The following is a 72,089-nucleotide window of genomic DNA, read 5'->3' on the forward strand; positions in this document are numbered from 1 at the left end:
TGAGGGATTATTATAGAACGTGATCTGGAGAATGAAGGATTATTATATAAAGTGATCTGGTGAATGAGGGATTATTATGGAGAGTGATCTGGAGAATGTGGGATTATTATAGAACGTGATCTGGAGAATGAAGGATTATTATAGAAAGTGATCTGGTGAATGAGGTCTTATTATAGAGATTGATCTGGAGAATGAGGGATTATTATAGAAAGTGATCTGGTGAATGAGGGATTATTATAGAGAGTGATCTGGAGAATGAGGGATTATTATAGAGATTGATCTGGAGAATGAGGGATTATAACAGAGATTGATCTGGTGAATGAGGGATTATTATAGAGAGTGATCTGGAGAATGAGGGATTATTATAGAGAGTGATCTGGAGAATGAGGGATTATTATAGAACGTGATCTGGAGAATGAAGGATTGTTATAGAAAGTGATCTGGAGAATGAGGGATTATTATCGAACATGATCTGGAGAATGAGGGATTATTATAGAACGTGATCTGGAGAATGAAGGATTATTATATAAAGTGATCTGGTGAATGAGGGATTATTATGGAGAGTGATCTGGAGAATGAGGGATTATTATAGAACGTGATCTGGAGAATGAGGGATTATTATAGAACGTGATCTGGAGAATGAAGGATTATTATAGAAAGTGACCTGGTGAATGAGGGATTATTATAGAGATTGATCTGGAGAATGAGGGATTATTAGAGAGAGTGATCTGGTGAATGAGGGATTATTATAGAAAGAGATCTGGTGAATGAGGGATTATTATAGAGAGTGATCTGGTGAATGAGGGATTATTATAGAAAGTGATCTGGTGAATGAGGGATTATTATAGAGAGAGATCTGGTGAATGAGGGATTATTATAGAACGTCATATGGAGAATGAGGGATTATTATAGAAAGTGATCTGGTGAATGAGGGATTATTATAGAAAGTGATCTGGTGAATGAGGGATTATCATAGAGAGTGATCTGGTGAATGAGGGATTATTATAGAGAGTGATCTGGTGAATGAGGGATTATTATAGAAAGTGATCTGGTGAATGAGGGATTATTATAGAGAGTGATCTGGTGAATGAGGGATTATTATAGAGAGTGATCTGGTGAATGCGGGATTATTATAGAAAGTGATCTGGTGAATGAGGGATTATTATAGAGAGTGATCTGGTGAATGAGGGATTATTATAGAAAGTGATCTGGTGAATGAGGGATTATTATAGAGATTGATCTGGAGAATGAGGGATTATTATCGAGATTGATCTGGCCCGAAACGTTAACTCTGCTTCTCTTTCCACAGATGCTGCCCGACCTGCTGAGTGAATCCATCATTTCTTGTTTTTGTTTCAGATTTCCAGCATCTGCAGTATTTTGCTTTTATTAGAGAGAGTGATCTGGAGAATGAGGGATTATTATGGAGAGTGATCTGGAGAATGAGGGATTATTATAGAACGTGATCTGGAGAATGAGGGATTATTATAGAACGTGATCTGGAGAATGAAGGATTATTATAGAAGGTGATCTGGTGAATGAGGGATTATTATAGAGATTGATCTGGAGAATGAGGGATTATTATAGAGATTGATCTGGAGAATGAGGGATTATCATAGAACGCCATCCGGAGAATGAGGGATTATTATAGAAAGTGATCTGGTGAATGAGGGATTATTATAGAAAGTGATCTGGTGAATGAGGGATTATCAGAGAGAGTGATCTGGTGAATGAGGGATTATTATAGAGAGTGATCTGGTGAATGAGGGATTATTATAGAAAGTGATCTGGTGAATGAAGGATTATTATAGAGATTGATCTGGTGAATGAGGGATTATTATAGAGATTGATCTGGCCCGAAACGTTAACTCTGCTTCTCTTTCCACAGATGCTGCCAGACCTGCTGAGTGAATCCAGCATTTCTTGTTTTTGTTTCAGATTTCCAGCATCCGCAGTATTTTGCTTTTATTATAGAGAGTGATCTGGAGAATGAGGGATTATTATGGAGAGTGATCTGGAGAATGAGGGATTATTATAGAACGTGATCTGGAGAATGAGGGATTATTATAGAACGTGATCTGGAGAATGAAGGATTATTATAGAGATTGATCTGGAGAATGAGGGATTATTATAGAGATTGATCTGGAGAATGAGGGATTATTATAGAACGTGATCTGGAGAATGAGGGATTATTATAGAAAGTGATCTGGTGAATGAGGGATTATTATAGAAAGTGATATGGTGAATGAGGGATTATCATAGAGATTGATCTGGAGAATGAGGGATTATTATAGAAAGTGATCTGGTGAATGAGGGATTATAACAGAGAGTGATAGGAGAATGAGGGATTATTACAGAACGTGATCTGGAGAATGAGGGATTATTATAGAACGTGATCTGGAGAATGAGGGATTATTATAGAACGTGATCTGGAGAATGAAGGATTATTATAGAAAGTGATCTGGTGAATGAGGGATTATTATAGAGATTGATCTGGCCCGAAACGTTAACTCTGCTTCTCTTTCCACAGATGCTGCCAGACCTGCTGAGTGAATCCAGCATTTCTTGTTTTTGTTTCAGATTTCTAGCATCCGCAGTATTTTGCTTTTATTATCGAGAGTGATCTGGAGAATGAGGGATTATTATAGAGAGTGATCTGGAGAATGAGGGATTATTATAGAGAGTGATCTGGTGAATGAGGGATTATTATCGGTGGCGCAGTGGTTAGCACCGCAGCCTCACAGCTCCAGGGACCCGGGTTCGATTCTGGGTACTGCCTGTGTGGAGTTTGCAAGTTCTCCCTGTGACCGCGTGGGTTTCCTCCGGGTGCTCCGGTTTCCTCCCGCAGTCCAAAAGACTTGCAGGTTGACAGGTAAATTGGCCATTATAAATTGTCACCAGGATAGGTCGGTGGTAGGGAAATATAGGGACAGGTGGGGATGTTTGTTGGGAATATGGGATTAGTGTAGGATTAGTATAAATGGGTGGTTGATGTTCGGCACAGACTCGGTGGGCCGAAGGGCCAGTTTCAGTGCTGTATCTCTAATCTAATTATAGAACGTGATCTGGAGAATGAAGGATTATTATAGAGAGTGATCTGGAGAATGAAGGATTATTATAGAAAGTGATCTGGTGAATGAAGGATTATTATAGAGTGTGATCTGGAGAATGAGGGATTATTATAGAACGTGATCTGGAGAATGAGGGATTATTATAGAACGTGATCTGGAGAATGAGGGATTATTATAGAACGTGATCTGGAGAATGAAGGATTATTATAGAACGTGATCTGGAGAATGAGGGGTTATTATAGAACGTGATCTGGAGAATGAGGGATTATTATAGAACGTGATCTGGAGAATGAGGGATTATTATAGAACGTGATCTGGAGAATGAAGAATTATTATAGAAAGTGATCTGGAGAATGAGGGATTATTATAGAGATTGATCTGGAGAATGAGGGATTATTATAGAGATTTATCTGGAGAATGAGGGATTATTATAGAACGTGATCTGGAGAATGAGGGATTATTATAAAAGTGATCTGGTGAATGAGGGATTATTATAGAAAGTGATCTGGTGAATGAGGGATTATCATAGAGATTGATCTGGAGAATGAGGGATTATTATAGAAAGTGATCTGGTGAATGAGGGATTATAACAGAGAGTGATAGGAGAATGAGGGATTTTTATAGAAAGTGATCTGGAGAATGAGGGATTATTATAGAGATTGATCTGGAGAATGAGGGATTATTATAGAAAGTGATCTGGAGAATGAGGGATTATGATAGAGAGTGATCTGGAGGATGAGGGATTATTATAGAGATTGATCTGGAGAATGAGGGATTATTATAGAACGTGATCTGGAGAATGAGGGATTATTATAGAAAATGATCTGGTGAATGAGGGATTATCATAGAGATTGATCTGGGGAATGAGGGATTATTATAGAAAGTGATCTGGTGAATGAGGGATTATGACAGAGAGTGATCGGAGAATGAAGGATTATTATAGAACGTGATCTGGAGAATGAGGGATTATTATAGAACGTGATCTGGAGAATGAGGGATTATTATAGAACGTGATCTGGAGAATGAGGGATTATTATAGAACGTGATCTGGGGAATGAGGGATTATTATAGAAAGTGATCTGGTGAATGAGGGATTATGACAGAGAGTGATCGGAGAATGAAGGATTATTATAGAACGTGATCTGGAGAATGAGGGATTATTATAGAACGTGATCTGGAGAATGAGGGATTATTATAGAACGTGATCTGGAGAATGAAGGATTATTATAGAGAGTGATCTGGAGAATGAGGGATTATTATAGAGAGTGATCTGGAGAATGAGGGATTATTATCGAACGTGATCTGGAGAATGAGGGATTATTATAGAGAGTGATCTGCAGAAAGCTGTATTATTAACAGAAGAAAATGGAGGTAGATAGATTTCTGGAGTAATAGAATCATTTGCACTGTTTTCCTGGGAATCGTCCATCTGCTATTGTTTCCAGTAAGGACACTCAATACATTAGTCAGGATGGACGCATTCGCTACAATAAATTTCGTTGTTGGTTCCATCGCACATTCTGATGTTAAACCCGGCCTCGGCCACTTCTCCCAGCTTGTTTTGGACTATGGGTATCCAATTTATGTTATTGCCGTGTGGGTATAATTTATTGAAGACAAAATACTTCTGAATCTGCGGGCCTGCCCATGAGTGGCTAAAGGGTTCATGGCCTAACGCGCCGAGGATCTCACAATTCTCATCGTTACTGAAGCAGCTGCGGATGCAGGGGGTGTAGTTGGTGTAGAGAATGGCACTTCCCACCTGCAGCCGGTTGTTGACAGGTCTGTTATTGATTATATTCTGAAGCAGAAGGGCCGAACTGTCGTCGCGCCCATAGTTCCAGACCTTCTGAGTGAAGTGTAAGAGTTTACTCTCCAAGCACCGACTTCCTTGGTCTGGGTAAACAGCGATGTATTTTACTAATGGATTGTTCAGGAACTAGTTCACACTGCCCTTGATAACCAGTCCTCCTGAATATGAGGGTATGAATTCTACATTCTGATTGATATTGGCACCAGTGCATTGTTCAGGAGTTAAAGCCATCAGGAAGGAGAACTGTTCTCCTCCCTCCGTATCACTGGGCTCGGAGTCCGGCAATTGGCAGAATCTGGAAGGGACAAACACAAAGTGAGAGTCAAGGTAGGAATTGTGAATAAAATTCTCCCTGTGCCAGGTCAGTATGATGTGGATTATGGTCACAGACCAGAACCTGCCTTTTTAAGGCCATACCTCATGGTGGAAGGAGGGAAACTGAGAGTTTAAATCATAGAGTCAGACAGTTTTACAGCACAGAAACAGGCCCTTCATCCCATCGTGTCTGTGCTAGCCAGCAAGCACCTATCTATTCAAATCTCATTTTCCAGGACTTGGCCCGTAGACCTGGATGCTAATTTTGGTAATTATTTTCTGACATTGGAAAGGCCGGCACCGAATGAACTCATTCTGATGAAACAGAGAGAGAAAGAGACGGAAAGAGGGATGGGCGGGAGGGAGACAGAGCAAGGGAGAAACAGAGAGGGACAGAGAAAGAGAAGAAGAGGGACAGAGAGGAGGAGAGATGGACGGAGGGAGGTAAACAGATGATGTTAGGGTAGAATGGAGCAGGAGAGACAGAGTTAGAGAGAAAGAAACAAAGACAGAGGGAGGCAGCGTTCTGGAGACAGGTACATAGAAACAGATAGAGACAGAAAAAGGGAGAACAAGATGGAGACATTTACAAATAGAGGCAGAGAGAGGGAACAGATGCAGTGATAAACCGAAAAAAGATAGAGCAAGAGAGACAGGGGAGAGAGAGATGGACAGGCTGTTGAGCGGGGAGAGAGAAGAGTGAGGAGAAAGAGAGTGAGAGATTAATAGCGGCAGGAAGTCAGAGATAAATAGAACACCAGACAGAGAGAGAGAGCAAGAGAGAGATAGAGAGAGAGTGAGGAGAGAGAGGAGAGGGAGCGAGCGAGAAAGGAGTGGGGTCAGTGAGGGGGTCAGTGATTGGAGTCATTGAGCGGGATCAGTGAGTTGAGTCAGTGAGTGGGGTCAGTGAGTGGGTTCAGTGAGCTAGTCAAGAGCGGGGTCTGTGAGTGGGATCAGTGAGTGGGGTCAGTGAATGGAGCCAGTGGGTGGAGTCAGTGAGTGGGGTCAGTGAGTGGAATGATGAGTGGAGTCAGTGAGTGGGATCAGAGAGTTTAGTCAATGAATGGGGTCAGTGAGTGGGATCAATGAGTGGGGTCAGTGACCGGAGTCAATGAGTGGGGTCCGTGAGCGGGGTCAGTAAGTGGAGTCATTGAGCAGGGTCAGTGAGCGGGGTCAGTGAGTGGGGTCAGTGAGTGTGGTCAGCGAGTGAGGTCAGTCAGTGGAGTACCTGAGTGGGGTCAGTGAGCGGGGTCTTTGAGTGGAGTCATTGAGCGCGGCCAGTGAGCGGGGTCAGGGAGTAGCGTCAGTAAGTGGGGTCAGTGAGCGGGGTCAGTGAGTAGGGCCAGTGAGTTTAGTCAGTGAATGGGTCAGTGAGTGGGGTCAGTGAGTTTAGTCAGTGAGTGAGGTCAGTGCGTGGGGTCAGTAAGTGGGGTCAGTGAGTGGGGTCAGTCAGTGGGGTCAGTCAGTGGAGTCATTGAGCATGGTCAGTGAGCATGGTCAGTGAGTGTGGTCAGTGAGTGGGCGTCTGTGAGTGGAGTCGGTGAGCCTGGTCTGTGAGCGGAGTCAGTGTGCGGGGTCTGTAAGTGGAGTCTGTGTTCGGGGTTTGTGAGCGGAGTCAGTGAGCGGGGTGTTTGAGTGGAGTCGGTGAGCGGGGTCTGTTAGAGGAGTCAATGAGTGGGGTCAGTGAGTAAGATTATTGATTAAGACTTTGAGTCCTTTCTCTCTCACCTTCCCCTCTCTGTTGTTCCATCGTCTTTCAATTTCACTGGACTCGGCCCTGCTCCCCCTCCTCACTGTGACAGAGTGGAGACTCCTCCCAGGATAATAGACCTGGGCCCTTGTCACAGCTCCAGACCATTCCCTGTACCAGCTATCATTCTCCAGTTAAGTTCCAGCCTACCCCAGGCAAGGCGGGTGAGGCTGAACCCTGTGACTGGGAGCAGTCACCAGCTCTCCCAGCGGCTTTAACAAGCCTGACGTTAAATACACTTACTGTGAGACAATTTCAGCCAAGACATTGCCATTTAGTGCAGCCGCATCTGACTCAGGGATCCAGAACAGCACCAACATGAACAGGCAGAGAGTCCGCATTGTGGGATCTGCCAGCACACTCCAATTCCTGAAAGATAGAGCAAAGCAATGAGGTCAGCAAAGGGCAGAGTGTCCAATTGAAAACCCAGTCAGTGCGAGAGTGAGAGAGAGTGAAATAGGGTGACAAAGATACAGAGAGAAAGATAGAGATCAAGTGATAGAAACTGAGAGAGAGAGAGAGACAGGGAGACAGAGAGAGATGGAGAGAGAGCGAGAGAGCGACAGAGAGAGAGGGCGAGACAGATAGAGATAGAGGGAGAGAGACAGGGAGATAGAGAGAGTGAGAGACAGGGAGAGAGAGAGAGACATTCAAAAGTGACAGATAGGGAGACAGAGATAGACTCTTTCTAGAGCTGCCTTTTTAAGGTAAATGTCTGTTACCTCTCACCTCTGCTGGGAAAGAGGGATTTTCTACCCTGTAGTGACCGGCAATGACTACTTTACCACTTCTTTATTTCAGAAGAAAGCATTCTATTCTGGAATGTTTTAGAATGGGTGTAGGATGGGTGTAATTGACATCTCTCGGTTTGAAGGGATTTTTCATTCTAAACAGACAGTGTGGCCATGTTTGAATACACAAGCAGCGATGTTTGGCACACTGTCCAATTTTTTTTAAACAATAGTAACGTCCGGTTTTTATAACTCCTCAGCTTTAGTCCATTATGTTTAATCAGTGCAATTCTTGTAAGCGTGACAGCGATTACAAGGGTTGTATTGGGCTGGAGGAGGTTACAGCGACAGGGAGGGTTACAGCAACAGAGACGGGGAGGATTGTAGGGGTTGGAGCAGGTTACAGAGATAGGGGGCATTGCAGGGCCTGGAAGAGGTTACCAAGGTAGGGAACGTTGTAGATGTTGGAGGAGTTTACAGACAAAGGAAATGTCATAAGGGCCGCAGGAGGGTACAGAGAAAGTGAGGGTTGTAGGGACTGGAAGAGGTTACAGAGATAGAAAAGGTTTTAGGGGCTGGAGGAGGTTACAGAGACAGGATGTGTTGTAGGGCCTGGAGGAGATTACAGAGGCAGGAAGAGTTGCAAGGGCGGGATGAAGTTATAGAGATAATGAGAGTCATAGGTGCTGAAGGAGGTTACAGAGAATGGGAGGATTGAAGGGGCAGGAGGAGATTGCTGCACAGTTCGTACAGAGGCAGCGATTCTCTGTCAAAGCGTCTGTACTGAGGGAGTGCTGCCCTGTCAGAGGGTCAGTACTGAGGGAGTGCTGCACTGTTGGAGGGTCAGTACTGAGGGAGTGCTGCATTGTCAGAGGGTCAGTACTGAAGGAGTGCTGCACCGTCAGAGGGTCAGTACTGGGGGAGTTCCACATTGTCGGAGGGTCAGTACTGAGGGAACACTGTGCTGTCGGAGTGTCAGAACACAGGGAACGCCACACTGTCAGAGGGTCAATACTCAGGGACTGCCGCACTGTCGCAGTGTCAGTACATGAGGGAGCACCGCACTGTTGGAGGGTTAGTATTGAGGGAGGGACGTTCTGCTGGAGTGTCAGTATCAAGGGAGCACTGCACTGTCAGAAGGTTAATATTGAGGGAGGGCCACTCTGTCGCAGTACTGAGAGACCACCGCACAGTCGGAAGGTTAGTATTGAGGGAGTGATGCACTGTCGGTGGGTCACTAGTGAGGGAGTGCTGCACTGTTGGAGGGTCAGTACTGACGGAGTGTTCCACTATTGGACGGTCAGTACTGTGGGAGTGCTGCACTGTTGGACGGTCAGTACAGAGGGAGCGCTGCACTGTTGGAGGCTCAGTACTGAGGGAGTGCTGCACTGTCAGAGGGTCAGTACTGAAGGAGTGCCGCACTGTTGGAAGGTCAGTTCTGAGGGAGCGCTGCACTGTTGGATGGTTAGTACTGAGGGAGTGCCGCACTGTTGGAGGGTTAGTACTGAGGGAGTGCCGCACTGTTGGAGGGTTAGTACTGTGGGAGCGCTGCACTGTTGGAGGGTCAGTACTGAGGGAGCGCTGCACTGTTGGAGGGTTAGTACTGAGGGAGCGCTGCATTGTTGGAGGGTCATTACTGAGGGAGTGCTGCACAGTCGGAGGGTCAGTACTGAGGGAGTGCCGCACTTTCGGAGGGTCAGTACTGAGAGAGTGCTGCTCCATGGCAGGGTTACCCGCATCCCAAGAATACATTTTACAATTCTCTACATGTCCTTATACAATGTCATCTACGATCAGCTGGCACCATGAAATATTCCACCCATTTTCTCTGTGATTATAATTTATACTTTACCTTCGATCAGTCTCTGCTGCTTCGAACACCAACAGTTGGCAGTCTAATGTTCACAATGTCCGTCTGACAGGATGACAAACACACTGTGATTTAAGTTCAACTCCTGTTGAATTAACCGCTGCCAAAATAAACCTGAGCAGATCCACCAGACGCTTTCTAAATCACAAGTGGGCTGTGATGAAAAGGGGTCACGGATATACCACAATTCTGGGAAACTCTGACTAAACCCCATGTGGAGTAACTACATTCAGTTCTGAACACCAGAGCTCAGAAAGCATCGTCCTTGGAAGGGGTGCTGTTCAGGTTCACTGCAATGATACCTGAGCAGAAGGAGTTCAATGATCAGGACATTTTGGTGGAACTAGACTGGCATTCCCTTCAGTATAAAACAATAAAGTGTCATCTAATTGAGGTGTTTTAGATGATTGGTGGATTAATTTGAGCAGATATGGAGAAACCCTTTGCTCTCACGGTTTCCAGACCAAACGAGATTAAGCTCAACGTTTGAGCTCAGGAAAAGTTCTGTCACTGAACCCGCTCACTGTCCACACACAGAGCAGAGGGAGGAGTGAGAGAAGGAGGGGGAATGGAAAGGCGGAGGGCGGTAGAGAAAGGGAGAACAGGATGGGCAGGGGAGCATATAACTCATTAAATAGCTGCCGAAGCAGGCCATTCAGCCCCTCGAGCCTGCTTCATCATTCAATAGGCTCACAGCTGATCCTCAACCTCAACTCCACCTTCTCATCCAATCCTCATATCCCTGGATTCTCTACGAATCCAAAGATTTATTAATCTCGGTCTTAACTGTACTCAACGACTGAGCAACCACAGTTCTCAGGGGTAGAGAATTCCAATGATTTCCAACCCTCTGAGTAAGGAATTGTTTTCTCCTCATCTCATTCCCAAATGGCCGACGCCTTATCCTGAAATTGTGACTCCCTAGATCTGGACTCTCTATCCCAGGGGAAAGGTACTCTTAGCATCTACCACACCCTAACAATTGTCTTTGTTTCAATGAAAAATCCTCTCATTGTTTTAAATCATGGGGAACATAAACCTAGACCTCTCAACTTCTGCTCATAAAATAATTCCGTAATCCCAGGAATCACCCCAGTGAACCTTCACTCAAATGCATACATAGCATTCCTTAAATAAGGAGACCAAAACTGTACACAGTACTCCTGGACCCAGTACAACTGCAATGTGGGAAGAATGATGCTCTGATTGTGAAGCTCTCCCCCAACACTGCTTCCCGAGATTACATCACCCTCTCCTTACTGCACCTCCGATGGTGCTGTAATCTCCCAGTCGGGCCCAGCTCCAGTTTAATATCGCGCCCCTTTTTTCTTCTTTAGCTGAGTTTCGTTGCTGCAACCAGCAGGCAGCACCTACAATCAAGCAACAGCCAACCCCGCTTTCTCTTTCTTTTTTATGGGAACAGCGGAGAGGGAGCTTTATTCTGTATCTAACCCCGTTTGTTTTAAAAGGAAGCCTTTAACCCCAGGCCCCTTTTATATATTATTTGTCGAGGGAGCCTTTATTCCCCAGGCCCCTTTACAGCGCCCCTCACAACACTGTGTTCATTCATTATTTCTCTCCGAGAGTGATGTGTCTCTAAATACGGCCCCTGAACAGGCCTGAGTTAATTGGTGACAGCAAACAAGAAGGGGTAAAAGGGCCAATTGTGTTTTGCTGACAGCACTGAGGTTTTATTTAGCTGGTGTCTGATTGGTCCAATGAGAGGCGTTTACATGTGGTGCAAATAAACTTTGGAAAGTCGTTGGAAAAGTGCCAACATATTAAAGTGCAGTGCTCCCTCAGTACAGATACACAAAAACAGACACAAACATGCGCATGTACACACACACAGAGACACACCAACAAACATGCAGACACTATCTCGGAGGGGTGTTTAGATGGAGGTGGTTCAGAGGTAGTGAAGGCCGAAGTCAATGAGGGATTTGAGTCTGAGGATGAGAAATCTATGCACGAGCCATCAGTGGACTGGGAGCTGCAAGGCGACCGTTTTTGTGACAATAAGAGACGGTTAGAATAAAACTCAGAAACTAAATGTTGAGACACTGGCGAAGATGCAAGGAATGCCCTCCTTCTGTATTGTAAAGCTTTCTATCTTTATATTAATGATTAACAAGGATGATAGTAGAACTGAAAGGTTGCAACTATCAGGAGAGAATATCAGCAAAAAGATTTGGATTTTATCCACTGGAGCAGTGTCTTCTTTTCCTGGGATGAGGAAAGATGCAACCGTCTGGTACAGTATTTATCAAGAACACAATAAACAGGAGGAGGCCATTCAGCCCCTCTAGACCCGGCACACCCACACATTTCTCCTACCTTCCATGCAAATGTTCCCTGCAACCTCCCATAGAGTTAAGACTGAAACCATCTGTCCGTTTTCAGATGGCAGTGACAAGTTTTTACATTTAGTGAGGGGGAAGGGATGTCGGAGGTAACTGCAGGACGTCATGCCTAAGAAAAGACAGGTTAGAGTGGCAGTGAGAGATTAGAGATGCAGGCAGTGAAGAAAGGGGCAAAGAACGATTCATAAGGATGCCACCAGAACTGAGATTGTAACTATCACGAATCAATGACAATAAGATATGTTTTTATGCACTGACCCTGTGTTTTCCTTTTCCACAGGGACAGCTATAGGAGCATGGAGCGAAGAGTGACTTCGAGAAAGATTTCGTGAGAAAACTGAAAGGGCAGGAGATCATGCAGATCTCAGCTTGATACACATCAACAGGACAAGGACACCCACTTCGTCAGAGAGAGAAAGAGAGTGTGTGAGAGAGAGAGAGATCTAGAGAGGGAGAGGACAGTGAGAGGAAAAATGACAGACAGAGTGAAAGAGACTGAGACAGAGAGAGAGACAGAGATACAGGCAAAGAAAGCGAGACAGTAAGAGACACATAATGAGAGAGAGAGAGAGAGAGAGAGAGAGAGAGAGAGAGAGAGAGAGAGAGAGAGAGAGTGGGACACTGAGAGAGAGAAGGAGAGAAAGAGAGACTGAGATAAAGAGCCTGAGACAGATAGGGAGACAGATCTAGAGAGAGACAGGGACAGAGAAAGAACTGAAGAGATAGCAAGAGTAAGAGAGAGGGAGAGTCAGAGAGAAGGAGAGAGTGGGAGATATAACCCTAAATACACGAGAAAGGGAGAGTCAGAGAGAGAAAGAGACCGAAGATAGACTGAGATAGATAGAGAGACAGAGAGAGTCAGAGAGAGGGGGAGAGTGGGAGACATAACCCTAGATACATGAGGAGAGCGAGAGAGACAGAGAGAGAGAGCAAGAGAGCAGAAGGTAAACTGAGAGAGAGAGAAGGAGATTGTCAACCAATTCAATTCTGATTTGTTGACCAGAGGAATGAGCGTCTCCAATATTGTACCACTTCCTAATGCTCTTCATGTTCCTCCCAATGATTTGTAGAGAATGAAGTTGGACCCTCACAAGACTCTAAGCTCCTGCTCTCATTCCTCTGTCTATTAAGAGAACAAGTTGAAGTGAACGATGTATCTGCTACTGGGTCTGATAATCCTGTTTCATTGTAAGTGAGTGTGACGTACAAAAATATTGCTAATAACTTTCCTTTCCTCTCCCAATCTTCCTTTCACTCCCACAAGTTCCCTGTCAGAAACAACGAGAAAGAAAGAGAGAAAGAGAGGCATTGACAATCTTCTGCATTTTGATTTGTTGACGTGGAAAATGAACGTCACCATCTCTGCCTCACTTCCTAATGCTCTTCCTGTTCATCCCAATTACTTGTAAGGAGTGGGTTGGTTATTGACAACACTCATCGTTCCTGCTCTCTCCCCTTTGCTGATTCAGAGGGCATCTTAAAATAAAAGATGTATTTGTTACTGGCTCTGATCACCCAGGTTCATCATGAGGGGTTTGTTTCAACAATAGCTCCACTTAGTTCTTCACTTGTTCCCTCTTTCTCTCATTCTTTCTTTAACTCTCTCCACTGGACTGAATGTCCCTGTTTACCGATCTCCTCCTCTCACTGTCTCTTTCCCAGATGTGAACTCACAGACTATCCACCAGACTATCACCGCTGTCTCCAAATTTCCTGGGGAGCAGGTGAAGCTGAAATGCACCGTGGATGGCACTAGTATCCCTCAGATGTACTGGTACAGACAATACCCGGGGATAGATAGATAGATAGATGGATGGATGGAGAGATAGATGCGGTGTGGTTTTATGTCACTGTGCAGTGAGACAGGGGCACCAGCAGGTTGAGATAGTGAGAGTGGGACAGTAACTTCAGTGAGACAGGGACACCAGAAATGGAGATGGTGAGAGGGGCCAGTAACTGCAGGGAGACAGGGACACCAGCAGATGGAGATGGTTGGAGAGGACAGTAACTGGAAAGAGATAGGGACACCAGCAGATGGAGATGGTGAGAGGGGGACAGTAACTGCAGTGAGACAGGGACGCCAGCAGATGGAAATGGTGGGAGAGGACAGTAACTGTAAAGAGCTAGGGACACCAGCAGATGGAGATAGTGATGAGGAGACAGCAACTCCAGTGAGACAGGGACATCACATTGGGGGATGACAAAAGCACTTCTCCTCTTTGACAGATATTTTATATTTCCCTCCCACTGCCCTGTCTCAGCAGCCAGACCTGGAGCCCACACTGAGAGATGGCTCTGTCGTGCCAGTCACTGCACTGTCATCGTGCAGGCAGAATTGGAGACCACACCAAAAGCTGACCATGTGGTGCCTGGCATTGCATGGTGAAGCAGCGAGTAACATGAGAAGTCTGAGAACAAGTTATTAAATGTTGGATGTATTGTAATGCTACCCATACCCCTTCCTCCCACCCCTGCAACCAGTGATCCACGAACATCATTCTTCTCTTCCATTTAGCTCTGATCTCCACTGTACCTGGACAGAGAAAATCACTGCATGAGGCATTCACATGCCCACACTGTGAAGGAACTAAAGTTATTAACAAAACAATCTGCACAAATTGACACGGATATACGTTTAACTAATATTACGTTCACAAATTGCACTCAAATTAATATTCATTCCTGTGCCACCTAATAGTGTTTTCCTGAACGCTGTGTGTTTTCTAATTCTAGAGCCGCCCCTTTGACCTCAGCGTGGTGGACGATTACTGCAGTAGTAAAAATGGCATTGCAGATATTTACAACCAGAATTTTCGGCAGAGCGACTGAGAGTGGGACTGACTTCTGGTTGGTGCATCTCGACTAACTTTGTGGTGCCTGCATGGGCATCGAACGAGGGTCTGTCAAGGGCGCAGATGCACTTCCCTCTTCAAAGAGGACACCGCCTGCAGCTCCCATAGCACGAGTCTGCTCCCATGGGGCTGTATGTTATATCTCACTGATCTGCCTGAGAGAAAACTAAAGGACAGCAGAGATTCGTACAAAGCTCCTTTCCATTCGAACTACTAAATCTGTCAATGCTGCCTCTCTACTTTTCGAGGCTGGAAGGGATTGTGGAAATCAGTGCCCCAACAGCAGCAGGTTGGGCTTTAATTAAAGCTGGCCTGTGTGAGTTGGTGTATGTTTGTGTGTGTCTGTATTTGTCTTTGTAGATCTGTCTGGCTTGGTGCCTGGGTTCTGATCGGTGTGCGTGAGTGTGTTTGTGTGTGCGTCTGTCTCTTTCTGTTTGTGTCTATGTGTTTGTACATCTGTCTGATTCAGTGCCTGGGGTAGAATCGGTGTGTGTATGTGTGTGTGTGTCTTTGTATATCTGTCTGGCTCACAGCCTGGGTTCTGATTGGTGTGATTGTGTGTGTGTGTGTTTTTGTATATCTGTCTGGCTCACAACCTGGGTTCTGATTGGTGTGATTGTGTGTGTTTGCGTGTGTGTTTGTGTCTCTGCCTGGCTCAGTGCCTGGGTTCTGATTGGTGTGTGTGTGGCGTGTGCCTGTGTTTGCATATCTGTCTGGCTTGCTGCCTGGGTTCTGATCGGTGTGCGTGTGTGTGTTTGTGTGTGAGTCTGTCTGTCTCTGTTTGTGTCTATGTGTTTGTATATCTGTCTGATTCAGTGCCTGGAGTCTGATTGATGTGTGTGTGTGTTTGCATATGTAAATGTGTGTGTGTGTGTGTGTGTGTCTTTGTCTATTTGTCTGGATCTCAGCCTGGGTTCTGACTGGTGTGATTGTGTGTGTGTGTGTCTCTCTGTCTGTCAGTCTGTGTTTATGTGATTGTATATCTGTCTGGTTCAGTGCCTGGGCTCTGATAAGTGTGTGTGTGCGATTGTGTATATGTGTGTATGTGTTTATGTGTATGTGTTTCCATATCTGTCTGGCTCAGTGCCTGTCGTCTAATTGGTGTGTGTATGGTGAGTATTTGTCTGTCTGTCTATGTCTGTGTGTGGGTGTGTGTGTGTTTCTATATCAGTCTGGCTTCGTGCCAGTTGTCTGATCTGTGTGTTTGTTTGTGTGTGCCTGTGTCTGTGTGTTTGAATATCTGTCTGGCTCAGTGCCTGGGGTCTGATCGGTGTGCATTTGTGGGTGTGTGGTGTGTGTCTGTGTTTGGTTGTGTTTCTATATCGGTGTGGCTCTGTGCTTGGGGTCTGATGAGTGTTTGTGTGTGTGTGTGCATGTGTTTATGTGTGTGTTTGTTTGCATACCTGTCTGGCTCAGTGCTTGTGGTCAGATCGGTGTGTGCCTGTGCGTGTGTGTGTGTGTGTGTTAATTTATGCGTGTGTGCTGTGTGTTTGTGTCTGTCTGTCTCTTTGTGAGTGTGTGTATGTATATCGCTCTCGCTCAGTGCCTGCAGTCTGATCAGTGCATGTGTGTGTGTGTATATCTGTCTGGCTCAGTGCGTGTGGTATGATCGGTGTATGTATGTGTGTAGGAGCAGGAGTAGGCCATTCGGCACTTCGAGCCAGCTCCGCCACTCATTATGATCATGGCTGATCACCCAACTCAGTAACCTGTTCCTGCTTTCGCCCCATATCCTTTGATCCCCTTAAACCCAAGAGCGACATCTAATGCCTTCTTGAAAACATACAATGTTTTGGCCTCAACTGCTTTCTCTGGTAGCGAATTCCACAGGCTCACCACTCTCTGGGTGAAGAAATGTCTCCTCATCTCAGTCTTGAACGGTTAACCCCGTATCCTTAGACTATGACCCCTGGTTCTGGACTCCCCCACCATCGTTAACATCATTCCTACATCTACCCTGTCAAGCCCTGTTAGAATTTTATATGTTTCGATGAGATCCCCCCTCACTCTTCTGAACTCCAGCGAATATAATCTTAACCCACTCAATCTCTCCTCATACATCAGTCCCGCCATCCCAGGAATCAGTCTGGTAAACCTTCGCTGCACTCCCTCTATAGCAAGAACATCCTTCCTTAGATAAGGAGACCAGAACTGCCCCCAATATTCCAGGTGGGGCCTCACCAAGGCCCTGTATAATTGCAGCAAGACATCCCTGCTCCTGTACTCAAATCCTCTCGCTATGAAGGCCAACATACCATTTGCAGGTTTTACCACCTGTTGCACCTGCATGCTTACCTTCAGCGACTGATGTATGAGAACACACAGAACTCATTTCATATTCCCCTCTCTCAGTTCGTAGTCGTTCAGATAATAATCTGTCTTCCTGCGTTTGCTGCCAAATTGGATAACCTCACATTTATCCACATTATACTGCATCCGCCATGCATTTGCCCACTCACTCAACTTGTCTAAATCACCCTGAAGCCTTTCTGCATCCTCCTCACAACTCATCCTCCCACCCAGTTTTGCGTCATCTGTAAATTTGGAGATATTACATTTAGTTCCCTCATCTAAATCATAAATATATATTGTGAATTGCTGGGATCCAAGCACTGATCCCTGTTGTACCCCACTAGTCACTGCCTGCCATTCAGAATAAGACCCATTTATCCCTACTCCTTTTTTCCTGTATGCCAACCAATTTTCTATCCATCGCAATCCATGAATTATAATTTTAGATGCTAATCTCTTATGTGGGACTTTTTCAAATGCCTTCTGAAAGTCCAAGTAAACCACATCCTCTGGCTCCCCACCCACCCCCCCCCCCCCCCCACCCCCCGCATCATCTCTGCTAGTTACATCCTAGAAGGATTCCAGTTGATTTGCCAAGCATGATTTCCCTTTTGTAAATCCATGCTGACTCTAGCCGATTCTACCACTGTTCTCCAAGTGCTCTGCTATAAAATCTTTGATAATGGACTCTAGAAATATCCCAACAACCGACGTCAGGCTGACTGGTCTATAATACCCTGCTTTCTATCTACCTCCCTTTTTAAATAGTGGGGCTACATTAGCTACCCTCCAATCTGTAGGAACTGTTCCAGCGCCTATCAAATCTTGGAAGATGACCACCAATGCATCCACCATTTCTAGGGCACTTCTTTAAGTACTCTGGGATTCAGACCATCAGGCCCTGGGAATTTATCAGCCTTCAATCCCACCAATTTCCCAACACCATTTCTCTACTAATACTGATTTCCTTCAGTTCCCATCTCTCACTAAGCCCTGTGTTCCCCAACATTTCTGGTATGATATTTGTGTCCTCCTTTGTGAAGACAGAACCAAAGTATACAATTAGTTGGTCAGCCATCTCTTTGTTCCCCATAATAAATTCCCTGTTTCTGACTGGAAGGGACTTACATTTGTCTTCACTAATCATTTTATCTTCACATATCTATATAAACCTTTACAGTCAGTTTTCATGTTCCCCACAAGCTTGCTCTCATTCTCTATGTTCCCCTTCTTAATCAATCCCTTGGTTCTCCATTGCTGAATTCGTAACTGCTCCCAATCCTAAGGTTTGTTGTTTTTTTCCTAGCGAACTTATATGCATCTCCCTTGGATCTAATGCTTTCACTAATTTCCCTTGTAAGTCATGCATTGGCTACCTTTCCCGCTTTACTTTTGTGCCAGACAGAAATAAACAATTGTTTCAGTCCATCCATGCACACTTTGAATGTTTGCCATTGCTTTTCCACCGTCGTCCCTTCAAGTAACGTTTCCCAGTCTATCATAGACAATTCGCGCCTTATACCTTCATAGTTTCCTTTCCTAAGATTCAGGGCCCTCGTCTCAGAATCAACTATGTCACTCCCCATCTTGATGAAGAATTCTATCATATTATGGTCGTTCTTCCCCATGGGGTCTCGCACAACCAGAGTGTCAATTAATCCTCTGTCATTGCACAATACCCAGTCCAGGATGGCCTCTTGCCCAGTTGGTTACTCAACGTATTGGTCCAGAAAACCATCCCGTTTATACTCCAAAATTCCTCCTCTATGGTATTGTCACTAATTTGATTTGCCCACTCTATAGTTTGATTAAAGATACCCGAAAATACAAATGTTCCCGTAATACATGCGTCTCTAATTTCCTGTTTAATGCCATACCGAACATCACTACTACAGTTTGGGGATCGACATAGAACCCCCACTAACCATTTCTGCCCATTAGAGTTTCTCAGCGCGACCCATACATATTCCACATCGTCAGAGCTAATATCCTTCCTGATTATTGCATTAAAAAACTCTTTAACCAGCAATGCAACTCCAACGCCTTTTGCTTTTTGTCTGTCCTGCCAAAATACTGAATAGCCCTGGATGTTCATTTCCCATCCCTGATCACCTTGCAGCCATGTCTCCATAATCCCGTCTGTATCATACTCGTTTATATCTATTTGCGCGATTAATTCATCCACTTTATTGTGAATGCTCCACGTGTTAAGGCACACAGCCTTAAGGCTTGTTTTTTAAAAATTAGTTGGCCCCTTCCCACTATTTTTCACTGTGGCCATGTTTGATTCTGGCCCTTGATTTCTCTGCCTTTCACTTTTCCTATTCCTCTTACTATCTTTTTTCCTTGTCTTTGATCGTCCCTCCTCTGACTCTTTGCAAAGTTTCCCATCCCTCCGTGTGATTGTGTGTGTGTGTGTGTGTTTGTGTGTATCTCTGTTTGTGTCTGTGTGTTTGTATATCTGTCTGGCTCAGAACCTGGGGTCTGGTCGGTGTGTGTGTGTGATTCCCTTTGTCAGTCTGTGTATGTGGTTATATATCTGTCTCGCTCAGTGCCTGGGGTCTGATCGGTGTGTGTGTGCCTGTGTGTGTGTATTATCAACCTCTTTGCTGGTAGATTTGCCAGTGCTGCTGGGGTTGGGGGGGGCGTGGGAGTTGCTGTTGGGGGTTAAACTAATTTGGCAGCGCAATGATATAAGACTGGAGGTACAGTCGGGATGATGCACAGTCAAATAAAGAAGAAAATCTAAATCAGTTTGGAAGGCAGAGCAAATACAGACCCGTTAAGGCACGAGCGAATAATGCAAGGATGGATTGCATCTATTTTTTTGATGCGAGGAGTCTTACTAGCAAGGCAAATAATTTGATGGCATTAATTATCACATGGGATTTTGATATTAATGCTATCACAGAAACATATTTGTGGGAATGGCAGGACTGGCAGCTCAGTATTCAAGGGTATAGAATCTGCAGGCGAGACAGACGAGGGGGTAAAAGAGGAGGTGGCATTGCACTGTTGATCAAGGAGTCAATTACTGCAGTAAGGAGGGATGATATCTCAGAGGGATCCTCAAATGAGGGCATATGGGTAGAACTTCAAAACAAAAAAACTGGCAAACACTTGGCTGGGAGTGTACTACGGGCCTCCAAACAGTCAGGGAGAGATAGAGGAGCAGATACGTAGGCAAATCTCAGGCAGGTGTAACACTGATAGGGCTATAGTGGGGGAGTTCATGTTCCAGCAATATTAACTGGGATATTCTTTGTGGAAATGGCCGAATGGGGGCGGAGGTCTTAAAATGCATATGAGAGAGTTTTTTGAGCCAGTACGTAGAACGCCCGACAAGACAAAGGGCAGTACTGGACCTAATCCTAGGGAATGAAGCTGGACAAGTAATAGAAGTATCAGTGGGGGAGCATTTCGGGCTTAGAGGTCATAAATCTGTAAGATTCAAGGTAGCTATGGAAAAGGACCAGGAGGGACCGGAAATAAAAGTACTGAATTGGGGGAAGACCAATATCAATACGAAAAACAGGATCTGGCTAAAGTGGACTGGGAGCACCTAATAGAAGGAATGTCGACATCAGGCCATTGGGAGTCATTCAAGGAGGAAATAGTGAGAGTTCAGAGCCAGCACGTACCCGTAAAGATGAAAGGGAGGTCTAACAAACCCAGAGAACTCTGCACGTCAAAGGATCTCGAGGATTGGATCAGGAAAGAACGGGGCTTGTGGCATATTTCGAGCGCTGAAAACAGTGGAGGCCATAGAGGAGAATAGAAACATAGAAAATAGGAGCAGGAGTAGGCTATTCTGCCCCTCAAGCCTGTAGAATGTGTAGGGAAAGGAAAGGCCCAAGGCGTTTTATAAGTATATTAAGGGCGAGAGGATAACTAGGGAAAGAGTCGGGCCCATTAGGGACCAAAGTGTCAATCTGTGTGCAGAGCCGGAGGATATAGGTATGGTTTTAAGTGATTAGTTTTCATCTGCTTTGACGATGAAGAAGGAGGATGTAGGCATAGATATCAGGCAGGGGGATTGTGATATACTTGGACAAATTAGCATTGAAACGGAGGACTAAAACGGAGCTGTTTTAGTGGGATTTAACGTGGATAAATCCCCAGGCCCAGACGAGATGCATCCCAGGCTGTTATATGAGGCAAGAGAGGGGATAGCAGGGTCCCTGACTCAAATTTTAAAATCCTCTCTGGAAACAGGAGAGTTACCAGAGGACTGGAGGCCACTGAATGTGGTATTCAAGAAGGGGAGCAGGGATCTGAAAGATAATTACATCAGTGGTATGGAAACTATTGGGAAAAACATTCTGAGGGTCAGGATTAATCTTCACTTCGAGAGGCAGTGATTAATCAGCGATAATCGGCATTGCTTTGTCAGGGGAAGATCCTGTCTAACAAACTTGATTGCAATTTTTCGAGGAGGTGACTAGATGTGCAGATGAGGGTAAAGTGGATTCTGCAGACTACATGAACTTCAGTAAGGCTTTTGCTAAGGCCCCGCATGGGAGATTGGTTAAGAAGGTAAGAGCCCATGGGATCCAGGGTAATTTGGCAAATTGGATCCAAATTTGGCTTAGTGGCAGGAGGTAGAGGCTGATGGCCGAGGGTTGTTTTTGGGAGCGCAGACGTGAGACCAGTGTTGTACCACAGGGATCGGTGCTGGGACCCTTGCTGTTTGTCGTGTACATTAATGATTCAGACGTGAATATAGGAAGTATGATTAGTAAGCTTGCAGATGGCACTAAAATTGATGATATTGTAAATAGTGAAGGAAGAAAGCCTTTGATTACAGGACGATATAGATGTGCTGGTGAGATGGGCGGAGCAGTGGCAAATGGAGTTTAACCCTGCAAAAGGTGATGCATAGGAGGGATAACAAGGCAAGTAAATATAAAATGGATGGTAGGACCCTAGGAAATAAAGGGTCAGAGGGATCTTGGTGTACTTTTCCTAGATCATTGAAGGCAGAAGCAAAGGTAGATAAGGTGGTTAGGAAGGCGCATGGGATACTTGCCTTTTTTAGCTGAAGCATATAATATAAGAGCAGGGAGGTTATGATGGAGCTGTATAAAATATAAGTTAGGCCACAGTTCGAGTGCTGTGTACAGTTCTAGCCTTCACCTTATATGAAGGATGTAATAGTACTGGAGCGATTGCAGAGGGGATTCACCAGAATGTTGCCTGTGCTGGAGTATTTCAGATATGAAGAGAGACTGAAAAGGCTCGGGTTGTTTTCCATTGAGCAGAGAAGGCTGAGGGGGGACGTGATTGAGGGAAACAATATTCTGAGGGCATTTATAGGTTAGATAGGAAGAAACGTATTCCTTGAGCTGAGGGATCAATAACCAGGGGGCATAGATTTAAAGTAAGGGGCAGGGAGTTTAGAGGGGATTTGAGGAAAAGAATTTTAACCCAGAGGGTCGTTGGTGTCTGGAACGAACTGCCTGAAGATGTGGTAGAGGCAGGAATCCACACGACATTTAAGAATTATGTAGATGAGCATTTGAAACGCCATAGCATACAATGGTCCGGGCCAAGTACTGGAAAATGGGATTAGAATAGTTAGGTGCTTGATGGCTGGCACAGACACGTTGGGCCGAAGGGCCTGTTTCTGTGTTGCATAACTCTATGACTCTGACTCCATGATTGACCACCGCACAGTCCCTTTGGAGCCAAGGTCCTGTCTTTACATTGAGGTATACTCACCATTGGAGTGTGTGGCACTGCCGCCATGCTAAATGGCATAGATTGCAAACAGATCTAGCAACTCAAAACTGGGTATCCGCGAGACACTTTGTGCCATAGGCAACAGAAGCAACAGCAGAATTATATTCAGCCATAATGTGTAACTTCATGGCACGGCATATCCCCCCTCTACCATTACCATCAAGCCGTGGGATCAACCCTGGTTCAATGAGAGTGTAGGAAGGCTTCCCAGGAGTAGCACCAAACATACCTAAAATGAGGTGTCAGCCTGGTGAAGTTGCAACACAGGACTACTTGCATACCCAACAGTGGAAGCAACATGTGATAGACAGAGTTAAACAATTCCACAGCACACAGATCAGCTCCCAACCCGATGCCTGCCCCACTCGTATTGTCATCGTCCTGACTCCCAGGCCATCTCCAAAAGGCTTGAAAAATTCAGCCTGTTGAATCAGGCAAGGTTTCAAGCCAGATGACACACCAGCTAAAAAAACTTGTAGAGAAAACAGGCAAATCATTTGGTCGATGAACTCCATTTTTCCCAAAGTTCATATAAAACTCCTCCACCCCCACCCACAAGCTTTGTGTACGCTCTTAAACCTACTAGCTAACAGTTAAAAATCATTCTTCTGTCCCCACTCACTTGCCTGGATGAGTGCAGATCCAATAATACTGAAACAGATCTGCAGTCCTGCCGCATCCAGTCACGAATGGTGGTGGACAGATGATCAACTAACAGGAGGAAGAGGTTCCACAAATTTCTACATCCTCACTAATAGTGGAGCCCAGCACTTCAGTGCAAAAGACAAGGCTGCAATATTTACATCCATCTTCAGCCAGAAGTGCAGAGTGGATGATCCATCTCGGCTTCCTGCTGAGGTCACCAGCTTCACAGACGTCATTCTTCAGCCAATCTTATTCACTCCACCTGATATTAAGAAATAGCCGAAGGCACCGGATACTGCAAATGCTCTGGGCCCTGACAATATTCTGCCAATAGTACTGATAACTTGTGTTCCAGAGCTAGCCATTCGCCGAGCCAGTCTGTTGCATTACGGCTGCAACATTGACATTTACCTGGCGATGTGGAAAGTTGCCCAGGGATGCCCTGTGCTCAAATCCAACCTGGCCAATTGCTGCCTTATCAGTCTACTCTCGATCATCAGCAGAGAGATGGGAGGGGTGATCAATCGTGTTTTCAAGCAGCACTTGCTCAGCAATAATATGCTCACTGGCGCTCAGTTTAGTTTCCGCCAGGGCCACTCAGCTCCTGATCTCATTACAGCCTTGGTCCAAACATGAGCAAAAGAGCTGAATGCGAGAGGTGAGGGGAGCGTGACTGCTCTTGACATCACGGCAACATTTGACTGAGCATGGCATTAAGAATCCACTGCAAAACTGGAACCAAAGGACATCAGAGGGAAAACTCTCCACTGGTTAGAGTATTACCTAGCACAAAGGAAGTTGGTTGTGGTTGTTGGAGGTCAATTATCTCAGCCCTGGGACATCAGTGCAGAAGTCCCTCAGGGCAGTGTGCTCGGCTCAACCATCTTCAGCTGCTTCATCAATGACCTTCCCTCAATTATGAAGCCAGAAGTGGGGATATTTTCTGATGATTGTCCAATGTTCAACCCCATTTGTGAATCATAACATACTAAGGCAGCCTGTGTTCATATGCAGCAAGACATGGACAACATCAAGCCTTGTGCTAATGAGTTGCAAGTAACATTCGCACCAGATAAGTGCTAGTCAGTGACCATCTCAACCAAGAGGTAATGTAACAATTTCCCCTTGATGTTAACTAGTATTAGAATTGTTGAATCCCCCACTATAAATACCCAGTGGGTAACCGTTGACCAGAAACTGAACTGGACCAGCCAGGTAAACACTGTGGCTACAGACACAAGTCAGATGTTAGGCATTCTGCCGCAAGTAACTCATATCCTGTTTCCCCAGTGCCTGTCCACAATCTACAAGGCACATGTCAGGAGTATGATGGAATACTCTACACTTGCCTGAATGGGTGCTGTTCCAACAACACACAAGAATCTCGACACCATCCAGGAAAGCAGTCCGCTTGATTGGCACCCTATTCACAACCTCCTACATTCACTCCCTCCACCACAGACACACAGTGGAAGCAATGTGTATCAAGAACAATGTACACTGTGGCAACACACCAAGCACCTACCAAAGCCGCTACCCATATTACCTAGAAGAACAAGGACAGCAGATGCAGATGAACACCACCACCTTAATATTCCCCTCCAAGCCATTCACCATCCTGACTAAGAACAAGACCGTCGTTCCTTCACTGTCGCTGGATTAAAATTCTGGCACTCCCTTCCTTACAGCACTGTTGGGTGTCCCTACACCCCAAGGACTGCAGCAATTAAAGAAGGCAACTCACATCATCGCAAAGGCAATCAAGTATGGTCAATAAATGCTGGTCTCGCCAGGGACGCCCACTCCCCATGAATGAATAATAACAACAAAAAATCTCTCCTGCCCTCCGTCCTATCACACATCTTAATTTTATTTCTGCTTGCCGCCTCCTTTTCACTTTGGAAAAAAAAACTATTACATTTCCAACCTTTTCCAGTTCTCATGAAAGGTCACAGACCTGAAATGCTAACTCAGTCTCCACAGATGCTGTTCGATCTGCTGAGTATTTCCAGCACTTTCTGATTTAAGGTCAGTGTTTATTAGGTTGCCTGCGTGTCACATGACTAACAGGGACCCCAGAAAATGACAGTGTTGGCAGAGAGATCCTCAGATCGCTACTTTCATACTGCATTCTCTTAAGTATTTGAGAAAGTCTGAGGAGATCTTGCGTATAACATAATTTATATAGGTTCTTTGCTGAGTATCAGTGCTTACTACAAGTTCCTTGGTGAGTGCTACCATTTCTCAGCATGTTCATGTGTAAGTGCCACTGTTTACAGGATTCATTAGCTCCTCACAGATACAAGAGATTGACCCAAATATCTTCAATCCCCACGATTCTGTGCGTGTGTTTCAAGTTTCTCTGACAACCAGTTGCTGTCAACACCCATGGCTCATACTGAAATTGTCAGTCTGTGATATCTGCAAAACACACCTCAGGGGGATAAGTCTATCATATTGGGAAAGGACCGGACATATCCTCAGAAACCAAAGAGTGGGTGGCAGTGTTATGGGGGATTTACCTTGTTTCAAATCATTTTTGTCTGGATTGACAATGCAGTATGTGGAATTATCTTATTAAATGTCCATTTCTGGGGAGTTTTTGTTTCATTCTATGTGAGATCCGGAGGAATTAATCATTTGAACATTTTCTATCTGTAATAACTCGATAGTGGCTGCTCAGCTGTGTTCATTTATTGATCTGTTTTAAGTTCTTCAGACTCTTTTCATTACCCAGATCTACTTTCGCTCCCAGAGAAATCAGGCTGACATTAAATGTTATTTATTGGGGAACAGTGGACAGTCTACCTTCAGATCCCCTCTTTGAATTGAATCACAGCAAGTTAACGACTGATATTGACACAGGCTGCATTTCCAGTGATCGGATCACAGCCAGTTAACACTTTACATTAACACAGGCTCAATCCTCCTGATTGTATTTGATTCTTAACAGTATTCCTGCTTCATTAACCTAGACAGGCAACATCTCATGGGTTCTTTTATTTTAAATTAAAACCACAGCGAGAATTGATGCATTGGTGTATCTGACTTTGCTGATTGAATTGGACTCAGAGTGATTTATCATGGCCTGTTGATATTGTGTGTTACACATTTGGAAATTGTACACAGATTACAGATATTCTGTGCTGTGATTCAGTTTTTGTGATAAGAGGTACGTTTATTTGCAGACACTAAGCTGTCAAATATTTGCAATGAATTAATGATATTGCCCAGAAATTCTTCCCCCGATACTTTGTCCTTTTGGATTTTAAACAACGTAATTTCAAATTCCGAGTTGAAATATGCTGCTGCAGTATCTTGACATTACAGAGCAGCAGGCAAGAAAAACGGAAGCAGAGAAATCACCACAACGCCAGGTGCTTCCTCTCAGTTCAACAGAACAGAAAAACACACAGTGGCTGTTCTGAGGCTCTGCAGACTGTGAGCTGCTTTTCACATATTTCGGCAATGGAAAGCCGATATTGACTCCAAGTGATCACCTTCCAGAAAACAGATTACTTTGTTTTAGAGGGAACACATCACATCCCTCCCTGTATAGTTCAACGATGGTGAATATTCACAAATTATGATGACCACTCAGTGTCTCAGTGTGTTCTGCGTCTCTCGACAGTCTCAATTAGAGATCACATTTCCTCAAATATTTGGCAGTTTTCCCAATAAAGCTGCACAGTCCTTATATGGAGTGCAGAAGTTTTGAGAGGAATGTCTCAGATACACTCTGCTGTTCTACAGTGGGCAAATACAGCAAAACTGAGCAGAACAGCAGTGATTGCTGTATTGCTGGTAATGGTGGTAATGGTAATCGAGGTGGCTGCCCTCGGCAACAAGTCAACATTTGACCAAGTGTGTGCCGAAGAAGATTACTTTCCTGATCCCATCATATTCCCATTTGCCACTCTCTCCGAAGTTATTGATCTATTGTGTGTATGTATTTACATTCAATTGCAACCTCACCACATTTCTCTATGACATCAACTTCTTTAAAAAGTCAAAATACTGCAGATGCTGGAAATCTAAATCATGAACTGAAAATGTTGGAACTACTTAGTAGGCGAGGCAGCATTTTGAGAAAGAGAATTTTCTTCAGAACAGGAAAGGTTTGTTCTGTAACAGTGTTTCAGTAAGGACAGAGGCTGGGAAAATGGGAACAGAGGAAGGAGATAAAGAGAGAAACTGTGATGGGGTGGAAGGCAGTAGTGATTAAATGAAGAACAGAATCATTACCAGAACCTGCTGTCAAAAACAAATGGGGGGCAGTAGTTCCCACGTGTTTATTTTTGAAGTTGATGCTGAGTCAGAAAAATTGGAACAATGTAGGAGGCTGAGTACAGAGAGGTCAGCTGTGAGTGGGACAGCGAATTATAATGGCAAGTGAATGGAAGCTAAGGGACTTAAAGGAAGTACTCAGCAAAGTAATTGCAGAAGGTATGCTTCATCTCCATGGTGTCGAGGACAATTGTTAAGAATTAATACATTGATTAAACAAAGACAAAAATACAAATAAATCACTGTTTGTGGTCCTGACAGTTGAAGGAGAGAAGGTGAAAGGGCAGGTCATGCATCACCAACACTTGCATGGGAAGGTGACATTGGAAGAGTAGTGGGTGTTTTGAGTGAAGGAAGAGTGGGTCAAGCTGTACCTTCAGAATGCTGAAAATGGAGTAGAGGATGTCCGGTGGTAGCATGGCAGTGAAGTTGGCAGAAGTGATGGAGGATATTTCATTGAATGTAGAGTCTGGTGGAGTGAAAGTTGAGGGTAAGGGCAACTTCATTATGGTTAAGGAAGGATGGAAGGAATAATAGTGGAACTGGAATGGAGAGGTTCAAAGGCCCTTTCAGCCACCGAGAGCTAAATACACTTCATTCGAAAGCACACTTCTAACTGGACAAGAGTAAAGGAGAAGGAGGAAAACAAGATCAACAACTTCTTATTGATGAGGTGCGCTTACATAGTTAAAATTTCCAAGTCATATTATCAAACGCAATTTGATAGCGAGCAGCGTTAACAGATATTATGTCAGATGACCAAATGCTTTGTCAAGGTGGTAAGTTTTAAGCAGCATCTTAAAGGAGGAAAAATATGTAGAGAGGCAGAGGTGTATGGTGGGAATTCCAGAATTTCGGATCTAGGAAGATGAAAATAAGACCACAAGCGGTGGAGCGATTAAATTTGGGAATGCTCAGGTATCCGGAATTGAAGGAGCACAAATATCTTATAGGGCTGAAAGAGACTGCAGAGATAGGGAGAGAAGAGCTCATGGGGAGATTATAAAATAAACGCGGGAATTTCAATATTGTTAAGGTGCATGACCAGAAGCTAATGCGAGTGCAGAGGTGATGGATGGACGTCTCCTTGCGAGAGTTGTATATGGGCAGCAGAGGTTTGGATGTCCTCAGGATGACTGAGGATGCAAACAGGGAGGTTGGCCAGGAATGCATTGGAATACTCAAATCTAGAGATGAAGATGGGGAATTAAATGCTGCACTCTCTGGATGAAAAATGAATTGTCAGTTAAAGGAAAAGAGAAAGGAGAGATTCATTACAAATTCCAATTCAAGAATATAATCTAAAACCAAATAGAAAACAGAGTGTGCAGGGAGAATTGGAAAAGAATACAAGAAGGACAAAGGGAAAGCATATAAAAGATTAACAGCGAACAATAAAGGGGATCAGAAATCTTGTAAAACATATACAAGTAAAAATAAAGGAACGGTGCAGCCGATTATGGAGAAGCAAATAAATATTCCTGTCGAGGCAGAGGGCGTGACTGAGGTACAGAATGAGTAATTTGCAACTGCCTTCAAAAAAGAAGAGGTGGAAATTAATGTCCCAATCGAGGAGAGGGATGTAGATATCCTGCATAGGATAAAATAGATGGGAACGCATTGCTAAACAGTTTGTCAGTAAATGTCGACAACACCCCTGGTCCAGATGGGAAGCATTCTGGGAGATAAAGGAAGCTGGGTAGAGATAAGATCAGCCCTGACCACAATGTTTCAATCCTCCTTGTTTCTCGCACTGGGGCCAAAGGACTGGAACTTGGCAATCGTTAGACTCCTTTTCAAAACGAGAGGAGAGGGTAAACCATGTGACTACACGCTAATCTGTCTAACCACAGTGAAAGTTTAGAGATCTACTGGAGGCCTTCATCAAGGGCAAAGTTAATTCTCACTTGCAGAAGCATGGGGTAAGATGGGAAAACCATCTCGAATTTGTTAAAGGCCAATCGCGCGTAACTTAACTGATTGAGTTATTTAATCAAGTAAGAGACTGAAGTAGGCCTTGTGTATTTGGGTATCCAATGCTGACGAAGTACCTCATAACAGACTTATTCAGAAAATGGGAATGCATATTATTAAAGGGACGATGTCAGCTCGAGTAGTCGATTGCGTAAGCGATAGGAGGTAGAGAACAGTGGTGAATGGATGCTCTTCTGACAGACGAGAGTGGCTGTTGCCCGGGGGTTGGTTTTAAGACTGCTGTTTTTCCCTTCTACATACAAATTACATAGACTTGCGTTTGGAATGTATAATTTTTACATTTGTAGATGGTGAAAAACATGGCTCTGCATTAAATCGTGAATATTATTATAGCAGACTTCAGGGTAGACAGTCTGCTGAAAATGGCAAATCAACGGTAGATGCAACTTATTGTGGTCAAGTCAGAAGTGATGTTCATTGTGAAAACATCATGTCAATATAACATAAATAGTACCATTTTCAGGAGGTGCAAGAACAGAGGGACAGGGGAATGCATGTTCATGAATCTTTAAGGATTGCAGGGCAAGTAGAGAAGCTGATTGAGAAAATGTACGAGATATTTGCTCTGAAAATGGGGTTATTGAATTCAAACATAACGGGCATCAAGCTACTACTTTATTGATCAATTGTTATGACTCAGCTGGCGTCCGCTGTGCAATTCCGGGCATGAATACCTTGGAAGAACTTCAAGGCCCTGCAAAACGTACAAATGAGGATTATCAACAAGGCACCACGTGTGAGGGAATTCATTTACATGGAGAGAATTCAGGAGCTTGGATTTTTCTTATTGGAGCAGGGAAAGTTCAGTGGGATAGAAACATAGAGAATAGGAGCAGGAGTAGGCCATTCGGCCCTTCAAACATGCACCGCCATTCAATATGATCATGGCTGATCATCCAACTCAGTAACCAGTTCCCTCTTTCGTCCCATACCCTTTGAACCCTTTAGACCCAAGAGCTATATCTCACTCCTTCTTGAAAACATACAATGTTTTGGCCTCAACTGCTTTCTCTGCTAGCAAATTCCACAGGCTCACCACTCTCTGGGTGAAGACATTTCTCCTTAACTCTGTCTTGAAAGGCTTACCTACATCCTGAGACTGTGACCCCTGGTTCTGGAATCCCCCAACATCGGGAACATCCTTCCTGCATCTACCCTGTCAAGTCCTGTTAGAATTTTGTAGACTTCCATGAGATCCCTCCTCACTCTTCTGAACTCCAGCGAATATAATCCTAACCGACTCAATCTCTCCTCATACGTCAGTCCCGCCATCCCATATCTAACAGAGTTCAAAATAATGAGGGGTTATGGTAGAGTAAGAATGCGGAAATTATTTCCTCTCATGAATACGTTTGTCATCAGAGATCATGGCCAGGATTTTACTGGCCCCCAGAGGCGTGATTGGAAGCCGGGAAAGGTGGGGAGGGGGCACGGAGAAAAGCGGTGTGTGGCAAGGGATTTGGCAGGATGGAGTTCCAATCGCCTCACCGTCTTCCAGTGATCCTGGAGGCAGGATAGGCCGACAACAGCCTTCTCGCCTAATGGCAGATTGAGGATCTTCAGTGGCCAATTAAGGGACAATTATGGTATCATTCCACCGCCGCTGGGATCTTACCAGCAGCGATGTCCTCCACCATATGGAGAGGACACCTTGTAAAACGAAGCATTCTCCCTGTGGCCTTGTGGGTGGGGTGGGGCGTTGCCTCCTTCATGGCCAATTTGTGACGCACAGAGCACCCTCACCAGGAACCAGTTCGTTCCCCGGGACCTCCCTCCACCTGCACCACATGAAAACTGCCCAGGCCCTCTCGCCGGAGCCTTGCGTACTGGCTCTGGTGACACCGCCTCACCTACCTCTTCTCTGCGGTTCCAGAGATGGGCCTGGGTCCGGGACCCTCTGTAGAACCGGCAGAATATAGAAAGGTAGTGAAGAGACATTTCTTCACACTGAGGCTTGTTTAGATCTGGAAAGCACGACCCGAAAGAGCGATGAAATCAGATTCCAGAGGAATTTATAAAGACAATAAAACAAGTGCTTGCGATGGAATAATTTGCAGGTTTACGAGAAAAAGCTACATATGTGACAATAAATTAGACAGCTCTTTCAAAGGGACGACTCTGACTAAAGTAGCCGAATGGCCTTTCCTGTGCATCTATGAATCTATGATCTGGACGCCAAATCAGTGATTCATTTACTTTTCACACTGTCACACGTCATTATCCTCGCAGGATAGGCTGGTAGTTGGAACCAAGGTTCATTTTATCCATTAATGGTCACATTTCTTCTCATTGGTGTATTTTACCAGACTGTAATTCACGGTTCGCACAAGTCAAAATCTATTGGTTATTTGGAAGGAAACATTGGTTTCTGCAGAAACTTCTCTCAAAGAATTAATTTCCACAACTGCCAGAGTATCAGAAGCTGCTGTAAGGAGCTCTTAGTGTCTGAGAACAGCGTTCGGGTCATGTTCTGTTCTCATCGCTGTACCCAGCGCCAGAACGATGATGCGAACCTTCCTGACCCTGTCTCCACTGCAGCTTTTGAACTGTAAGTTAAAGATTATTGAATGCATTATGTTATTTACTGATACACTGATTATTATTACAAGATGTATATTATTAATCTAATTATCATCTTGAATACAGAATAAATTCAGGAGATGTAGAAAGTAAATAATGCTTTATACATTTTAATTTTCTTGTGTAGAGTTTAATGAAATATCGGGACTTGTTTATTGCCTTCTACCAGCCGCTCGTGCAGAGCAGACTGGCGTTGAAAATCTCATGGGTCGATTTAAGCAGGGTCTGTTAGAAAAATAGACACTTCGCTGTTAGAATAGAATATGTCAGTGTCTGAGATCAATTTACGGAAAACGGATCAATTTTATTTACAGTTGTCATTCATTGGGATGGCATGAAATGGATACTGTGTAACATAATTTGTAGTAGTTTCATTTACTACAAAGTTTGGACTGAATGTTTCAATTTTAAGTTCTTTCAACTGCAAATAGGAATAAACTTCCATTTGTATAATAATGCCTTGCGTTTATATAGCGCATTTTACGACGTCAGGACGTCCCAAAGGGCTTTTCTGTCAATTCGATATTGTTTTGCAGTGTTGTCCATACTGTAATATAGGAAACGTGGCTGCTAATTTACACACAGCAAGCGCCGACAAACAGCAATGTGATAATGACCAGAATACCTTTTGTGTGTGTGACATGTTGATTGAGGTATCAACATTCGCCAGAGCACTGGGGATAATTCCCCTGCCCTTCCTCCAAATAGTGTACCTGAAAGGGCTGACGGAGCCTTGGTTTAACTTCTCCTCCGATGGAAAGCATTTGGGCAGTGCAGCACACCCTCAGTACTGCATTGGAGTGGCAGCCTAGATTCTGTGGAATTAGACTTGAACCCACCATCTCCTGACTCAGAGGCGAGAGTGCTGGCAATTGAGCTACTGCTGACAGTAATATTGTTTTGGTTACATGAAACGAGTTTGGAATATTCTACATCTAATTAACAGGTATTTTAAATTCCCATTTGAATTTGTATCGAACACAAAGACTGTGGGAGTTTGTTTTATATTTCCCCCTGTGTTTCTTATACTGACACAGCCAGCTGGAATTGAAATTCCAATCTGATTATTTAAAGCGAGTCTGATAGAGGTAGAGCACCGTCTTTGTTTGATCAGAGTATATCAGAGTCTGGGTGTAATTTATCTCACTGAGTGCAGAACACCAGTCAAAACTACATCTGCTGCCGACATGAACCACCACACACATTTCAGTCACATATGTTTCTCAACACAAGTGTTGTCTGCTCTCCTGGTGATGCAGTTCATGAAACTAAATATGTTAAAGTAATTTGTTCAATGTTGAAGTGTTATATTCATTCAATAATAAGCACTCAACTGGAGGTGGAACCAATATTTTTCAATTCGTTTTCAAGATTAGTATAATTATCAAGAGCACTCTGCAAAAAATGATTTCACTGAAAGTTCCTAAATCGTTGGGGAATTTGCTCTGTATTATTGATCAGTTAGTGATGATCTTCAAAATTAGTTTCTTTTATATTAAATTAATTATTCTATTGCCTCCATTTTTTGTACAGTGCCTAAAGATAGGTAAGTTTTCCCAATCACATATTTTCACACAGTGTCATGTTGTGTGTAAAGAGTTAGCGATATTGTTCTTTTTGATTGTTCCAACGGCTCGATATTTGTTGTTTTATTCCATTGATGATGCCATTCTGTTTCTCACTATTTCCCGTGTGTGTTTGGTTCCATTTATTAATCTCTGTCTGTTACAAACTTTATTGGTTTACTGACAGGCCAGCTTACTCCCAGTGTTATCAGATACTTTATGTGCTTAACGAATTATATTTCCGTGAATATTAACTAATTGTATCGTAAAAGCCTGTTTTGTGAATTATTCAAAGAAAATTGTATTCAAGCCACAGAAAACATAAACAATGAATTGCACATGACTCCCTGTATCCTTTTCTCCAATGGCTAGTTGCTCAGAATCATTTTTAAAAAGCAGGCATGCTTTATGACAATAAACACTGTGATTCATTGCTATCATATGAAGCGAATATTGAAATAGTTTATCTCATTTGTAGAATTCACGTTGAATACGAATCTTGGGCTGTTGGTTTGATTTTACATTCCATCAATATTAAATTAGAATTAGAATTAGAACATTACAGCGCAGTACAGGCCCTTCGGCCCTCGATGTTGCGCCGACCTGTGAAACCATCTGACCTACACTATTCCATTTTCATCCATATGTCTATCCAATGACCACTTAAATGCCCTTAAAGTTGGCGAGTCTACTATTGTTGCAGGCAGGGCGTTCCACGCCACTACTACTCTCTGAGTAAAGAAGCTACCTCTGACATCTGTCCGATGTCTATCACCCCTCAACTTAAAGCTATGTCCCCTCGTGTTTGCCATCACCATCCGAGGAAAAAGACTCTCACTATCCACCCTATCCAACCCTCTGATTATCTTATATGTCTCTATTAAGTCACCTCTCCTCCTCCTTCTCTCCAACGAAAACAACCTCAAGTCCCTCAGCCTTTCCTCGTAAGACCTTCCCTCCATACCAGGCAACATCCTAGTAAATCTCCTCTGCACCCTTTCCATAGCTTCCACATCCTTCCTATAATGCGGTGACCAGAACTGCACGCAATACTCCAGGTGCGGTCTCACCAGAGTTTTGTACAGCTGCAGCATGACCTCGTGGCTCCGAAACTCGATCCCCCTACTAATAAAAGCTAACACACCATATGCCTTCTTAACAGCCCTATTAACATGGGCAGCAACCTTCAGGGAACAATTATCCATTCTTTCGCCCTCAGAAAACATTGTTTTTATAATATCTTGCATCTTATTAACACGTCTTCTAAATTGCCAGGTGGGACATGTGCAAAACTTTGATTTAAATGCAAAATTGAAAACAAATACTGTGGCAATTTGTTTTATTTGGTCCTCTGCTGCTCTTGTACCAACACAACTGACTGAAGTTGAAATTCTAAGCAGATTATTTAAACACAGCAATCCAGCAGTAGAAAGTGATCACAGTGAGAATAGAAGGTCTCGGGGTTTGGGTTCGATGGTAATGCAGGGATTATAGAACAGCAGTCAAAGCTAAATCTACTGCTGACTGAAGCCATGCGGGAATTTCTGTCCCAGTTATTTCACAGTAGAAGTGCTGTCTGACCCTGTGTGATATACTGATTGGAACTGAAATGAATTAAGTAGTTTGTTCCATGTTCGAGTGTCGTACATGATCTATAAATATTGTATAATGTATTAACTGTAGGCAGAACCAATATTATTTCAATTAGCATTAATTATTACTGTCATTGTGAAGTGCCGTTCCCAAAGATAATGTTAATGAATATTCCAAAATCTCCGGAAGATTTTCCATTTATTATTGTTTACTTAATGAAGACCTTGAACTTTAGAACTTTGAATTATAAATTCTCAACTTATTTCACATATTCGCATGTACAGCGTCAAGTAATGATTAATGTGACAAAGTCTCCTTCCACATGCTCCTTTTATGTAAACCATCGTGAAGTGTTTAATGAGATATCATGAATAGTCTCCTTCCACCTGCTCGATATTTTTGCGCAGTTTTTTGGTCAATGATTCGATTCAGTTTCTCACTGTTTCCAGTGCGGGTTTGGTTACATTTGTTAATTTCTATCGACAGCAAATGCTGATTCACGACAGGGAAACGCTCCCTTAATGTTATTACAGACTTCCATGATTAATTTTCTTTTGGTTTTGTGAAAGGGATTGCATTCTAAAATTCTGATTTTTAAGGTAATTTAAGAATATTTTCTGCAAGCCATAGAACAGAGAGAAAGTATGAAATCTATCTGACTCCCTGAAACTTTTTTTTAGCTATTAGCCCCAGATCAAAATCAATTTATGGGGCATGTGCATATTTATTTTGATTTGTCATTTATTGAAATCGTACAAGTGAATATTGAAACAGTTTCCTTAATTTATAAATTTGTCATTGAATACATTCTGTCCTGTTTGATTTTAAGTTCATCAAATTCAAATAAGGAACTGTTATCCATTTTTGTCGCCAACAGCAACAACGAATCTAGGATTTGTCATCTAATTAATATTTAATTGCATTTCCAGAGATAATATGAGTTAAATTTTGTTTTATTACCAAAATCGAACAGAAATGCGGCAAGAGTTGATTTTATGTTTTTTCCTGTGGCTCTCGGATGGACGCAGCAGACAGGAGTTAAAATTCTAATCAGACGTTTAAAACGGAGACTCCTGGAAGTAGAAAGTAGTCAGTGTTACAATCGAGTGTATGGGAGTCAGAACTGTAGAATACCGGGAACCACATCCAGTCGACCCATCCCACATTGAGATTTCTGTCCCCGGAATTTCTCAGTGAAGTGACATCAGCTGGAGAGAATTAGATTACATAGTTTGTGCAGCATTTGGAATATTCAGAAAGGACAATAAATATTGTATAATATATTAGCTGGAGGTGGAATCCATATTGCTTCATTTGTACTGATTATTAATAGAGTTATCAATTATACCCTCCAAAAATTATGCTGCTGGTTTCGGGGGATTTGGCGTATGAACAATCTTATTTCGTCACCGACAATCTTCAAAACTATGTCTTTTGACAATAAATCATGATTTCGATTTCATACATTTATATGCACGGTGTTGTGCAATAATTAGTGTTTCTCAGTCTCTTTCTACATGATTCATACATTTGATGTAGTATTTCATATCCAGACGTATTTCTGAATCTCTTTCCACATGTCCCATACTTTGTACATGGTGCGATGCAGTGTTTAATGAAAGATCCGGAGTTGTTTCCCAATCTCTGGGAAAAGGTGGGAAAGTTGATCTGGGGCAGTAGATCATCCATGATCTTATTGAACGGCGGAGTAGTCTGGGTAGGCAGCATGTCCTAATCCTACTCCTATTAAATTCTTTAATGTCCTTCTACATGTGCCATACTCTGGTCACCTTGTGGAACAAATCCTGAATTTGTTTAAATTCAACAGACAGTGCCCAGAGCAATTTGTCTCGGGACCGCAAATGTTCGATGCGTCTTTGGTTATTTCGAACCGTGGTAACGTTTCTTCAGACACTAGTTGATATGTTATGGAGATAGATGGCTAAACGTGACTGATAATAGTATTGACACACAGAATCCGGATTACTTGATATGAGTTCCTTCTGTCTTGTGAGTGTAAGCTACAATAACTGTAATTATATCAATTAATTTGCTTCTGAAATCCACAAGAGCTCATTTAATTGTGGAAGTAGTTCAAATTGGACCTAAAATAATTTGATATAATATAATTATTTTGATTCTTGACCCATCTGATAATCTGCCGTTCGAAGCATTAACTCATAAACTCTCTGCATTGACTGTATTTTGTATCCCCTAAACCACCGCTGTCCCTGGTTTTGTAACTCATTCAAGAGTTTAAATTCTGGGCTTTGAATATTCCACGTTTGTCCCGTTTCAGTTCACCTCCTTTGAGTTTATTGTTATTTATTATTAATATTTCTATATTACTGTTTGTAGTAATAAGGTACAATAGTAAGTTAACATATGTATAAAATGTTAAAATAACTTAACACTTTTGCACCAAACCCATTAGTCTAAACATCAGGAAGGTGATGGTGCGAACACTGAAATCTGAGGCGTTGGGATCCAGGAGTCAGTGACAGCGGGACTGTCCATACCAGGATAACAGCAGCAGAGTTTCAGATCAGCTGAAGTTTACCTAGGGTAGGAGGCCGACCAGAAGAGTGTTGGAATAGTGGGTATTTTCTCTGCATATATCGGAGATTTGAAAAACGGTACACAGAAATGCATCCAAACTTTTTCAACAACAATAAGGAGAGCAGTTAGAAACTGCGAGGAGGGATCTGAGAGAAAAATGGAGGAATCAGCAGAAATGAGGAGTAGTGCAGATAAATGGAAAAATAGTAATGATTGAGAAAGGGGATTGACTGAACATTTCTCTGAGACAGTAAGAGATAAACTTGCCGAATAGACAAGTATGGGAATCTCGGTTATAATTGTTTAGATTCATTTTCGGGATATGAGCTCGCTGGCCAGACAGAATTTACTGAACAACCCTACGTGGCCAGACAGGATGGCGGGGTGTTTTCTTGAACCACTGTCGTCATGTTGGCGAGGTTGTCCTCCACCCATGTATTGTCTATCCCTAGTTTCCCTAAGAGGGTATTCGTGGGCTTTCTCCTTGAACCACTGCATTATCTGGAGAAAAAAAATTCCACGTGACATGGATGGTAACAGGCTGAAATGATAAATGCATGAAGAGTAGGGGAAATGACTGCGTGGATTGAAGACGATTCACGGACTCGACAGAAACACTGAGACTGGAACTGTAAATACTGAAAGATTATTCCCGCCCCCACCCCCCCCCCCCCCCCGCATCCCCGGGTCTGTCATTGGGTCACTGGAAAAGGGGAATTTGTGGGAACTGACTATTATCAGGGAAAGTTAGTAGGAATGCTAAGGCTTCAGGACTGGGAGCAAGTCACACACTCTTTACATTCCAGAATTAGGATCATTAAGAGACCAGTGAGATATAGATGGAAAACAGTAACGCATTCAAAATTACTCGGGAAGCACAGCTGAGGACAGGAATCGGTGTCCCGTTGTCTATAATATATCACCAGAGTATACAAAGTGACAATAATACATGGGAGATATAATTTCACCAGGGAGTTGGGGAACAGGTCAACACACTGCCTGTAGTATATAATGTTTAGTTTAGTTCAGAGATACAGCACTGAAACAGGCCCTTCGGCCCACCGAGTCTGTGCCGACCATCAACCACCCATTTATACTAATCCGACACTAATCCCATATTCCTACCACATCCTCACCTATCCCTACATTCCCCTACCACATACCTATTCGAGGGGCAATTTATAATGCACAATTTACCGACCAACCTGCAAGTCTTTGGCAGGAAACCGGAGCACCCGGAGAAAACTCACACAGACACAGGGAGAACTTGCAAACGCCACACAGGCGGTACCCAGAATTGAACTCGGGTTGCTGGAGCTGTGAGGTTGCGGTGCAAACCACTGCACCACTGTGCCACCCCATGTTGCGAATAGAAAAACACCTGGCGATCTGTGAGGCACATTGTGATCAGGGGGATTGGGATCAGGTCAACACACCGTCTGTAGTAAATAATGTTGAGAATAGAAAAACACCTGGAGATCTGTGAGACACATTGTGATCAGGGGGATTGGGTTCAGGTCAACCGAGTGACTGAATTTTTGAAAAGCAGAAACGCTTAACCAGTAACCGGGAGGACCATTGATCGAACATCATTAATGGGTAAAAGAACAGGGACGTCGGCGATGGCAGGTTACAAGAGAATCAGAACTACAACAGCTTCGTTAGAAACAGTCAGCCCGGTGTTATGAGGCTGACAGACCGTTAATCTTGTTTTGTTTCGATTGAGGAAGCTATATAATTTATTGAAAGACAGAATAGCCCAATTACACGTTTACAGAAACTATGAAAGTTACAGGTGGAAGAATTTGCAGTAAATTGAAAGGCATTGAAATCTACCGCAGGATCGGAAAATCTTTAATTTGTGTTGCCATCCCTTCTCGAACTTTAGATCGGAAAGCTGAATTCACTGAAAGTGCCATCATTGTGGGTTTAAAAGGATATCCATCAACACCCTCTTCTCAGGGTATCTACATGCGGGTCATCAATGATCAGAGCACCATCTGCACAAATTTACAGGGCGATTGGGAATGGGAGTGGGACTAATTAGACAGCTCTTACGAAGAGACAGCATAGGCACCATGGTCCGAATGGCGTCCCTCCAGGCTGTTTCGTTGTCAGATTCTGTAAGGGAGAGGACCATCACCATCGCCTTCTCAGAGTACCTTCAGACTGGTAATATATGCAGCCCACCCACCGTCAGCACAAGGAGAGCGTGTATCCGGGTGTCAGTGTGTGTATATGTGAAAACAATTCTGGATATATTTTATCCCATTACCAATATTAATGTGTTGCAGAAACTGTATTTTCTGTTTTAAGGAATGAAATCACAGATCCCGATATAATTTCTTCTGCAAGGCACGGGAATAATGACCCTGCAGTTAGTTGTACTTGTGTTTTTTTCTTTCTGACAGTTTCATTCATTTCTTGCCCTAGTGAACTCTAATTGTTAACTTCTCACTTCAGGCAGTCCTGGGAACAGTAAGGCTGACCCGTCAGGTAATCGCCCTTTATTTTCACACTATCTGCTCTCTCTCTGCTCTAATCCATCCCATTAAATATGAAACTTGGGCGAAAATCTCAGCATTTTCTTTGATCACGGATTAACGCAGTGCCCAGTTGAGAGTCAGAAAGGGAGGGTGTCCCTCATACATTGATTAAAGATCTTTAACTTTAGCTGAGAGATGACTGCTGCCTTCATGCAGAGGGACAATAACTGAGTGTCTCTGAAGAGCAAAGTGTGACGGATCAGCACCACTGACACTGCTGCCGGTCCAAAGGTCCAGCTAACCAATCTGCGCTGACATCAAGATCACATCACCATCCAGCCCTGTCTTCATTGGCTGTACTGGGTGTGGGTGCAATTTCCTCTGCACTTTCCTGGTGCTGGGGTCTCACTGTTTTCGTCCAATGAGTCCTGAGCACGTAAACATGTGATCATTACAGCCGCGCCCATCTCCACACTTCTGCAGGTTAAAACTATTCTGAGCCTGTCCCCACCCAGTTCTCATTGGAGCCGCTGTGTTGGTGGGAATATCCGGCTGTCTCCTGGTTCCCTGCTCGTTTGCACCGTGTATTAGTATTTCCCTTTCCTTTTTTCGTGTGTAATATATACTCCGATTTTTATTAGTGTTCTGAGTGCAGACTGATATTCCTATCAATTCATACCTGGTGAATGGGGAGGGTCCGGGCGCTGGGAACCTGTGGGTTTATCACACTCTAACCGCTTGATGATATTTCTGATATTTGACAGAGACCGTGAAGCTGAGACTGGTGAATGGAGGCAGTCGGTGCGCTGGGAGAGTTGAGATTCACTACAGGGGACAGTGGGGGACTGTGCATGACAATGTCTGGGACCTGCAGGACGCCACTGTTGTGTGTCGGGAGCTGGGCTGCGGGACCGCGGTCTCTGCACCGGGCCGGGCTCACTTTGGGGAAGGGTCCGGACCCATTGTGACGTATAATGTAAAGTGCGGCGGGACCGAGGCCGCTCTGCGGGACTGTGAATCATATCAATGGGGTCACTATTCCTTGTCACACTGCAATGATGCCGGCGTCATCTGCTCAGGTAAAAATCTTTCTCAGTCTCTCATCTCCCGCCGCGACTGATAGATTCTGTGAGGAAGTGAAAGTAAAACAATCCGGGACGGTCAGCACCCAGAAAGTCAGATGATAATAATTCCAGTAATCTCCGGTTAGAATTATTGTTAATATTAGGATCACTGTTTCAAATTATATCATTAGCATTATATTTAATAAGCATTCTCCACCGGGAGCAGAAACTACCTGATACTCAGCACATTTACAATGCAGACAGAGCAGTTTCTATTGAGATTTTCCCTAGATCCGCAGTGAATGATCTGAACGGCTGGAAATGTCACAATCTCAATCCAACTCTCCATTCATCAACCCGGCAGCCGCTGCCGGGCATGTAATGTCAGCCCGGCTGTCCACCTGCAATGATCGCTTGGCCTCAGATCTGATATATCACACAGATTGTGAAGCTTAGACTGGGGAGCAGGGAAGGGAGGGAGGGAGGGATGTTCCTCAGCCTCGGGGAGCTGAAGTAATGGGTCCGCAGTTATCGTGGGAATCACAAAGGTAACTGCTCTGTAAGATCCCACCGCTGCTCACGCATTGCCATTTACATTTTGGCAAATATTGAGAAAGTGAAATGCACAGAATATTAAACAAAAGAGATAACATAGTTCAGGAAGCAGTTGCAACGATTAAACTCAACACCATTGAACTATTGGAAGAAAAGCGCCGAGTTTTCCTGAAATCCTGACCAGTTACTGTGAGGAGGATAGTGATCGACTTCAACAAGACAAAGAAAGGCTGGTGAAATGGACGGACAGGTGGCAGCTGAAATTTAATTCAGAGAAGTGGGAACTGGTACATTCTGGTTGGAACAAGGAGGACAGGCAATTTCACAGAATCACTGAACTGTTGCAGTGCAGAAGGGGGTTATTCGGCCCATCATGTCTGCATGGGCCCTCTGAAAGAGAAATTCACTCAGTTCCATTCCCCTGCCTTCTCTCCATAACTCTGCATATTCTTCCTTTTCATATAAATGTCTAATTCCCTGTTGAATGCTTCAATTGAACCTGCCTCACCACGTTCTCAGCCAAACATTCCAGATCTTAAATACTTGCTGCATGAAAAAAGATTTTCCTCCTGTCACTTTCGCTTTTTTTAACCAAATGCATTAAATCTGTACCCTCTCCTTCTCGGTCTTTTCACCAGTGGAAACAATTTCTCTCCATCTACTCTGTCCAGGACCCTCAGTGTTTTGAATATCTCTATCAAATCACCTCTCAGCCTTCTCTTCTCCAAGGAAAACAGTCCTAACTTCTCCAATCTATCATCATAACTGAAATTCCTCATCCCTGGAACCATTCTCATGAAACGTCTCTGTATTCTCTCCAATGCCCTCACATCTTTCCTCAAGTGCGGCGCCCAGCACTGGATGCAATACTCCAGCTGAGGACGAACTAGTGTCTCATACAAGTTCAACATAACTTCCTTGCTCTTGCACTCTATGCACCTATTAATAAAGCCCAGGGCCGTGTATGCATTATTTAACGCTGTCTCAACATAGCCTGCCACCGGCAATGACTTATGCACTATTAAACCAAGGTCCCTCTGCTCCTGTAACCCATTTAGAATTGAACCCTTCATTTGATATTTTATCTTCATGTCAGTCCGACCAAAATGAATCACTTCACATTTCTCTGCATTGAACTTCATCCGCCAACTGCCTGCCCATTCCACCAAATTGTCAATGTCCTTTTCAAGATCTGTACTATCCTCCTCACAGGTCACGATGCTTCCAAGTTTTGTATCATCTGCAAACTTTGAAATTGTGCCCTGTACACCAAGGTTTAGTTCATTTATATATATAGACAGGGACCTGAAGATTGAAGGATACATGGCATTTGGGAAGGGCAGGAAGCTAGGAATAGGTGGAGGGGTAGCTCTGTTAATTAATTATGGTATTAGCGCAATGGTGAGGGATGATCTCAGTTCAGGAGACCAGGATGTAGAAGCTGTTCGGGTAGAGATGAAAAATCATTAAGGCAAGAATTTGCTTGTCAGAAGTGGTGTACAGACCACCTGACATTAACCACACTGTGTGGCGGGTTATAAATGAATAAATGAATGGCAGCCTGTCAGAACGGTACAGTGATAATTAGGGCCGGATTTTCGCCTGCATTTAGACTGGAAAAGTCAGATGGGCAGAGATAGCCTAGATGAGGACTGCATAAAATATTTTCTGGAGAATTTCTTGGAACAATACCTTGTGGAGCCAACCAGAGAGTAGGATATACTAGACCTGGTATTGTGCAATGAGGTAGGAATAATTAATGACCTCACAGTTTTGGTGCCCCTAGGTAACAGCGATCATGATATGATTGAATTTTACATTCAGTTTGAGGGAGAGTAGAGTGGGTCCAAGACTAATATTTTAAACTGAAATAAGGGCAATTATGAGAACATGAATGCAGAGCTGGCTAAAGTGAATTGGCAAATCAGGTTACGGGACAGGTCAATGGAGCTTCAGTGGCAGACATTTAAGGAAATATTTCAGAATACACAATTTCTCATATTTCAAAGAGAAAGAAACATTCCAAGAGTGGGTCCCACCATCCGTGGTTAAGCATAACAGCCAAAGGTCGTATCAAACTTAAAGAAAAAGCTTGTAATTGCACAAAGATGGGAGGCAGGTCAAAAGATTGGACAGAATATTTTTAAAACACAAAGGATGACAAAAACATTGATAAGTCAGGTAGCATTAGAGGACGAGAGAAGGCTAGATAGCTAAATAAGGACAGAGAGTAAGAGTTTTTCTATATATATATATACATTTAAAAAAAAAGAAAAGAGGTAATAAAGCGAGCGTTGAACTCATAAAATGTGATTCTGTGGAGTTAATAATGGAAAATAAGGAGATGACAGATGAATTGAACAGATATTTGGCATCAGTCTTCACTATTGAGTATAAAAGTAACATCCCAGTTTTAGCTGTAAGTCGGGAAATGAAAGGGACGGAGGAACTCAAGAAAATTGCAAACACCAGGGAAAAGGTACTGAGCAAATTGTTGGAGCTGCAGGCTGACAAGTCCCCGGGACCTGATGGACTTCATCCCAGGGTGTTAAAAGAAGTGGCAAGTTAGGTAGTTGATGCGTTAATTTTAATTTTCCAACATTCCCCAGATTCGGGGAAGGTTCATTTAGATTGGAAAATAGCGAATGCAACTCCTTTAGTCAGAAAGGGAGGGAAACAGCAAGCAAGAAACTATAGGCCAATTAGTTTAACACCTGCCTTAGGGAAAATGCTACAAGCTATTATTCAAGATGTTATGGCAGGGCATTTAGAAACATTCAAGGTAATCAGGCATAGTCAACATGGATTTGTGAAAGGCAGATCATGTGTAACCAATTGATTGGAGTTCTTTGAGGGAGTTACATGTGCTGTTGGTAAAGGGGAATTGGTCGATGTATTGTACTTAGATTTCCAGAAGGCATTTGAGAAGGTGCCACATCAAAGGCTATTGCAGAAAATAAAAGTTCATGCATGGTGTAGGGGGTAACGTATTAACATGGATGGAAGATTGGTTAGTTCACAGGAAACAGAGAGTTGGCATAAATGGGTCATTATTTGGTTGACAAGAAGTAACGAGTGGTGTGCCATAGGGATCTGTGCTGGGGCCTCAACGTTTCACAATTTATAGAAATGACTTACGACGGTATGCTTGCTAAATTTGCTAATGACACAAAGTTAGGTAAGAATGTAACATGTGAAGAGGACATAAGGAGTCTGCAAACAGATATGATTAGGTTAATTGAGTGGGCAAAGACCTGGCAAATGGAGTATAATGTGTGAAAGTGTGAAATTGCCCACTTTGGCAGCAAGAATAGAAGGGAAGCATATTATCTAAATGCTGAGAGATTGCAGAGCTCTGAGATACAGAGGGATCTGGGTGTCCTAGTGCATGAAACGCGAAACGTTCGTATGCAGGTACAGCACGTAATTAAGAAAGCTAAGAGAATGTTATAATTTATCACGAGTGGAATTGAATACAAATGTAGGGAGGCTATGCTTCAGCGACACAGGGTATTTGTGAGGCCACATCTGGAATATTGTGTACAGTAGTAGTCTCCTTATTTAAGGAATGATGTAAATGCGTTGGAGGCAGTACAGAGAAGGTTTACTAGTCTAATATCTGGAATGGGTGACCTGTTATACGAGGAAAGATTTGACAGGCTAGGCTTGCATCCTTTGGAATTTAGGAGAGTAAGAGGCGGCATGATGGAAACATATAAAATCCTGAGGGGACTTGACAGGGTTGTTGTGGAAAAGATGTTTCCCCTTGTGTGAAAATCTCGAACTAGGGGTCACTGTTTAAAAATAAGGGGTCGCCCATTTAAGACAGAGATGAGGAGAATTTCTTTGTTTCAGTGGGTCGTGACTCTTTGGAATTCTCTTCCTCAAAAGGCAGTGGAAGCAGAGTCTTTGATTTTTTTTGAGGCAGAGGTAAGGAGATTCTTGATAACCAAGGGGGTGGAAGGTTATCGGGCGTAGGTGGAAGTGTGGAGTCATCAGTTCAACCATGAACTTATTGAATGGTGGATCAGGCTCGAGGGGTTGAGTGGCCTACTCCTGGTCCTGATTTGTATGTTCACGCATATCTTCATATATAACAGGGTATATCTAATACATCCTCTTTATTAATTTTAAACCCCTATAGTATCTGAATTACCTACTTTTTCACTATTGCCTGTGGTATATCTTCCTTCTTGGCAAAGAAAGACGCCATGAATTCAGTTAATACCTCAACTATGCCCGCTACCTCCATATGTAAATCCACTTTCTGATCCCGAATCGGCCCCACTCCTCCTTTCACCACCCTGTTACTATTTCTCTGTCCAGAGAAAACTTTGGGATTTATTTTAATGCTGGCTGCCATTCTCTTTTCAAGGGTACAATTATAAAGTGACTGCAGCCAAGAATGACCTGGGAGTATTTCTGATCAAATCGTTGAAGGCAGCATGGCAGGATGAGAAAGTGGTTAATAAGTCAAAGGGATGCCTTTTTAAATAGAGGCATCGAGCACAAAAGTTATTTAGTTATTATGAACATTTGTGAAACACTGGGTTCACCTCAACTGGCTTATTGTGTACAATTCTGGACACGACACATCAGAAGAATGTCAATGCATTAGAATGGGTGTCGAAAGGATTTACAAGGAAGGTTCAAGGGATCAAAGACTTCAGTTCCATTGATAGGTTGGAGAAGTTGTGGTTGCACGCCATAGAACCGAGAAGGCTGCGAAGAAATTTAATAGAGGTGTTCAAAATAATGAGGGGTCCAGACAGAGTAGATAGAGGAAGCGATCCTCTTGGCAGAAAGGTCAATAACCAGAGGCCATTGTTATAAGGTGGATGGCAAAAGAACCAACTGTGACATGAGGAAAACTGGATTTACATAGTGAGTGGTTAGGATCTGGAATGTTCTGCCTGCGAGTCTGATGGAGACAGATTCCATTGTGTCTTTCAAAATGGAAGTGTTCAAGCACCCGAAGAGAAAAACTTTGCATGGCGATGGAGAAAGGGCAGAAGCATAGGACTAGTGAGGTGCTCTTACAGATAACCAGCATGGACAGAACGGGCTGAAAGGCCTCCTTCTGTGTTGTAAACATTCTATGATTATATGCTGACTGCTGCATCTTGCTGGTCACAAACTGTCTGTCCAGTTTGTAAACTTAAAACTGTGAATGTGGTTTCAATGTAATTAGTTGCAAACGAAGGGCTTTGAAGGGTGATCATGACAGACTGTAGCAAACTGGCTACAAAACGGTCAACAAAGTGTGGGTTAAAGGCAGTTATTCAGACTGACAAAAGGTGAGAAGTATTGTGTGACAATCCATGTCAATGCGTTGGCACTGTGCAAAAGCGTTCAATTGTTTGGTCCATTCCGAAGATTACGGCACACAACATTGAGAAGCGGCTGAGCACACTGCACAAAGCAAAAGTTAAGGGCCCGGTAACACCCCAGCTGTAGTGCTGAAGATGAGTGCTCTAAAACTAGCGACAACTCTAGCCAAGCTGATCCAGTACAGTTACAGCAGTTGCAGCACTAGGATTCAACTGATATGGTGTAAAGTTGCTCAGTTACACACTGCCTCGAAAAGTAGGGAAACTCTGACTATTTGGCACCCAATCAACCTACTCCCAATCAACACCAAATCTTTCCTTGTGCTGGGTGTGACTCCCCTTTCAACGTATCTCTCATAAACAAACCTCAATCTTTTTTTGTATTTTCTAGAGCTTTGTTAATCTGTATTGCTATTTTATTGATTTTTATATCTGTACCCCTAAGTACCATTGCTCCTCGACGCAATTTAGGTTATCATTGTCCAAGGAATATGGGTTCTCAGTCTTCCTACCCAAATGTGTCAGTGTACATTTATCTGCATTAAAATTCATTTACAATTTCGTTAACGTAAAGTATTTTTCTCACAATCTGCCTTTGTATTAACTATTGCTCCAAGTAGATGTCATTAGTGAATATTACAATTGTACGTCCCTTTTCTGTATCTAAATCATTTATGTTAAATATGAACAACATTACTCCTAGCACCAGTTCTTGTCACACAATACTTCTTGCCCAGTTCTAACTGCTGATACAGTGCATGTTTCTCAGTTACAGTGACGGCGACTGCGGAAGTTATAAATAAATAAAGGAACATTTTAAACATGATAGTTCTGTCACATTATAAGAAGTAGTGATACAGGAAATCCAGCATAATCTGTTTTGAACAGAATCTGAGAACGACTGATGCCAGATCTGTGATTAATCAGATGCGTATTGAAATATAAATATTTGTATTATTGTGATTATTAATGTATTATGCTAATTATGATATAATATGCTTGTTCAGATCACAGATATCCTCGACTAATATCCGGAGACTCCCCATGCTCAGGCAGACTGGAGATCCAGTACGGTGAAAACTGGGGTACAGTGACCTTGACTGGGATCTGAAAGACGCCAATGTGGTCTGTAGTCAGCTTCAGTGTGGAGTCGCCGTGTCTGTGCCAAGATATGCCCATTTTGGAGAGGGCACTGGCCTCGTACAGACTGATATCTTTGAATGCACTGGGAACGAGACCAGTTTATTGGACTGCCGTCTTTTTCAAGGAACTCAGCAGGAGTGCAGGCACAGGAACGATGCCAGTGCGATCTGTTCCGGTGGGTGCAGACTTACTGAAAAGCAGACAACTTCCTGCTTAATATTTGGAAAACTGAGGAAGGTGTCTTTCCCATGTTTCTTTCTGAAAGGTTCATATCTAAACTAGTCATTATAGTTTACTATCACTGCTATAGGTTTGGTGTAACGTGGTACAAAATAACCGCAATTACTGGCAAACAAGATGGTTCTAAATTTTAACATTTATTCTGCAAGAAGCAAAATTTTCTCAATTTTGTTTACCACTGCACCGAATTTATATCTAGAATTGAATATTGACTGCACAAGTTGGGAGTTGACTAAATGAATATGCACTGGCCTAATTCGATACTTTAATTTGAACACCACGAATGATCCGACATTACAATAGCCTTCTGACCCTCCCTGCTCACGTTATTATTCTTATCATACAGCACTGAAACAGGTCCTTCGGCCCACCGAGTCTCTGTCGACCAACAACCACCCATTTATAATAATCCTACATTACCTACCATTCTCCGAGCACCTACCCACAGTAGGGTTAATTTACAATGGTCAACTTACTTTCGACCTGCAAGTCTTTTGCTGTGGGATGAAACCAGAGCACGCGGAAGAATCCCACGCATTCACAGGGAGAACGTGCAAACCCCGCACAGGCAGCACACAGAACTGAATCCAGGTCACTGGAGCTGCGATGCTAACCACTGCTCCACTGTGCCCAGGTTAACACTTACTGAACGGCAGGGTATAAAAGAACGGCTGTACTCCAGCACTGCTCAGTGCAATCAGGCCAGAAGTGAAAGATTACAAAGTTATTGATAGAATGTGTGCATTCTACCCGCTAAATATGACAGGATCGGGCACATATCCACATTATCAGTGCACAGCTTTCGATCATTCAGTTAGATCATACCTGATATGTTCTTCAAGTCTCTTTACCTGCCTTTGAACCAGATTCCTTGATCCACCGAGATAACAAAATTCTAACAATATTAGTCTGGAAAACTTAGATTAGATGTAACATCCACAGCTCTTTACTTTGGAAGTTGTTAAGGAACGTTCCAGATTTCCACTGTTATTACAGAAAAATGTGTTTCCTAATAGTTCTCTGAGGCCCAACTATCTTCTGGTGCTTGGTCAGTTACCTTCCCACCATCAAAATATCAGAAGTTCGGCTTTTTGCTGATGATTGCATGGTCTTTAGTTCCATTCACAATTCCTCGGATTAAGAAATAGTTCATGCCCACTGACATCAAGATCAGGACATTATTTAGACTTGGGCTGATGGGTAGAAAGGAACATACTCACCACCTCCGTGTCAGGTAATGACTATTTCCAACAAGAGAGACAACAACATCTCCCCTAGCTATCATGATCAGTGAATTCACTACCACCATCAAATCCTACTGGGTGTTGTCATTGACAAGAAACTGAACCAGACCATTCACAATAATGTAGTGGCGAAGGGAGCAGGTCAGATGATCGGCATTCTGTGGCAATAAGCTCACCTGCAGAATTCCCAAAGACTTTCCAGCAGCTGGAAGACATAGGCTGGGAATGTGAAAGGACATGACTCTTCCAAATTTCAGGGAACCCAGCCACAGTTTGTGTAATCCTTCATCATAATGAGGGGAGGCAGTGGCGTGGTGCTCATATTACTGTACTAGCAATCCAGAGTCCAAGGCTAATTCATGGGACGCTGGTTCAATTCCCACCATCGCAGCTAATGGAATTTAAATTCAGTTAATAAATCTGGAATTGAAAACTAGTCTCAGTAATGGTGACCATGATACCATTGTCGATTGTCATTAAAAAAAAATCTTGTTCAGTCATATCCTTAGGGGATGAAATCTGCCATTGTTACCGGGTCTGTCCTACATGTGACTAGAGACCCACAGCAATGTTGTTGACTCTTAACTGTCCTCTTACATAGCCTAACAAATCACCCTGTTGTGAAAGGCAACGAGGCATGAACAAGGAATGCTGGCCTTGCCTGAGACACCCACATCTTATGAATGAATAAAAAACAGTAACATTTGAAGCCAAGGAATCATTCTAGTATCTGTTATGCTGCACAATCTCCTTGGTCAACATATCCTTCCCAATGCATATTGCCCATAGCTGAACATTACACCAGATGGGGCCTGACCAGTTTTCTTTTTAGCTGCAGCATCATTTCTACCCCCTTGTATTCCATTCCACTAGATATAAAGCACAGCATTCCATTGGCTGTTTTGATTTTCGCTCCTGCAATTGCCCATGACACTGAAGTCTCTTTTCCCTGTGCTGCGTCCGGCTTTTCACCATTTAGAAAGTACTGTAATCTTTTTAATTCCAAATTGGAGACCTCACACTCACCAATATTGAAAAAGTTTTACACAGTCACTGAACCTTTTTTTTTTGCAAAGTTATGCTTAAAATGTTCATGTTTGCAATATGGCTGATGGTTTCTTTCAATTGCAATATTGAATATGTCAATTGTATGTGGCTTTCTATCCAGTCATCTAAATCATTAATAAATATGGTGAATAGTTGAGGTTCCTGCCAGACGGCGCCATCACATCCTGCCAGTTAGATGATCAGCCCATTATCCCTGCTGTCTATCTCCTGCCACTAAACTAACGTCCTAAGTAGGTCAATAATTTTCCCTAAATTCTATGAGCTTCAACTTTAGCCAACAATCAGTTACGAGGGATTTTGTTGAGTGCTTTCTGGAAATTCATCTGAATAACATCCATTGAGGTTCCCCTGTCCTCTACTTTAGTTACCTCCACAAAATATTTGATCAGGTTTATTTACAAATCCACGCTGGCTCTCTCTGATTAGCTGTAACTTTTCAAGGTGACCAGACACTCCATCTTTAAATGTACACTCTAGTAATTCCCTGAAAACTGCTGTTAGGCTAAACAATCTATAATTCCCTCGGTTCGCTCGCTAACCTTTCTTTAAATAGCAGTGTGACAATTGCAATTTTCTGATTGCTGATCCAGCAGTTTGCTCTCCATCATTAACAAAGTGATGGAAGGTGTTGTTTACAGCGCTATCAAGCAGTAATTACCAATAAACTACTCACTGACGCTCAGTTTGGGTTTGTCGGACCACTCAGCTTCAGACCTCACTCATCACACCCTTTGTACAAATATGGATGATATAGCTGTATTCCAGCAGAGAGTGACTGCCCTCAATGTCAGGGCAGCATTTGTCTGACTGCGGCAACAACGAACCTTAATAAAAGTTGTGTCCATGTAAATACTGATGCAAAGTAATTATGTATAATTCCTGCCATTTCCTTATTTTCATTTATAATATCACAACTGTTATTGTAATGAGACCACATTGCTTTTAATGACAATATATTTCTGACGTTATTGTAAAAGATTTGTCGCTCTTGAGATCTGTTTTGTCATCCTTTGCGATTCTTTGTATCTCTGCCATTCACGAAGATCTGTGCATTTTTTTTTTGCATTTTTGCATGTTTTTGGTCTCTTTTATATTATGATGTTATTGTGTCTTGCATGCCAGTCCACAATAAATGAGTTTGAGTTTGGAATTGGACCATTCAATGCGGTGGTCATTGAGTTGATTTTCTTTGATGGCAGGCTTGTGCCGTTCACTGCGTCAAGGAAACTATGGAGATCGATAAACACAAGACCTTCCCCCTAACAGTGGCCTGTTCCTCCGCGAATATCAGGGTTTCCCTCCTCGACAAAACGCACAAGCACCTGCTGTGCAGACAACATACCACGACCAGAACAGTAGCATGGATTGACTTGGCACGATGCACAATAACTGACGAATCACCAGCATGAATAATGGCATCTACTGACCTCTCATGGAACATAATTAACTGACCAATAACAGCCAGAGCAAAAACATGTAATAACCTAACAGTAGTAAGATCCTGCCCACATTCCCGTTCTGCACTACATATAAACAGACAGCTTCAACCAATTACAATTATTTCTCCAGACAATGGGCAGAGTACATGGCCCAAAACGTCGCGGTCTGTCAGTATTTCTAATAACTGCTTTTCCAAGAAAGCAACTGCTGTTTTCAGCGCAAAGGCACGTGATGTAAAATCGTAAAATGGTCTAACTCAAATGTTGCATGTTTTAGTTTTCTATTCCCCTGTAGCACCGAGATATGCTACATTTGCAACTGTGCTCTACCCCCTCACCCCGTCCCCACCAGCCTCCCCTCACCCATTTACTAGTTTAAGGTTCCTGTAACAACCCTATTTATCCTTTATTCTGGGACCCTGATCCCAACCCGATTCAGGTGCTGCTCAATCCAACAGAATAATTCTTTAATATCCCAGTACAGGTGCCAGCGTCCCATGGAGTGAAACACCTCTTTCCAACATCATAATCTTCAACCACATGTTCATCTCCCTGATCGTTTATTTTTCCTATGCCAAACTGCAAGCGGTTTGTATAATAATCCAGAGATTATAATCCTTGAGATCTTCTTTTATATTTCAGCTCCTGGTGCTCTCCGAAAAGAACCTCTTGCCTACTCTTTGCTATGTTGTTTATCCCTGCATGGTCCACAACGACTGGATATTTTCCCTCCATTCTAGCAATCTGATTTGAGATAACCCTCACTTCGCACAAGTTGGGAAAGTAATGTGTGGGACTCTTAATGCCCCAATTATTCAATCACTTAAAAGTATCACATTATGCACCACTCCTCCTCCTTTTGAACAGCTTCCTATTCGAAGGTATCCCGGTCAACATTCTGGCTGTCCTTCTGACAGTCTTCATCCTTATCCTCACAAATAGACAGTTCTGTATATCCTCGTTCTCCATTAGTTCTGGATTTCCATTACTGAGCACTATAAACTGCAACAACCTCATTCTAATCCTGCAGCTCCTACAAGGTGTGACTGAAATCTGCAGCAAACTGTCAAATACTCTTCTTGCTGCCATATGTGTTGGCGTTTCTCCAATTCCCACAACAGCTCTATGATCCTGAGCCAGAGAGTTTCCAGGTGGAGATATCTACTACAGACAAGTTCCCTCGGGACAGTTCCATTATCGACACATTCCTATATCGAGAAAAAAAAGGCTCTGCCAGAACTTAGTCTGTCTTTATTTTAGAGGTAAAATTAGTTGCAGATGCATTTTCGCTTTAACGCTATTTTACTGGTTAGCAAACGCCGAAACAATAAGCACTCATCAATTAACTTAATACGTATTTGCAACTTACCCACGTCCTCTCACACTCTGACCTGACAATTGCTTCACTGAGTGAGTTTGTCCCTTTATTTGCCTGGTGTCTGTCTCTCAGCCCCTTCCAATGGGTTCTGCTGCTGCTGGCTGTGACGCTCTTTTAAATCGTTGGCTCTCGTCACTGACTCCAGTTTAACAGACAAAACAGAGCACCTCCATCCGAACGTTCACTCTCTACTACCTAAAAGGACCAGGACAGCAGATGCATGGGAACACCATCTGCATGTTCTCCTCCGAAGCACACACCATCCTGATTTGGAACTATATAACTGGTCCTTCACTGTCGCTGAGTTCAATCCTGGAACTCCCTTCCTAACAGCGTTGTGAGTGCACTGAAAGCGCATGCACTGCAGTGGTGCAAGAAGGCAGCTCACCACCATCTTTGCAAGGGCAGTTCGGGATGGGTAATAAATGCTGTCCTTGCCCGAAGGTCCCAACCCCTGTGAAATAATAAAAAAATACCTCCTTTTCCCCTCTGCACCGAATTCCTACTCTGAGCAAACTCTAACTTCCCACTATGTTCATAATGTATTCAGTTAACATTGCAATCTTTGTTTGCACTCTGCCTTACTCGAAGTCTAAAATAGAAACATAGATAATCGGAGGAGGCGTAGGCCAGACAGCCCTTTGGAGCCTGCTCCACCATTCAAAAAAAGTCATGGCCTATCATCTAATTCAGTACTCTGTTCCAGTTTTGCCACATATCCCTTCATTCCTTTGGCATTAAGAAAGATATCTATCTCCTTCTTGAATATATTTAGTGATCTGGCATCCACTGCCTTCTGTGGCAGAGAATTCCGTCGGTTCACCACCTTCTGAGTGAAGACATTTCTCCTCATCTCGGTTCTAAATAGCATAATCCGTATCCTGAGACTGTGACCCGTGGTTTTGGACTGTCCAGCCATCGGGAACATCCTTCCTGCATCTAGCCTGTCAAGCACTGTTCCAGTCTTATAGGTTTCTCTGAGATCCTCTCTCATTCTTCTAAACTCTAGTGAATATAGTCCGAGTCGATCCGATCTCTCCTCATACGTGAATCCTGCCATCCCAGGAATTAGCCTCGTAAATCTTCTTTGCACTCTCTTCATGGCAAGGGCATCCTTCCTCAGATAAGGAGACCAAAACTGCACATAATACTCCTGGTGTGGTCTCACCAAAGCCCTGCGTCGCTGCAGTAAGACCTTGCTCCTTTCCTCAAATCCTCTTGCAATGACGTCCAGTATTTTATGCCTTTTGAGGCACATTCAAGATGCAACAGTTTAGACAGTTTCCAGCTGACAGTAATTACCCCAGTTCGGGCAATCACAGATGATTGACTGCTTACTGCCAACCTGACCAGCATTGTTAACTGCTAACAATGAACTGCCTTGCAGTTTGTTTTTGAATTACAAGCGAAATGCTAAATGTTGAGGCTAGATTTCAGTCTTAGCCACTAATTACCAAATTCCAAACTTCCCACTCTGCTTCCAACACATGCAGCTAAAGGTACAGTCTATGTTTAGTTTGGTTTAGTTTAGAGATACAGCACTGAAACAGGCCCTTCGGCCCACCGAGTCTATGCCGACCATCAACCACCCATTTATTCTAATCCCACACTAATTCCATATTCCTACTACATCCCCACTTGTCCCTATATTTCCCTACCTCCTACCTACACTAGGGGCAATTTATAATGGCCAATTAACCTATCAACCTGCAAGTCTTTGGCAGGTGGGAGGAAACCGGAGCACCCGGAGAGAACCCACGCAGACACAGGGAGAACTTGCAAACTCCACACAGGCAGTACCTAGAATTGAACCCGGGTCGCTGGAGCTATGAGGCTGCGGTGCTAACCACTGCGCCACTGTGCTGCCCATTGCTTGCACACTTTGCCTTAACTCTAACGACCTTACTGAATTGCAGAAGAACATCCCCCATGCAGGCAATTGCAGTTCAAGAGGACGGTCCTGACACCGGTTTCAAGGGCAAATAAAGTTCAGCAATAACTGCCACCTCTGCCAGAGATGTCCACATCCCTCATAAAGAAAAGCAGCTCCCAAATGAGCTTGTTCTGTATTTGTTCTTCAGATCTTCTATCGCTCATCTATCAAACCACTTAAACATTTTAAACACATCAACTAGATAAGCTGTAATCCCTCTAAACTAAAACTAGTACAAACAAAGTTTATGAAACTTGTCTTCATAATGTAACGCTTTAAGTATTGTTGCCATTCTCGTGACTCTGTCCTGAACCACCTCCAAAGGCAATGGTTTTGTGAAGTGCAGTTCCCAAAAGTGACAACAGATACATCACATCCTTCATCTTTATATTCCAAAATCCAAGAGATAAAGACCAACAATCGATTAGCATTTGCAACAAGAGGTGTTAATTTTTGAGTGTTCAGCCAACTTCTTAAAGAGGTCCTGTACTACTTATTATGATGAAAGGACACAGACCTAAAACATAACTCTCTTGATCTCTCCACAGATGCTGCGAGCCCTGCTCAGTATTTCCAGTATTTTCTGTTATATTTCAGATTTCCAACATCCGCAGTATTTTGCTTTTGTGTTGCTGTGGTAATTCTAATTGTTTTTTGATAGATAATCTGTGTAAAGTCTGGATAAATAATCGTGTACATAAGATTCAACTGTTATACCCATTTTCTATTTTGCTGTTTCTATCCAAAAGATGATTTATAAATTATTTGGATTTGGATTGGTTTCCAATACAGGGAAACATGGACCTCGATTGGTTGATGGTACGAACAGATGCTCAGGCCGGGTGGAGGTGCTACATGGAGACCAGTGGGGGACGGTGTGTGATGTTTACTTTGATTTCGAAGACGCCAACGTGGTCTGTGAGCACCTTCAGTGTGGGACAGTAACCTCAATCCCGGGAGGAGCTCGCTTTGGGAAGGGAGCCGGTCCAGTGTGGAAGGAAAATTACAGGTTTGACAGTGGAATGAGACCCGATTGTGGGATTGTCCTGTTTCATCCTGGGAACAGTTTAGCTGCTCACATGAAAATGATGCCAGTGTCATCTGTACGGGTGAGTCATCTCAGTGAATTGAACTGAAATACACCAACCGTTCCACTGTCAAGCATCATTGACTATGTCCACAGGTCGCTGATTCACTAGTTTTGCTGATCCCATGCTTCCTTTGACACTAAGATTCTGAGATGTGTTTATTGGTTTATTGGTCTGAATTAAATTACAAATGAATCAAAGAGCTTCACTCCAGTAAACATCGAATACATACAATGTCTCGTGATTAGTACTTATCGCTCATATAATATCTCTTTTGTGGCAAACCTAGGGCATTATTCAAGGGGCATAGAATCAGCAATTTGCTCCCAGGACAACTGTCATAGCATAGAAATGTTGCTCGTGCATTGAAACTGTGATCAATGTTGGCCGTTCAAATATGAATTATCATGGAAGTCTCTGCAAAGATCAGTTGTATAATAGAAAAACCTGTGAACTTGTTTCCAGCTAAATAGCATGAGATAAATGTTTATTTCCATTGCATCAAGGGCAATAAAATGATAGTGAGTGAAGTAACTCGTTATTTCACCAATATGCTGTCTTTGATTATTTCACAAACTTGATGTAAATTACCATTCTCCCAGTTATCCCTCAACCAGCGCCCTGTTATGACAGATTATCTGCTCTGTTATCTGATCGCTGTACGTGAGACATTGCTCAACGCAAATTGCTCCCACGTTTCACAATTTAAAATATAGGTGATAAAAACAGTAAGTGCTGAAAATACTCAGAAGTTCTGGCTGCATCTGTGGTGAAAGAAACAGAATCAACCTTGCAGTTTGCAGATCTTTCATCATAATTTAGAGATTTAACAGTTTTTAAAGAAAGGGGAAAGCATGGAAAGAGCGAAAGGAACAATCTGTGATATGGTGGAAGACAGAAGAGATTAAATGGTAAATGGGACAATGCAAGGCAAAAATAGATAGGAATGGGCCAAGGAAAAAACAAATTTCTAGAGGAGCTGCAAATTGGAAGGCAAAATATCGTCCAAAAAAAGAAAAAAAGAGGAGGGAATCTGATCTGAAATTGCTGAATTCAGTGTTCATTCCATAAGCCTGTAAAGAGTCTAGTGGAAAGAAGAAGTGCTGTTTCTCAAACTTACGTTAACCTTCATTGGAACTGTGTAGGAGAAAGAGGAGAGAGAGGTCAGTGTGGGAGCGGAATAAAGAATGAAAAGGACAGGTAACTGGAAGCGAAAGGTAAAGCTTGTAGACTGAACAAAGATGTTGTGCAAAGTAAGCACTCAATTAAGTTTGGTGTCCCAATGTAAAGGAGACGGTATCATGATCAGTCAATACAGTGAGTGCAGTATACTAAAGAGAAAGCAGGACAAGAAAATCGCTGTTTCACTTGGAAGCCGTATTTGGGGGCTTGGATGGTGAGAAAGGTGGAGGGAACAGGGCAGTGGTTGTACCTCCTGCGCATTCATGGGAAGGCCCTGTGGGAAGGGGTGTTGACAATGATTGAAGAGGGCATCAGGGTGCCACAGAGTGAAAGGTCCCTTCAGAATGTTAAAATTGGAGGGAAGGGGAAGATGTGCTTTGTAGTGGCATCACATTAAAGGTGGTGGAAATGGTGGACGATGGTCTGTTGAATATGGAAGCTGATGGAGTGGAAGATGAGGAGAATCAGGATGTTATCATGGTTCTGGGAGGGGGGAAAGGGTGAAAGCAGAAGTATGGGGAATGGAATGGTCGTGCCTGAGGGCCCTGTCAACCATGGTGGGTGGAGGAGGATGTGAGGAGAGTCCTCGGTTGAGGAAAAAGGAAGACATATCTGGAATCACTGGTATGGAAGGTTGAATCACCAGACAGATACATTGCCGTGGTGCAAGTGAAAAAATGTGATAGAGTCATTCGAATAATTGGGGGGTGAGGAAGCATAGACAGGTAACTGTGAGAGTCACTGGGTTTATTCTTTATATTAGTTAATAACCTATCCCCAGAATCAGAGACAGAGATTTTGAAGAAGAGAACAGAAGAGTTGAAGATGGACCATGTGAAGATAAGGAGGATAAATTGGAAGAAAGGTTGATGATATTTTCAAGTACAGGGCGAGAGCTGGAAATATCAGTACATGTGGACAGGAGGACGACCTTCAGTCCCTCGGGTCTCACCCCCAGTTCATTTTACCCTCTGTTCCCATTTCAGCAACCGTAAGCTGCTCGGTACGTCTCTGAAATGTATTTACTGAGAAAAGGTAATGGTGAAGAAGATCTTTCAACAAGCCTTCTGAACAATGATGACAGAAATAGCAACCATTAAAATTAATGACATTTCTGGTGGCAGTAAATTCTGAGATATTTTGCTTCAGTTTCGACATTCTCAATGTGTTTCATATTGTAGATGAAAATTGGTCACTAAGGCTGACTAACGGGGGAAGCTGGTGTGATGGGCGAGTGGAGATTTACCACAATGGCAGCTGGGGGAGATTGCAAGATAGACACTGGACCGTGAATGATGCCAACGTGGTCTGTGCACAGCTGGGTTGCGGTGAAGCGACAGCCGCTTATAACTATTCAAAGGATGGAGAGAGTGAAGGACCCGTCTGGGTGAATGATGTCCAGTGTGAAGGAAACGAATTGCAGCTCCAGAACTGCAGCTTATTCACATTGAATTCGTCTCTCACTGACAGTATGGATGTTGGTGTCCTGTGTTCAGGTAAACATATTCTTCACTGCTTTTACAAAAACAAAGAAGTGAAATGTCTGATCTGCTGAGAAAAGTGATAATCTAGGTTACTTGTTCCTGGGTGTCTCAAACCAGTCATTTCACTCGAGGATTGGGGGTGAGGATGGTGGGCGGTCGGGGAGCTGGGGCTGGATGGGGGTGGTGTGCAGAGAGAGAGGACACGGACACAATTAAACAACAAGAACGTTTTTATTACAGAAATTTCAATTAACACATGCATCACAAGGGGTTTAACAGGAATGTAAAGGGAGAGAAAACTGGCACAGAACCAAACAAAGAGATGTTACAGTTGGTGACTAAATTCTTAGTCAGATGGTTGGAGTTGAAGAGCCGGAGACACGGAAATATTTCTGGTGGAAATTCAGATCTGGGGGTTAGATGGTTAAAGGCAAAACTGAAAGTTGTAGGCAATTGAAGTGGGTGAAGTACAAGAAGCTGTATCCAGAGAAAAGCAGAGTTCCTGAAATGTTTCAGGCTGGAGACGGTTATACTGATGCAGGGGGAGAGCATGAAGGTGTCTGAACATGAAGATCATAATTGGAAACACGAGGTATGACAAAGATTATCCAGGAAGGCAAAGAAAACGCACAGCAAATAATCTCCATCATAAATCTTCCTCCTGAACCACTCCCCTGCCTCGTCCACCCTGGACTCCAAAAATAAGTGAGAGGAGCTCATAGACTTTTTGTCACAAAGTTCAAAAACATCCGTTCAGTCACCTCCACTACTTCCCTTTCTTCCCCAACCCATCAGGCCTAACTTCCTATCAGTTCCCACCCCCATCCCATACGATCACCCTGAATTCACATTTCTTGTTTCTCTCCTAGAATCCTTCACTCTGTCTCTGAACCTGTGCTGTTGATGGTATCCACATTTTGCTGTCTACACCTTATTTCTATTAAACTACTGAACACAAACATTCCCTTCCTGGGTTCCATGTTAGCTGGCAATATTAACGATTCTCTGTCTCTCTCTCTCTCTACATGTTCAGGCTCCTCTCCTTCAAATCAGCAGTCATCACACCTCTCCTTAGAAAGGAACCATTGACCACCTGCCCATGCATGTTACTGCCCCAGCTCCAACTGTTCGTACCTCGCCAATGTCCTTGAATGTGTTGTCGCCTCCCTCTGTGGGCGGCACAGTGGCGCAGTGGTTAGCACCGCAGCCTCACAGCTCCAGTAACCCGGGTTCGATTCCGGGTACTGCCTGTGTGGAGTTTGCAAGTTCTCCCTGTGTCTGCGTGGGTTTTCTCCGGGTGCTCCGGTTTCCTCCCACAAGCCAAAGGACTTGCAGGTTGATAGATAAATTGGCCATTATAAATTGTCACTAGTGTAGGTAGGTGGGAGGGAGGCAGGGAAATATAGGGACAGGTGGGGATGTTTGGTAGGAATATGGGATGAGTGTAGGATTAGTATAAATGGGTGGTTGATGTTCGGCACAGACTCGGTGGGCCGAAGGGCCTGTTTCAGTGCTGTATCTCTAATCTAATCTAAAAATCTAAATCCATGCTCATCTTATATGAAGCTGCATGTTTCAATTCCGCAAATCAATTTTCTATCCACACCACAGGACGAAAGCAAATGACATCCGAAGTGATTGTGACAAATATAAACGATTCCACCTCCTCTTTCTTGACTTGTCTCAAATTTTGATATGATTGATCATGAAATACTTCTCCAATTCCTCCCCATCAACACTCGGCTGGGTGGGACTTCACTCAGTTGGTTCTAGTATTGTCTATCCAGTCATGGTCAGAAAGTGGCCTGCAATGGCTTCTCTTCCCGCTCCTGCAAATTCACCTATCGTGTCACCAAAGGATCTACCCTTTGACACTTCATTACTCATTTACATGCTGCCTTTCAGTGATATCCGCAAACACAGCCTCAGCTTCCACATGTATCTCACTGTATCCAACTCTCCTCACATTCAACACTCTTGAGCCCTCCAATGCCTGTACACTGTCAGAATTCCAGGCTGACATTCAGTACTGAATCAGCAGAAAATTCCTCCAACTCAGTATTGAAAAGATAGAAACCATCAGTCCCCATCGCATGTTTCCTTGCCGCCAACTCCATTTCTCGCCATGCCAACTGTCTGTCACTCAGCCAGACAGCTTGTAATCTTGGTGTTATATTTGATGCCAGGGTGATCCTCCTATCAAATCTCCATATCCTCATTAACACTGTCTATTTTCACCTCCATGACATCACCCGCATTTGCCCTTATCTCATCTTGTTGATAGCGTTGTTCCCTCCAGACTCGATGATTCTAATGCACTCCTGGCTGGCTTCATTCGTTACAACCTCTGCAAGCTCCGCTGTCTCGACCATTTGCCACTCAGGCATCTGCCCTCTGCTCACTGACCTACTTTGCCCAGCAATGAGTGGTTTTAAATTCTCATCCTTGTTTTCAAATCCCTTCCTGGCCTCACAGCTCCTGTCTTTGCAATCGGCTCGAGACTGGCAGCTCCCAGTTGTGGCTTCTTGAGCATTCCTGGTTTTAATTGTGCACCATTGGCGGCCGTGCCTTTATTTGCGAAGGTCACATGCTCTAGAATTACTTCCTGAAATATCTCTGCCTGTCAACCATTCTTTCCTGCTTTAAGACGTTCCATAAAAACTAACTCTTTGACTTAGCTTTTGGTCATCTGACCTAATATATTTTTCGGTGCTCTGTGTGAAAATTTATTTGATATCACTCCTGTATCGCGCCTTGGGATGTTTAATTACGTTCATGGCGCTAGATAAATGCAAGTCACTTGTAATTGAAGATGAGGGAAATAGGAGATGGCAGTAAATGTCTGACCAAGATAATAAATAAGGGTAACATACATGGACAAGGAACAGATACAGTTATATAACATGAGTATAAATTAACTGTTAATCGTGTGAGTGATTGCCTGTTTGACACCGTACACAGCGTTCAAAACAGAAAAGGGGAACTGGAGATCAGAACTTGTCAAAGCCAGATGTTATAGCATATCTGAAACATTGCTGTTCTTTACATTCTATGTAAGAAGTAAGTGTAAACAGATATTCTGTTGTATAGTTTTATTTACCTGTCACAGGTGCATTTAACCTTCATTTTTTGTGCTGGTGATGATAAAATCAGTTGTATTGAGTGATGATGTGAATGTCTATTGAAAGTATAATCCTCATGTACTGTTATCCAACAGACCACGTGCAGTTAAGGCTGTCTGACGGTGGAAGCCCATGTGCTGGCCGAGTGGAGATTTATTACAATGGGACTTGGGGCTCAGTTTGTGATGATTCCTGGGATCTGGCGGACGCTGACGTGGTTTGCAAACAGCTGGGTTGTGGAAAGGCATTGGACCTGGCACTTCCTGCATCTTGTGGACCAGGTTCAGGGCCAGTTTGGTTGGATGAACTGAAGTGTTCCAGTAACGAATCATTTCTCTGGAAATGTCCCTCAGCATCGTGGGGTAACCACGACTGTTCTCATAAAGAAGATGTGAGGATCATGTGTTCAGGTAACGGTGCTTCCATGTGCCCATTTTCCGTAGTGTTGTGCACGTGGTTTCACAGGGAAGATATATCTTCGAATTACATACAATGGACAGCACGGAATCTGGCCATTCGGACTAACTGGTCAATGTGGTGTTTACGTTGCCCACGAGTATCACCCCACATCATTGCACCTAACCTTCTCTGCATATCCTCTAGCTTCTTTCTGCCTCATGTACCTGTGTCGCTTTACCTTGAAGGCATCAGTGCAAATCACCTCAGCAATTGCATGTGTTCGGAATTCAAAATTCAAACCACTCCCTCGGTAAAAAAAAAAACAAATTCTCCTGAATTTCTTATTAGATTTATTCATGATTGTTCTATATTTATGATCACTGACTTCGGTCTCTGTCACTTCAGAAGTGATTAGTGCCTCTGTATCCCGAGGTCTCTTTGCTGATCTATATCATTTTCACTCTTATTTTACAAGAGGTACGTGGCCTCTTTATTCTTCCTGTCAACACTGAGCACCTTAGACTTATCTCTATTCAACTTATTTGGCAATTGTATGTCCATTCGGCCCGTTTATTATCGTCTTCCCGTATTTTGTCTCTGTCTTTCTTAGTGTTAACTATATCCCCAAATAGCTGTCATCTTAAATTTTGAAATTAAGTCTCCCTTGTGTAAATCCAAATCGTTCATGTAATTGTTGAGCAGCAGTGACCCCAGACCTGTGGAACACCACTTCCCAACTTCCACCATTCTGGGTTACCACATTGTACCCGGACGGTGTGCTTTGGAGCTGGTTTCCTATCATTCTTCCACTGATCTCTTGACTTCACAGGCTCTGACCCCAGTCATGATCCTTGTCAGAGGCCTTCTGAAAAAAAAACATGCATATTGCATCGACTGCATTATCCCTGTTATCTTTCTGTAACTTATTCAAAGAATTCAATAACGTTGTTTGTCGTTCTGTTGTGAAGTCCGTGTTGATTATTCTTTATTACATTATGGGCTGTCGGTGTTTTTCTATCGCTTTTCTGAAATAATTACTGTAAATCAGTGAACGCAACCGGTGCAGCATGTGTTGAGCTGTGCAGTATGAAAACACAACGAGTTATCAATCTAACTATCTGGATATTTCTTGTGTCATTGACAGAGCACAAAGAGCTGCGGCTGGTGAATGGGAAGCATCGCTGTGAGGGGAGAGTGGAAGTGTTCTGCAATGGCACCTGGGGAACAGTGTGCTCGGATACACTTGATGGACTTGATGCAGAAGTGATCTGCAAACAGTTAGAGTGCGGTCCCCTCAGTTCTATCGATTATTATGCTCAGTCATTTGGAGAAGGATCCGGACCCATTTGGCTCGATGGAATGGAATGTATTTCACACGAATCGTTCCTTTGGCAATGTCAAACAGAACCGTGGGGTAAACACAACTGTGAACACAGGGAGCATGCTGGTGTTGTTTGTTCAGGTAACACAACAAACCTCTAAATGTGCGAGTGTCATTTCAAACATTGGTGTGTGATACAGTCAGCATGTTTCTCTTCTCAACAGAAGCAAAAGTAACTGAGGAGCAGCCCCACAGATCAGAGGACTGCATTCGAGAATATGATTGTAAACGTGGGCTTTTACCAGGTGCTACTTCCTCTTTATTATACCAACTATCTGACATGTACTCCTTTCTTATACTACATCAATAATAACCATTGATTCTCTTTGCCAGATTCTGGACGTTGGTTGCGCCTGCTTGGAGGTAACACCAACTGCTCCGGGAGAGTTGAGATATTGTGCAATAACAGCTGGGGCACGGTGTGTGATGACTCCTGGGATCTGGCCGATGCCAATGTTGTCTGCAGACAGCTGGATTGTGGTCACGCTCTTTTGGCCCCAGGAGGAGCTACTTTTTCCCAGGGTGACGGTGTTATCTGGCTGGATGAGGTGAAATGCACTGGAAGCGAATCTTCTCTGGTTGACTGTCCTTCTTCATCGCCGGCTCAGTCTGACTGTGATCACAAGGAAGATGCCAGTGTGATTTGTTCCGGTGAGGGTGGCAGGGTTTGGAGAGTGGGGTTCGGGTGCCTTTTTTTGTTAAATTGACTCATTAGTTCGGAAATTAAGAACAATATTTATCGTTTAAATGGAAAGTGCTGAAATCTTCCTGAACGTTTTGTACAATATATTCCTCAGGACTCGATGTGCCTCCGATTGTTTACCCGTCCTCATCTGCAGGTACTTACCATTATTAGTATTCCAGCTAGCGTTCGAGTTTGTATTAGTTGAATTGGTATTGTTGTCATTTCCTCAAGATACTATAAGCATGTGCTCACTGACTGGAAAAAAAATTTCCTCGCCGCACATTTCAAATGGTCCATTTGAAAATCCGCTAATCCCAGTTTCTGACCGTACCTGAACTGTCCTGTACCGATCAGAAACATGGGGGCACTGTCTCTGTAATTTAGACTGGCTCACACTTTCCTCTGGTGCAATGTGCACCACACATACTGGGGAATGTTCAGCCCAACTCATTGCCCGGAAGCAGTGGATATAATTATTAAATACTTATATAAATATTTTATCATGCAAGACGGGACTGTGTCTGTATTAAAGCTTTCTGTATTGTTGTCATCAAGAACAGGGATATAAAACAACTTCCATCCAAATTGCGGTCTGCTTTGGAGTCCTGCTAATCTGTGTGTTGATCTCACTGATGGTGGTTATACAGAAAAAAGTCAATCAAAAGAGGTGAGGCTCATATCTTACCGCTGATCCAACACAAAATCCCAGATATTGTGTCATATACTGCCAAAACTCTCGTTCATTGCAGCTTTCTATGGACCGTCAAGTGGCCTTGTTAGAAACACATTGTAATTATTTTTGCTGATTTTCTCAATTCAACGTGCTCGCAATTAGTGAAAGGTGGCATTTAAACTGGAGAGTGATTTGAAGTGTCCACATTCACTGTGAGAGTTCATCACATAATACATGAAACTCTGGAAGAATTTACTTATTGTAACAATGGATCAAGACATTTGATTGGAATTTCTGGGCTGTGCATTCAGCTATTTATTTGACTGTTAAATCTTCCTTCATCCATTGGTTATAAATTCCAGCCCTTCAGATTCTGTCTCTGGGCATCCAATCTCGAGCTGTCTAACCGGGTCTGTCTGTTATTTTGACAAATGATATTTGTATAGGACCATTTGCATTCACCAGCGGTGATTCTACATTCCAAAACAACGCTTCCACTCATATTTCACCCAACTAACACACTCCTGATATATTATAGGAAATGGGCCTCTTAATAAAAAACACTTTCCATAATAACATAGATTTCTTATAGAAATAGCTCTCTCTCTTACTCAGAAAGATTTGAAAGCTCGGACAGCATCGGCCTGTTATCTCTGCCTGGGACCCGACCAGAACAGAATCTGAAACAAGACAGTCCAAAAGCTGATACGATCAAACTTTCTAACCTCACTAGACTGGCAGTATTTTACAAACGAACACAAGCAGCAGATCAGGTCATAGAGTCATAGAGTAATAGAATTATACAGCACAGAAACTAGTCCTTCAGCCGATTGTGTCTGTGCCGGCCATCAAACACTTATCTATTCTAATCCCATTTTCCAGCACTCGGCCCTTAGCCTTGTATGCTATGGTGTTTCGCGTGCTCATGTAAATACCTTAAATGTTGTGAGGGTTCCTGCCTCCACCATCTCTTCAGGCAGTGATTTCCAGACTCCAGCCATCCTCTGGGTGAATATTTTTTTTCCTCAAATCCCCACTAAACTTCCTGCCCCTTATGTTAAATCCATGTCGCTCGGTAACTGACCCCTCTGCTAAAGGAAAACGTTTCTTCCCATCTTTCCTATCAATGCCCTTCGTAATTTAGTATAGTTCAATCAGGTCCCCCCCTCAGCCTTTTCTGCGCTGAAGTATACAACCCTAGCCTATCCATCCAGTCTCTCTACAGAACTGAAATGCTCCAGCCCAGGCAACATCCTGGTGAATCTCCTCAGCATCCTCTCCCGTGCAATCACATCACTCCCATCGTGTTCTGCCCAGAACTGTACACAGTACTCCGGCTGTGGCTTAACTAGCATTTCATAGAGCTCCACCATAGTCTTCCTGCTCTTATATGCTATGCCTCGGCTAATAAAGGCAAGTATCCCATATGTCCTTCCTCACCACCTTATCTCCCTGTGCTTCTGCCTTCAGTGATCTATGAACAAGTCCACCAAGGTCCCACTGACCTTCTGAACTCCCTAGGGTCCTACCATCCATTGTATATTCCCTTGCCTTGTATGTCCTCCCAAAATGCATCACCTCACACTTCTCAGGATTAAATTCCATTTGCTCGGACCCCACCCATCTTACCAGCATATCTATTTCGTCCTGTAATATAAGGCGTTGCTCCTCACTGTCTACGACATCAGCAATTTTCGTGTGAGCTGCAAACTTACTGATCATACCTCCTATATTTACATCTAAAGGTACAGTGCAAACAGCAAGGGTCCCAGCATCGATTCCTGTAGTACACCACTGGTCACTGGCTTCCACTCGCAAAAACAACTTTTGACCATCTCCCTCTGCCTCCTGCCACTAGGCCAATTTTGGATGCACTTTGTCAAATTGCTCTGGATCCCATGGTCTCTTATCTTCAAAAAGGAAACAGTGAGAGCTCAGAGCCAGCATGTTCCCCTAAACTTGAAGGGTAGGACCAACAAGTCCAGGAAACCCTGGATGTCAAGGGATTTAGAGGATTGGATAAGGAACAAAAAGGAGTTTAATGGCAGAATGAGTGAGCTGAAAACAGTGGAGGCCCTAGAGGAGTATAGGAAGTATAGGGGGTATTTAAAAAAGTAATTAGGAGAGCGAAGAGGGGACATGCAAAAACACTGGGGAGCAAGATAAAGAACAATCCCAAGTCTTTTTGAAGTATATTAAGGGCAAGAGGATAAGATTACCGCCGATTAGTGGCCATCAGTGTGTGGAGTCGGAGGATGTAGATTAGGTTTTAAATGATTATTTTTCATCTGTGTTCACCATGGAGACGACCCATGTAGGTGTAGAGATCAGGGAATGGGATTGTGATATACTTGAACAAATTATCATTGAAAGGTAGGAAGTATTAGCTGATTTAGTGGGTTTAAAATGGATAAATCCCCAGACCCAGATGGGATGTGACCCAGGCTGCTATGTGAGATAAGGGAGGAGATAGCAGGGGCTTTGCCACACATTTTCAAATCCTCTCTGGTACAGGAGATGTATCAGAGGACTGAAGGACAGTGAATGTGGTACCATTATTCAAGAAAGGTAGCAGGGATAAACCAGGTAATTACAGGCAGATGAATCTAACATCAGTGGTAGGGAAACTATTGGGAAAAATTCAGAAGAACAGGATTAATGTCCACGTGGAGAGGCAGGCATTAATCGGGGATAGTCAGCATGGCTTTGTCAGGGGAGATCGTTTCTGACAAACTTGATTGAAAGTTTCCTCAGTGAACACATTTGTCCCCAGTCTGCTGCAGGTGAACATATGAGTATGTAGAAAAATAGACACAAAGACATATACACAAATACGGACAATAAAACTACTCCGCATTCACAATACCTGGCTTTATCTCTTTACTATCACAATCTCTGCGATTTGGAAGTGTTCGCAGATAATTTACTGTTAAACGCTCATGGGTTGCAACTAAACTTTAATCTCCTCACCATCCACCTGACAGATCTGTCACTAGCGGCAAGGGTTCACTGGCTGGCTTGTACCAAGCAATTTATGAAGAGATTGGGAATGTTCCACCTGACAAGGATTCCTATCAGGTCCGGCGTTCAGGTCTGTATTTTATATTTCATACCGAATTTTCTCTGGACAAATGTCACTTCCGCTTAAATACTCCATTTTAATAGTCAGGTTACTGACTGAACACTGTCAGAAATCCGCTCACTATCACCATGTGAAGGAGCCCTATCACAGTGCGAGTGTCTCTATATCTGTGTGGGAAGATTCCCACCCGCCGCTAATGCTGAAAGAATGTGATTTCTGTTTGTTTATAACTATCATGTCATTTTATTCCTTTTAAACGAGACCATAAATAATCGCTGCTCTCAGAAGGAGACAGTCACATTGACTCAGATTTTATTTTTCTAGGTGACTGGATTTCTGGATCAGAAGCACTTTCCCATCAGGAATTCCTTACCTGAAATCGGTGGTTTCCACCAAGAAACTTATTCTAACACTTTGTATTCTGAAGTTTAACATGAAATCTACAAATTCTGCTTCATGATACTGGGGCAGCAACACTACCAAACCGATACAAGTTCTGTCCTGAGCTATATTTGCAGGGCGATTTAACCATTGAGATAAATTACTCAGTTTACAACAAAACACACAAAGACGATTTCCCTGGCAGCTAAGATAAAGGAGAATCATAAACGATTCTATAAGTATATTAAGATTAAAAGCGTAACTAGGGAGATAGTCGGTCCACTTAAGGATCAGTGTGGTAATCGATGTGTGGAGACACGGGAAATGGGCGAGGTCTTAAAAGAATACTTCTCATCTGTATTTACCGTGCAGGAGGATATGGAAGCTAATGAGTTCAAGGGAGAGAACAGATATCCTGGAGCATATCAACATTACAAAGGAGGAGGTGTTGGAGGTGTTGAAGTGCATTAAGGTGGATAAATCTCCAGGACCTGACCAGCTGTATCCTAGGATGCTATGGGAATCAAGGGAGGAGATTGCTGGGGACCTGGCAGAAATTTGTATGTCATTGTTAGCCACAGGTGAGGTACCAGAAGACTGGAGGATAGCTAACGTTGTGCCTTTATTTAAGAAGGGAAGCAGGGATAAGCCAGCGAACTACAGGCTGGTGAGCCTTACATCATTGGTGGGATTCTGAGAGAGAGGATTTACAAGCATTTGGAAAGGCAAGGTTTGATTAGGGATAGTCAGCATGGCTTTGTGCGTGGGAAATCATGGCTCACGTATTTGATTGAGGTTTTTGAGGAGGTGACCAAGAGGATTGACGAGGGCAGGGCGGTGGACGATATATACATGGACTTTGGCAAGGCCTTTGACAAGGTCCTGCATGGTAGGTTGCTCCGAAAGGTTCAAACAAATGGGATCCAGGGTGAGGTAGCCAATTGGATACAATATTGGCTTGGTGATAGGAGGCAGAGGGTAGTGGTGGAGGGTTGTTTTTCAGATCAGAGGCCGGTCACCAGTAGTGTGCCACAGGGATCGGTGCTGGGCCATCTGTTGTTTGTCATACATATTAATGACTTGGATGAGAATGTATTAGTAAGTTTGCAGATGACACCAAAATTGGTGGTATAGTGGACAGTGAAAAAGGTTGTCTAAGGTTACAACAGGAGGTAGATCAACTGGAAAAGTGGGCAAGGGATTGGCAAATTGAATTTAACGCAGACAAGTGCGAAGTGATGCATTTTGGGAAGTTAAACCAGGGCAGGACATAAACAGTGAATGGCAGGGCCGTGGGAGTGTTGCTGAGCAGAAAGACCTTGGGGGGCAAGTACATAGATCCCTGAAAGTGGCAACACAGGTGGACAGGGTGGTGAAGAAGGTGTATGGCATGCTTGCCTTCATTGGCCGAGCCATTGAGTACAAGAGTTGGGACGTCATGTTTCAGTGGTACATAGCGTTGGTTCGGCAGCACTAGGTGTACTGTGTGCAGTTCTGGTCGCCAGGCTACAGGAAAGATGTGATTAAGCTGGAGAGGGTGCAGAAAAGATTCACAAGGATGTTAGCTTGGAGGACTTGAGTTAGAAGGAGAGATTGGATAGGCTGGGTCTGTTTTCCCTGGACGAAGGAGGCTGAGAAGGAACATGATAGAGGTATGTTAAATTATGAGACGTATAGATAGGATAGTTAGCCAGTGTCTGTTTCCCATGTTAAGGGTGACTAAAAGTAGGCGGCATAGATTTAAGGTGAGAGGGAGGAGGTTTAAAGGGGATCAAAGGGGTAAATGTTTCACACACAGAATAGTGGCCATCTGGAATAAGCTGCCTGAGGAGGTGGTGGAGACAGGAACAGTAGCAACATTTAAGAGGCAGCTGGACAGGTACTTGAATGAGCAAGGCATAGAGGGATATGGAATTAATGCAGGCAGGTGGGATTAGTATAGATATTCGTTCTGGTCGGCATGGCGCGATGGGCCGAAGGGCCTGTTTCTCCGCTATACGACTCTATGACTCTAAGAACAAATCCGTTATTAGCCTCCTTGCACTCTTTTTGGCCCCATTATCTGGGGTGGGGTTCGGTTTTGGAGCCACCATCGGCCGTTTGAGACTCTAAAATGGAAAGAGACGTGGACAGGGTGGAGGGATTCTGGATTAAGAAACTGTGCTCACTGACTATTTTTTCACTGTTGTTTCTGCTCTGATGTCTGAAATCTGAACGTCCAGCTGTACTGTGTATTGTTTTAACTGCTCGTTGTATGAGCCAACATTTGTGGTCCATCCCTAGCTGCTCTTGAACCACTGCAGTCCCTGTGATGAATGTTCCACAATCGTGTCAGATACAAAGCTCCAGGACATTGTCATCACACGATGACGGTTTATTGTTATTTTCTCGAACGTCCCAATCAATCTCTCCAATAACCATCCATGTTTGTCTTTAACAGTTACTGATTCCATTGAGTCTCTCAATCAGATTGAATATTACACCAGTCACAGTTTGGTTGACACGGATCCTGGATCAGAAACAGAAAAGCCTGGCGGGAACTCCTCCAGTATTCAGGGTGGGTACATTTTAATTTGTTACAATCTAGTTTTGTAATCCATCACTCAGTCTGCTATCTAAAATTAACCATTAAATACATCAGAATTTACTCACCATAAAATGATGATGCTGAAGATATGGAGATTTGCTGATTGATTTTATTTTTAAAAA

The 72,089-nt window shown here is 43.3% G+C and overlaps 1 protein-coding gene across 1 annotated transcript; it reads left to right on the forward strand.

The window, feature by feature from the left end:
* Window positions 1-32,213: 32,213 nt before the first annotated feature.
* On the forward strand, window positions 32,214-52,249 carry LOC137359151 (scavenger receptor cysteine-rich type 1 protein M130-like). The gene is made up of 4 exons (XM_068025225.1): window positions 32,214-32,274; window positions 40,487-40,519; window positions 41,274-41,588; window positions 48,466-52,249. The coding sequence occupies exons 1-4, from the start codon at window positions 32,229-32,231 to the stop codon at window positions 48,567-48,569; spliced, it is 498 nt and encodes a 165-aa protein (XP_067881326.1). The 5' UTR covers window positions 32,214-32,228; the 3' UTR covers window positions 48,570-52,249.
* The last annotated feature ends 19,840 nt before the right edge of the window (window positions 52,250-72,089 follow it).

Source organism: Heterodontus francisci, unplaced genomic scaffold (assembly GCF_036365525.1).
Source record: "Heterodontus francisci isolate sHetFra1 unplaced genomic scaffold, sHetFra1.hap1 HAP1_SCAFFOLD_54, whole genome shotgun sequence".
NCBI classification, from domain to species: Eukaryota; Metazoa; Chordata; class Chondrichthyes; order Heterodontiformes; family Heterodontidae; genus Heterodontus; species Heterodontus francisci.

What these genes read in the sequence shown, in the direction of transcription:
- LOC137359151 (XM_068025225.1), top strand. Translation starts at nt 32,229, where the DNA reads ATGATGCGAACCTTCCTGACCCTGTCTCCACTGCAGCTTTTGAACT. An exon ending in TCCACTGCAGCTTTTGAACT is followed by an intron (nt 32,275 to 40,486) that starts GTAAGTTAAAGA and finishes TTCTCACTTCAG; the next exon opens with GCAGTCCTGGGAACAGTAAG. An exon ending in TGCCGGCGTCATCTGCTCAG is followed by an intron (nt 41,589 to 48,465) that starts GTAAAAATCTTT and finishes ATGCTTGTTCAG; the next exon opens with ATCACAGATATCCTCGACTA.